Here is a 72,089-nt window from a genome sequence, read left to right on the forward strand (position 1 = left end):
AAAATAAATATGGCCCAGGGTACTGCTGTCTGGTGGTAAAAGAGAGAACAAATAAATAATTATGGAGTTTATCCTGTGAACCCAATGAAAGATTTAAGATAGACATCAATTGTCCCCTCAAACCAACTTAAAGTTTCATTTTCTTCCTCCCCCCGTCCAAGTCCCCCAGTTCCTTCCTTCCTTTTCTCTCTCCTTCCTTTTGTCTCATTGCCACCAGTATCTTCCATGGACCTGTGCAGCTGGATTTACCCCACATCCTAAATCCAGACAATTGCTATTTAATTCATTAACAGTATTTCCTTTTGAGAACCATTTTGACCTGGTGGTTGCTCTGGTTGTTTCTTTTCATAATAAATTAGTTCACTTTAGCAATTCCAGGCATTTTCATTCACCACTCAGGAACATGTGATTTACAACTAAATCAAAACAAACTCAAAATTTTCTGCACTTTCTTCATTCACTCATACAACTAGTATTTCACTGTATAATTTTTTAAGTGACATAGTTTTTCTTGTTGTTGTTGCAAATATCATCTGCCATCATTAACTTTTTTTTTTCATCATTAACTTTAAACCAGAATCAGTAATTAATGTTTGTCCTGATGTCTGTGGGGAGAGCTTCCCAAAGCTGCCAAGGCCAGGGCCTGGGGAAGGTGGGAATGGTGGAAAGAAACCCCCCGCCCACATGCAAGATTGCCTGGGATGCTGGACCCTGGCTTGGGAAACAGGGCAGATGCTCCCTGGGACTCAAGGGAGGGTCTGTGGAGGGTAAGGCCTGGTAGGGGTCCTCAAAAATGAAATGTGATACTAAGAAGTGGGAAACCCTAAAATAGTGGCCAGCCTTCTCATCACTACTTGAAAGAATTCCAGAGCAGCCAAAGAATACATCTTTTCTTCCTGTCTTATTGTATCTGCAGAATTCCTAATGCTCCTCCAAGATGACTGTGTCTTCTTTACTTTCTTCCTACAATGACTTATCATTCTCTGTCCTGAACAAACACTGTCTGACATTTCAGCACATCAGTGGCTTAGAAAAATATAATTAAAGGTAAAATGTGCTAGAACCGAACAATATAGGTACCCTAGTCACCCACTTTTAATTACATTTGGATGGATCCTCTGTTGCCATGGAAACTCTCTCCTTGGTAAATTTTGGAGGCAGGGATCTGCTCCAAGTTTCACAGTTCTGGATCTTAAAGAAATGTCTTGTTCTATTTAGAAGTTTAGAAGCTATGCTGCCACTTTTCACTGGGATAACATGCAAACTTAGCCCATATAGTTGCTCAAAACAGTTAATAGAAAAGACATGGCTTGTTTTTCATTGTTACAAATTCTTTCTATATGGAACTATTTTCTTTACTGTGTATAGGCTGGTTGATCATTAAACTTCTATGTCCAATATGGCAGCCATTAGCCACATCCCTATGTAGCTATTTAAATTTATGTTAATTAAAACTAGATAAAATACAATTCTTTAAAGTACAAGTAGAACTACTTGAATTTCAATTCACATTGCCATATTTTAAGTCCTCAATAGTCATAGGTAGTCAATGGCTACCTCTTAGGCTGTGTAGATAGAGACCATTTCCATCATAGCAGAAAGTTCTATTCAAGGACCCTACATTGCAGTAACAATCTTTTGTGTCAGACCTATTCAATTTTCTTTGCTTAGAAAAAGTAAGAGTCTAAGAACACCCATGCTAGTTTCATGTGCCTGTAATCTGTGTAGTCATAAAGGGACTTGAACTTAAGGACTCCATGTTTGGTTTAATGATTTGTTGCCACAATCTTACAATTCTTAATACTTTTGAATGAGGGACTTGGCACTTACCCACTAGATTTCTCAAATATATAGCCAGTCCTGTATGTATGAGATGGAGCTTGGATATTGAATTGTTTCCCTTCCCTGGAGATTGGTTCATTTTCAGCCTCCACTCCTATAGTCCTTAGAGAGTGATGGAAACCAGTTAGCCCATGAGCTAACACTCAGGTGTCTACAAACCTTTAGGGCATCTCATCAGAGACCCTAATCAGAGATTCAACTTTTTAAAAGATTTTATTTTTAAATTATCCCTATACCCAGTGTGGGGCTTGAACTCACAACCCCAAGGTCAAGAGTTGCATGCTCTATGGACTGAGCCAGCCAGGCACCTGAAGAATTCACCTTTAAATATATTTCTTCACAGGAATGCTAGAAGTGGAAAGCTGTGTCTTAGCACCCCCAACATTAAGAGAATGTTGAGTTCTCTTTTGAACAAGTGTTTTCTGATGTGGATTCTGAGTTGCCCACAGTAGAATTCCCTTCCTTTCAACAGGCTTGCCAATACTCCTGTTGAAGCTTGAGCCTGGTTACTTTCACTCCTCAGCCATTCATTCATCTATTCTCACAATCATTCATTCAACAAATATGAAGTATCTATTATATACAATACACTTACAGATCTGAATAAAAAATTATATGACATGAGCCCACTCTTGCCATCTGGTAAATTATGTGTAATTAACCCAACAGTAACAGCAGATATGGGATGACAGTAAAATCAAATGCAGCCTGAGTATCATCAAGGATTTATTAGCTGCTCTTCATGTTTCCATGGTCACATTAAAACAAAAACAGTAAAAACAGGATGAATGTAGCAACAATCTGACTGATTCATGTACTGTGTTATGAAGTTTTCTTCCAGACAAAATCTTGGTTGGATTTTTTTTCTCAAATATATTTCCTACCAGAAAAAGAAAAAAATAGCACAAGTAATAATAGTGTTAGTAATAATACAGTAAATACCAAAGTCATTTTTCATTTGCTTCTGGAATTTACTATATGACATGCTTTTCTGAAAACTTTGATTCCTAATTATGCTTGACTTAAACTAACATTGCATTGGTGTTGCATTCCGTGACCTTATATGATCCACGCATGTACCAAATGGCAGAGGGAAGACAGTATGTAATTAAACTGGCGAAACAAAAATCTGCAAAGGCAGGGACACGCATACTGAAAACTGTCACTTTAAGAAGTATTCTCTCCTTCAATATCTTGGGGGCTTGCAATAATTCAAATATTTTTTTTAAAGATTTTGTTTATTTATTCATGAGAGACACAGAGAGAGGCAGAGACATAATCAGAGGGGGAAGCAGGCTCCCTGCGGGGAGCCCTGTGTGGAAACTCAATCCTAGGACCCTGGGATCACGACCTGAACCAACAACTACTGAGCCACCCAGATGCCCCCTTGCAAGAATGTATACCACATAAGTTGACTAAGAAAGAAGAGCAAAGGGAATATAAAGTAAAAAAAAAAAAAAAAATTAGAAAAAAAAACAAGGGTACAGTTATTATTCACAATGCACGCTGATGGTCCTAAATTTCTAAAAGCTGAGCTCTTCATACAGAGTTCCCTGGCAGCCAAAGGCAAGAGGAAAACAAAACTAAAGGATTCAAAATGTTCTTGAGTTAAAAGCTAACCAACTCTGGAGATTTGTTCCAGATATTTCTGTGGATCCTCATACAGGACACACTGTATGATGCAGCAAAGGATACCATCAACTACATAGTGGGGACTATTCTTTGTTAGTCTTGTGATCCCTGCCACTTATTTACTCTTTCCAATGCTTAATGTTTATACGATACTTTTCTGGATTTTCAGCAAAGGGGCAGGTCTTGAAATAATCCTACTTAAAGTATTCCAGAAAGATGAGGGTTTTTGTTACTCTCAGGCACAGTGATATTACCAATTGATGGCAAGTGAACTTTTTAAAATGAGATGCATGAAGATAGGACCCTTGTGAGGTGCCTCAGAATTTAGAGCTCATATTATTTTACAGAAGATCCTCCTCAGATCTCTCATTACAGGTAGAATGAAGTACACTGAAAGTGTAGGAATAGAAGAAACAGACGTAGAGGCAGCAAGACGGAGGAAAGAGTAGAGAACTGTCTGGAGAAATTAGCCTCATTGGATTCAGAATCCTACACCATGACACGGAGGATGTCCTGTGAGAAGATGCTAGACATTCAACATCTAGAGGCAGAGCTGGAGTCCATGGGCACTCCAGGCATGGCATCAGAGCAGTGTTTGAGAGTTCTAAGTCCATATGGACTGTGTGTGTGTTTTCTTTTATTTCTTTATTATTTAGACATAATTGACATTATCTGTTTCATACATTTTTGTAAGAGACATAATTTTAGAGCAGTTATAGGTTCACAGAAAAAATAAGCAGAGGTATAGAGAGCTCCCATACACTCCCTGCTCTCGACGCATGCACCATCTCCCACGGTATCAACATCCCACACCAGAGTAATACATTTGTTACAATCAATGAACCTATGTTAACACATCATTATCATCCAGAGTCCATTAGTTTACGATAGAACTCACCCATGATGTTGCACATTCTATGGGTTTTGACAAATGTGTAATGACATATATCCACCACTATAAGCCTATATTTTTTTAATTGAGTTATAATTGACATATCATGTTCTATTAGTCTCAGGAGTATAACATAAGGATTCGATATTTGCATATATTGCAAAGGGATCGCCACAATAACTAGTCAACATTTATCACCATACATAGCTACAAAATTTTTTTCTTATGGTGAGAACTTTCAAAATTGAATCTCCGTAACATTCAAATATGTAATATGGTATTGTTAACTGCAGTCAAATGCTGTATATTACATACTGGACTTATTTATTTTATAACTGAGAGTTTGTATGTTTTAGCCACCTTCACTCATTTCATCTACCTCCCCACCCCGCCTCTGTCTGCCAACCAAAAATCTATTCTCTGCATTTATTTGCTGTTTTAAAAACTCCACATATAAGTGATATCATATGGTATTTGTCTTTCTCTGACTTATGTCACTTAGCATAATTCTCTCAAGGTCCATCCATGTTGTCTCAAATGGCAAGATGTCATTCTTTTTATGGCTGAATAATATTCCATTACATATATAATATTCCATTATATATATAGGTATATATAATGAAATAATATTACATATTATATATGTTATAAACACACACATATACATACATCACATTTTCTTTATCCATTACCCATTAATAGACAAGCCTATATGTTTTTATCTTCAGAAAATCACAGTTCCTTATAGTCCCCTAGCTAGACTTGACCATGATGTCAGTTAGAGCTCAGAGTAGGAAAACAGCCAGCACCAAGTCCTCTTGTTGTACAGCAGAAATCAGTGGGTTCCAGGGCACTGGAGTGAGATAGATGGTGGACTTTCAGTTCAGGAGTTTTTTCTGATTAACTCCAAGTTTGACTTTCTCTAGTCTGGGTCTGGAAAGCTATACATTCTAGTGGGAGTTGGAAATAGCATGTATAATGAAAAATAATGGAGTGTGGGATAAATTTAATTACGAAAAGCCAATTATAATTTTACCTCAGAAGACTAAGATGCTTCGGGAAGTGAATTGAATTTTAAAGTTAATTAGGCAATAATATATTGCACCATTTCTTGAAAATCTTTATAAAATTTATGTGTTCAATTTCAGAGTTACAATAGCAGCAAGTTTTTAGGTCAATATACCTGTTTGTGGTTCTCCATTAAACTAGCCATGAAAATACTAAAAACCAAAAACTGTCGAAATGTTAAAGTCAAATAAATTAATTAAATAAAAAATTTTTAAAAATAAAGGTGCTAAAGTCAAGTTGGGATTTCTACTAACTGCAATGTCCCTATATTTTACCATAGTTTCTCACACACACACACACACACACACACACACACATCCACATTAACTTGAAGGCAAAGTATAGAAATAATTCCATAATGGTAAAGGAAAAAAGAGAAAGAGAGAGAGATGTTTCTTATAATTACTGTATCATCAATATTTAACATGGTTCTAGAAGTTTTACTCACTGAATCAAGAAAGAGTTAGATAAGAACTAGAAATTAGAAGGGGTTCCTGGGTGGCTCTGGTAGTTAAGCCTCTGATTCTTGATTTCAGCTCAGGTCATGATTTCAGATCTCAGAGTCATTAGATTAAGCCCTATGATCAGTTCTGCACTCAGCTCAGAGGCTACTTAAAATTCTCTCTCTCTGCCCCTAGCCCCCTAAAATAAATAAATTTTTTAAATCCTTAAAAAAAAGAAAGAAAAAAAAAAAGAAAGTAGAAACTAGGAGAAAAAAATACCACAGGTACATAATTGTCTATTTGGAAACCTTAGAAAATTAATTAGAAAACTATGATAACTATAATAAAAAGGAACACAAATATACACAATTCAACATTAACTCATTATTGGGGAAAAAAAGCAAACCAAAGCAATGCAACATCAGTCAAAATGCCAGTTTTGAGGGAATTGATAAGATGATTATATAGTTCATCTGGAAAATAAATGGAAAGAAATCAGAACCTCTTAATAATGTAGAGAAATGTTGAGGGGCAACGAATCATGGGTGCCTGATCTTAAAGTGATTGATGAAAAATAAATAAATAAAATATCACATGTTTTGGACTCAGACCTGGTTGAAGCTATACCAATTACTAGCTGGGTTATCTTGGGCAAATGGCTTAACTTTTCTGAGATAATATTTTTTCATCTAGAAAATTATTATTTTATATATAAAATATATATAAAAACAAAGGGTGGTTAGAATTAAGAGATTATTTTATCTCTTAGCACAACAGCTTCCACATTTACACTGTTATTACATTAGACAACAGAACCTTCAGGAAAACATGTTCCATGAACTAAAAGAGAATCACTTTTTAAACCTGGTAAAGCAAATAATTTGCAATGAAGCCACGCTGTGAATCTTTACAGGCTACGATGATACCCATTGCCAGTATTGGTGAAGTAGATCCTAGAGTGAAAAATGTTCCAAAATTACCGGAAAGTAATTTTAAAATACCTATCAGGAACCTCAAAAATGTTTCTGCCTTTGACTCGATAATTCTATTTCCAGGAATCTAACCTAGAAAAAAAGATAGACAGGAGTAAATATATTAATTGATGTGTTATATATAACAACTCAAATATGCAAAAAAAAAAACTATTAAGTAAATATACCAACGTTAAAATTCTTAGGCTATCTATATTCTTGCAAATAAAGAATTATAAATGGCATGATAAAATAATCACAGCAGAATAAAGAATATATATACTGTAAAATCTCAACTTTGTAAGTTAAAATCATGTAGATTCCTGTATCTACTTATGACAGAAAGAAATTATAACAGTATCTCTGGTTTGTTGAATTTGTTTTTGTATGTTTTCTAAATATTCTACAATAGGTATTTACTTATTAATAACAGAAAATATATGTTATTTGAAGTAACATCTCTGAGAACAATTAGACTTCTATAAATCAAGAAATCTAAACATTCTTTAAATGAAATGAAATAGATAAGACTACTTTCCTGTGTTAGTATTATTTAATTAGTTTTAATAATGCTTTGGCATTGATTTCAATTATTTAGAAGCCTTGGGGTTATCTCCAAAAATATTAGTCATTGTAAAATATTTGTAATATTAGAGAATAGAATGTTAGGCCTAATATGGTTCAGGGGAATGACAGACTATTTATTCCCTGGAATTGTATACATACATGTTTATGTTTTAACTGTTATTAATAAAGTTAACCACTCTTGTAATTTTTCTCTCTTAAAAAAGAAATTCAATTAAAAAAATAATTGCGAGTCACAGTTATCTGAATTCTTGTTAATGAAAATTCTATCAAATGAAAATTAGAGAGTACCTGTATATAATAATTTTCTATACTATTGAGGCATCGAGCATGGCCCTCGAGACACGTCAGATCTTGGTGCAAATTCCAATTAACTCCCTTGCTAACTATAGATCTTGACTCTGTCCACATTATTTCACCTCTACCAACCTTGGTTATCTCAACTGAACAATGGGGACAATTGTTAAGTGTTGTTTTGAGTAATTCCTGGCATACCTGTGGCTAGGGCTGGAAAATCCAGGCTTTGCCCCCAGAGAACTAAATTTACAGAACAAAATTTTAAATAGAAAGATAGAAAGCAGTGTGCAATTTAAAGAAGTGTCGTATTTAGAAGATAAAATGTACTCTCATAGCAGCACAGAAAAAAACTAAGTTCATGACAAAGTGAGTGAAAACAAATGGCTAAAATTGGAATAACAGACCAGAGGGTGTGTTCAAAGCTAGTTTGCTAGTTTGGCTTCTCTAGGGTTCCCTGCTGGGCCCTGCCCCACCTCATTCCTCCTTTCTATCCAGGAGAGTGAGAAATGGAGTTTTCTGGTAAACTGAATATTCTGATTCACCAATATTACCATAAATACCAAAGACAGCTGACACATTCCCAGTAACTGAAATCTTTTCATAAAATGTACCTTATCTGAAAGAGCTCTGAACATAATCTTAGATTGTGAATATAGATTGTATCTGAATCTCTGTAGATTGAAATGTTAGCTCAAGATCTTACAAGGTCTCAGGTTGTCCATTGGAACATTACTGGCATTAAACAGTACATGAAAGCCTGGTTGTTTTCATTTTATGGCTCTCTGTGTCCTTTTTGAATAAGAGTTTGTGACAACAAATGTTATAATTACAACTATTGAAAAAACATAAATTACAATTTGTCAAGAATCTCCTGTATTGCATCAGAAACAAATTAGGGTAGATTTTGCTGAGCGCAGTAACTGTATGGATACACAAAGAAGACTTAAATATTTTAAATTACCCTGTTTTGGACAGTTGCCTTGAAAAGTGAATAAAAATCAAATACTGTGGGATTTTTATTTTGGGTATTTGTGTTACAAATGTACACACTGACCTTTAGCAAGTCAGAAATCTCTAGGGCCCAAGCAAAAAAATCAGACATAGCAGAACAAATCTTAAATCCACACCCATTGTCTTTACAGTGTTTGAGAAGATACAAAGAGGGGAACTCAAGAAGAAGAAAAAAAGCAGACATAAGACAAATAAAATATTCAGAAGTCTGTAAAGAAATTAATTTTAAGAAGGAGAATCAATATGAAAAGCTCAGTATTATTTGGCACTGATCTTTCTGACTTTTTTTAGCCCTGGGGGGAGGGACAACGTTGATAGAAGAGGAGCTAAAACATTGCTGGCATCTAAATGTATATTACGGTCCAAGATTGTGCAAGTTAATCGTCCGGGGGGAGAAAAAAGATAGCATTTGGTTTTGGCAGGGAGCTATAGAGTTTGCAAAGTGGTAAGCCTGGACAGTGGAAACATTGGCTCAGAGGTGGGAAATAGAGACTTAAATCAAGGATTGACAGAGATTTGAGAGATCTTGTGTACCTGTTGGAGGTAAATAGGATAATCAACCCACCAGGCTTGACCTAGTTGAAAAATTTCTCAGAAGTCATTCCCAATCTCTCTTAGAATCCAGCTATGGATATTAAAAGAATAATGTCTAGCTAAGTTTTGCGATATGTTGGACAAGAATCTCAAGAACTATCTGCTAAAGATAAATCAATTTGAATTCACTTTAATTTAAGCATAAATGGTATACATCATTTTGTAGAGTAGAAGAAGGTATCAGAAAACTAGATATTTTAATAAATCAACACCCAGTGGCCTTCTTGCTGATTACTAAGCATTCTCACATTTTATTTTATTTTTAAGCCCTATGCAGGGCTTGATCTCAAACCGTGAAATCAAGACCTGAGCTGAGATTAAGAGTCTCATGGTTAACTGACTGAGACATCCAGGTACTCTGAGCTTTCTCACATTTTATTTTATTTTATTTTATTTTATTTTATTTATTTATTTATTTATTTATTATTATTTATTTATTTATCTATTTATTTATTTGCTTTCTCACATTTTAAACCATTGTTAGACCTTGGTAAATTCTAACCTGCTTCATCCTTAATCATTATACTTAATATCATAGAACTTGAAGGTAACCTGGAGATCACCTAGTCCAAATCCCCAGTCTTACCCATGAGACCAGAGGTTTATTTTTATTTTTTATTTTATTTTTTTTAGAGACCAGAGGTTTATAACTGCCTAAGACTCATAGATGGTCCTCTGAACCACAAATACTTCATGTCCTAAATGAGCTCACTTTGGTACAGAAAATGTGTTCCTTTTCTTATACCCTTTATTGCAAGTAATAGTGAAAGCATTTTCTTAGTTATCTTAACTACTTTCCTTACTCTCAAATTTTTTAAATGAAACTTCAAGAAATTTTGAGATTTTTCTCTAGATTCCTGTGACACATTCCATACATCAGTGGCTTTCTTTTTTTATTATTATTATTGAGGTTTAGTTGACATACAATGTCATATTAGTTTCAGATGTCCCCACACAGTGATTTGACCATTCACTGCATTACTCAATGTTCACCACAGTAAGTGTAGTCACCCTATAACATTATTATACTATTATTGACTGTATTCCCTATGCCATACTTTTCATCTCTGTGACTTATTTGTTTTGTAACTGGAGGTTTGTGCCTCCTTCATCCCAAATTTTATTGTCTTCATTCATCCCATTTATCCATCACAGCTTATTCTGCAATGACTATGTAAATACACTATGCATGGCTCTCTGGACATAGAGATTGAGAAGATATACAGACTGCTTTCCAGATCTCAGACTGATCCAGGAGATCCAGGTAAATCAAGCATTACCCTCCATTGATCCTTTCGGTAGAAAGAGGGGCTTTCTCTTCTGCTAGAGAACGAGGGTAGAAGAATGGATAAGTTTAGTTAAATTTTAAGTGTTGACTTCAACTTTCTACAAGGTGTTCCAAACCAAGCAATGAAGAAATGTCATACAATTTTAACTGCATTTTCTGCAGATCTTACAGTTTGATTCATGGTCAAAGTACTTTTGCTGACATCTTCAACTTCCTTCTATAAGTTCATACTTCTTATGTGTGCCTGCCTGAATGACCTTCAGAAGTCTACCCCTTCATCCTGGGGCTCCCAGTTCTCAAAGTTGAAAAACAAAGCATGAACACTTAAGAATTTTCCCATTTGTTTTTAGACACATTATTTGAGTGCAATTAGTGTCCACTTGTGATGTGTCCTATTTATGATGTGCTTCATGAGACTCTAAGGATACTCTCTGTTGCAACCATAGAGGTTTTTTTTTAATTGAAAAATCTTTAGTTCTCAAAAGAAAATCAGTACATGCTTATTATAGAAAAAGTAATCAAAAGTCTTTTGCTCCTGATTTTAAGCACTTTAAACTAAAAATCCATTCATGCTGATAGAAGACTCTTCCAGAGTAGAGGTGCTAAGGACCTGTGATAGTCTATTTACTCTTGTATCAAGAGAATCTATAGAGAGAACATAAGGGTCTTGATGGGAAAAGTCTGAGTTAGTCTCAGCTTGATTGCAGCTAGCTTCCTATGTTCAGGTTGATGAGAGAAGGCCATGCTTACAGCTGAATTTTCTCAAGTGGCTTGATTTTAAATTCAATGTCGTTGTGAAGACATTTGACTCCCAGCCTGAGCTGTGTTTTTCCACTCTCATGAAGGTCAGTACTGGGCTTTTCCTATTCACTTATGCCTTCTCTAGCATGATGAACCACAGAGTGGGGATAGGCACATTCTACCCTTGCTGGCTGAGTGATAAATTAAACCAGGAAATTATGACCCAATGTAAACATTTCTGCAGAGCATACCAGGTCATTGTGCCTTTAAGGACATAATGGTCCTTTAATTAAAAAAGAAAGAAAGAAAGAAAAGGTGGGTACATCTGGGGGGGAGAGGTCTTCCAAGTATAACCAAGCAGATTTCAACACAAAAGAATGGTAAGAAAAGTTTAGACTTCAATAATAGTAATAGTTAATACCTATTGTACTTATTATGTATCAGATACTATTCCCAATATTTTACAAGTATTAACCAATTTAATTCTCACATCAGCCCCTATTTTAGAAATGAGGAAACAGACCAAAAATCATTAAGCCATTTTGCTTAAGATCATATCACTGGTGTGTTCTGAAGATCACATCACACAGAACTGGGATGGAACACAGAGCTGGCTCCAGAATCTGTCCTTAATCACCACACAAACCACCTCTATAAGGGAAACTTGATGCTAAGATCTTCCAGCTAATTTAAACTGCAAGTTGTTTCTCGAAACCTCTCCTTTGGAATCTACAAAACGGCTTGAAAACTGTGCTTGGCTTGAGATTCAGGGGTGTTGAATTGCTAAGGCTTGTGAGTTCTGCCTCAGGAGTAGGAGCTCCTGTGACTGGTTTATGGTCATACTCATGGCCCTTGTAGACTGGCTATCATATGTCACACCCTGCAGATGTCAACATGACATCTAATTAAGGCTTATGTTTATCTACTCTTGGTAAGAAAACACGGTATTCAGGGGGATTCAATGTTTGGATGACTTAACAATTAGAACTGCTGTATTGGAGGGAGCTTTTATAAGAAGCTTCTAGAAGTCTCTCCATAGCCTTTGGGCTCCCTGCCAGAGGGCATCATAATGGTGCAGCCAATAGTACACATTCGTTTCATCAATCAGTGTCTGCACAGTAACTGATAGTACCACCAAATGAAGATTATCCAGGAAAATGTATTTATAAAGTGATAAGGTTCAAAGGTGTGGATGGAGTAGAAGGGAAGCACAGGGAGAGTGTAGGCACCTGAGATAGTAGCAGTAGCACTGTGCAGGTCTCTAGACCTGGGGCAGAGATGAGAGGGAGTGCCTACAGCATCTGGAAGGCCCAAGGCCCTTGGTTGCTTTGAGAGGAGCACCCATCCTCAATCAAGGAATGTAGCCCTCCCAAGGTGACCTTATAGGAAGAGAATTGAGAGAATAAATACCCCATCCTCATTCTCTTTCCTTCCCCAGATTTCTTGTTAGAAATGCTTTTTGGCTGGACCCAGAAGTGAGCAAAGAGGATTGAGATTGCTTTGGTGTAGTCCATAAAAGTCAGGATTAGGCTTCCAAGGTGAAGAACTGTGGAAGAAGAGGGAGAGTGGATCTGGAGAGGGGTATTTGGAGACAAATAACACAGGGCTCAACTAGACCACCAATAGATCAACGCTGAGGGAGAGCTCACACCAATGGGAAAGAGATCCAGCATGGGAGATGGGGATGTCAGAACAATGACGTATGAACAAAGAACCAACACAAGATAGCCTTGTTCTCTTTATGCCATAATCATGGCAAGCTGAGCCACGCAGCCTCAAGGTATAAATACAACCCATGGCTAGGGGTCAATGGGTCATTCTGTTCCCTGGTTATTGCACTAAATGATGTGCAGAAAACATCTGGAGTCAGAACAGAGCCATCTCCATCAGGACCCAAGGTTAACCACGGATTTGACAATCATGGTCACAGAGGTAAAGTTCTGTATAACCTGTATCCTTTTTTTTTTTTTTTTTTTTTTTTTTTTTTTTTTTTTAAAATTTTTTAATTAATTATTTATTTATTTATTTATGATAGTCACACAGAGAGAGAGAGAGGCAGAGACATAGGCAGAGGGAGAAGCAGGCTCCATGCACCGGGAGCCTGACGTGGGATTCGATCCCGGGTCTCCAGGATCGCGCCCTGGGCCAAAGGCAGGCGCTAAACCGCTGCGCCACCTAGGGATCCCTGTATCCTTTATCCTGACAGAAATGCTTGCTGAAAAGCTGTAAATGAACAGTGAATGCCTTTAACCTGTATTTCCTTTTTTTAAAAAATGCTTTAGTAACTTTCATTAGATTAACCTTCCCAAAGACAACAACTAGAAACTCCGAAAACAAGTTTATTTAATTTTCTTGATTTTATTTCAGGTTTATTGCAATATAATTGACATATATAATATTGTGCAAGTTTAAGGTATGCAACGTGTTGATTTGATATTTTTGTATATTGCAAAACGATTACCACCATAGCCTTGGCCGACATCTCCATCATCTCATGTAACTACCATCTCTTTTTTGCGGTGAGAACATTTTTAAGATCTACTCTCTCAGCAACATTCAAGTACATACTACAGTGTTATTTACTATAATCACCATGCTGTACAGTGGATCCCCAGAACTTATCCATCTTAAAACTGGGATTCAGTATTCTTTGACCAACCCATATTTTCCTAAATCTTTGTATACAAATTGCATTTGAAACCAAAACAATAGCTTTATCTGAATCATAGCTCTAGAATCTGACTATGAGGCAACAAAGCAATGAGCAGGATCCAGAAAACAACAGCCTACATGCCCCATCCAGGACCCTTACATCTACTTTTGTAAATAAAGTTTTATTTGGATACTGCCGTGGTCATTCATTAACATATTGTCTGCTTTTATGCCACAATGGCAGAATTGACTAGTTGTGACAGAGACCATATGGCTGACAAAGCCAAAGTGTCTATTCACTATCTGGCCCTTTACAATAAAGTTTGCCAGCACCTGAAATAGATTCAGTTTTTAGAGGGGAATGTGCTGTATGGTAATGTCATGACTGTGGTTGTCAGTTGCTATCTACCATGGGACTCAAACTTGGAAAAGGCAGCAAATACATCTATCTTGTTCTCTTGTTCACAGCACAGAGCTTAGGACAGAATGGGTGCCCAGTGAAAATATGCTCCTGTGCAAAGCATATGTGTACCTAGGGAAGGGCTTAGACCCCATGCCATCGTTCTGCAAAGAAATGTCCCCTTAAAGAGACACAAAGTATTTCCTTACTGTGGAATTGTATTGCATTTGTCCATAACTGGCTTTGTTTGAGATTTTGTTCTTTTTCCTTCTCCTTCACTTAGCTGAAAATCCTGATTTGAACTGTTTGAGGAAGAGAAAGAAAAACAATTGGTAGTTGTGCCTGGTGTACCCGGAATTTCTCAGGCTGTTCTCTGCATCTGTTTCCCGAATCATGTCTAGGATATCGATTTAGTAGGTGAAGACTAAGCCCAGTGTTGCCAAATGTCTCTCAGTGATTCTGACCCTTAGGCTTCACTGTGTCCCTGAGCTATTTGCCAGATCTCTCAGACTCTGCTCTATGAAGGGTAAGACTTCACTGCAAGTCAGGTGACCTGGCTTCTAGCTATGCAGGCTGAGAGAGAAGGTAAAAATTCTCACTTCAGAGAATAGTCTTGGAATCTTCCAAGACTTTCATTCGTTCAACAATTATTTATTAAGTGGTTTATTCTGCGCTGAGCATTCTGCTAGGTACAAGAGATGCAGCAGGGAGCAAAATGGGCAAAAATAAAATAAAATTCTTGCCCTCATGAACATACCAGGTGTGTGTGTAAGAGAGGGAGAGAAGCAAAAATTTTTGTTTACATTAAGTAAACATATAGTATGCCAGGTAGTGATTTGTTCTATAGAGAAAATAAAGCAAGAAAAGATAAGACAGAGTGCTAAGCTCAGTGGGGAGGGGGGGGGCACTTAAAAGTAGGATATCTCCCGATGCATTTGAAATATCTATTGATATCTGCAATCTTATCTACCTGCTGGCTGTCATGGTGATGGGCAAATGAGCTCTTTCCTTAACATTCAACATTATCAGAAGAAACATCACCATTGCACTAGAAAAGTCATTGGCTATTTGATCCTCACCTCAGGGAGGAGAGGAAAATAACTCATTTATTGAAAACTCAGCTTTGCTGGAGCTTGAAATTGTTAGCACTGTAATAGAGGCAATGCATCCCCATCCCCTGCCCTGAGCTTCTGGTTTGCACCTTTGCTATAACACATGGAACAAGTGGAGGTGATGACTTGATCCATCCAGAAAGTCAGGAAACAGAGCACAGAAATTGACTGAGCTGGCCACTTGGGCACAGGCTGGCCAAACCGATATGAACATTTTCTCATCAGACCCAGAAACGTGTGTGAGCCAGGCGGCTACCCTCTCACACTTTCTTCACTTCTCTGGGTATTTTCCCAACAAATGGAAAGAGCCAGTGCTTTGGAAATTCTGACCAGAGCCCTCAGTGGTCACACATGAAAATCTTCCTTTGCGCTTGCCAAGGTCCAGCCAGGGGTGCAAATCTCTGTAAGAAAGCCGGGCCTGGGGATGAGGGCTTGAGGTGTTTTTTGTTTGTTTTGTTTTGTTTTAAAGATTTTATTTATTTATTCATGAGAGACACAGAGAGAGGCAGAGACACAGGCAGACGGAGAAGCAGGCTCCCTGCAGGGAGCCCCATGTGGGACTTGATCCCAGGACCCCGGGATGCCAAAGGTAGATGCTCAACCACTGAGCCACCCAGGTGTCCTGGGGCTTGAGTTTGAAGCATACACTGAACACATTGGAAAGCATGACAAATGATCTTCTCGCAGACCTAACTGGTTTGGCCAAGCAGCTCGAATCCCTCCCAGAGCGCTTGGGGAGCATTGTACTGAGACTGAGAACTTAGCATTATCATCTAGCCCCATCTCTCCTGCTCCGGACAACGGGAGGGCTTTCAGGCCTAGTCCAAACAAAACCTAAACTGCCATCCCTCAGAGCGTACGAAGGAGCTGTGTGATCTACTCTCCAAGCCAAGAACCCCAAGTACCCTGTGAACAGAGGGGTGGAGGTGAGATGACAGGAGGGTTATAGAGCCTCCGTGATGATCTGGGGGCGGGGGGAGGGGGGGTCAGCTTCAGCAGGATTGAGGATGACTGGCTCCTGAAGCTCCACAGGGGCTGGTTGAAGACTGGGTTCCTCCAGCCTCAAGTGGATACAACCCATCTCCACCTCCCCGATTTGCCTGGGAGCCAACAAGTCTGCAGTGTGGGGCTGGGAACCAGGGTTTCCCAGGATCCGGCCATGGGCCAGAGTTAATTCGAGCAAAGTTCAGGATTTCCTGCTGCCCCTGTGCTCAGGGTCCCTCCAGCTCAGCTGGTCCCACGGAGCAGCCCTAGGAGCGCCCCAAATATGCTTCTCGGTCCCTACTAGTTTCCTTGGTATTGTTGCCCTTTCCCACACTGGAGGCAGAAAAATAATCTTTTCATCCTTAGCTTCTTGCCTTCCCCCTTTCTTCTTCCCCTCACTCCAAATACCAGTAAACTAAAATTGTTCTTAAGATTTTTAAAGATATAAATCAACAAAATCATCTCTTTAGTTCTCCCCATTTAAGAGTTTGGATGAGACCATCTGCCTGAGTTGATGGTTTGGGCTGCCATTGCCCTGTTTGGGGGAGATAATAATAAGTCCAACCCTCTTTTTGTACCTACGCCAAGACATACTGCATTTAAGGAAGGCTGAAATTCCCCAGGGCATCCTCTTTCTGATGTTTTAAATATTTGCTTATTTTTCCCACAGGAAACTTTACAGTTAGTGTGCGTTCCTAAAGGGATCATCTGCCCCCTGTGTTTCCCTCTTCACCAAATCCTTGGACCACTCATTACCCTCATTTCTTCTGGTCTGACACCTCATTAGCAGGACAAGAGGCTTCCCTTTGTGTTGCATGACCAATGGCAGCCAGTTTTATTTGCTCAGTAAAGCTTACCTATTGCCTTGCTCAGGACTCCTCTTCCTACAGAAGAAGCTTCTCCAAAAGCCAATTGGACCTCATTATTTTTTAATCTTCCCTAGGTTCAAACTCATCATTTTCTCTTGACAGCAGTTCTAAGGGCTCCCTGTGGGGCTGGCCAGGTAACAGAAACCCCACCAAACTCTCAAAGCCAATAAATGTTGGCAAGATTTTTGTCTTCTAGTTACACATGACACAGCACAGCAAAAGGAAAGAGGCACTCAATGAAGCTAAACTAGAAGTGGCTGACGCCCATATAGGAAAAGGTTCCAGTTAGAACATTCCAGGGGGTCAATTCACAGTATTTATTCTTTATCTTGAAGGAAGAGAGTACCACTCAGAAAATATAACCAACTAGTTCATATCTTGCCTGTCAGCCATCAGAAAAAGCCAGTGAAACCTATCTCTACTGAAATTCTTAGCTTCACATGGTCATCATAGGCAGTCCTATGAGCCAGAAAATGGTACCATATATCTGCAGGACAGATAACCACTACACAGCACAGCAGCAGGGAAGCCTTTTTTTCTGAGGAGCCAAAGGCAGGGGATGTGCCCAAATCTTGGGCAGATTGTTAACAGACCCTGCTGCAGTTCCAAAGCTTGCTAAACTGGGTGGAGATGTTGTCCTCAGCATCTATCTGCTTCTGTTAAGATCAGGGTATAAGTCCAGGTTAGAAGGTGGGAGATTTTAGTACTTCAGAAGTACTTTTCATGGCTAAATCTCAATTTAGATTCAACTTAATTCTGTGAGTACCCATGGAGAGTCTGCTCTGTGTGTACGAATGAGCTAAACACAGCCATCTCTTTATGTGACTCCTAGGGAGCCATTTACCACCATCTCAGAATAGCCACCCCGATTGTGCTGTCAAAGCCTTCATGGCCATATATGTGATCATCATATGAGACGCTGCAGGTGTTTCAAAGTCCGAGAAGGGCTCTCTCTGCCTTCAAAATAAAACCATATTTTAAAGCTTGTGGTCTGAAAGAGAAAAAGATTGCTACAGAAACAACTCTAATACCAGGCAAAGAAAGCTTGTTAGCAAAATGGAAGTAAGTAACCAAAAAATGAACTCAGAATTAATTCAAGATGTAAGCAGTGGTCAAAGGAAGAGGGACAGAGGGGAGAAGAGGCAGCTGGTTTGTCTCTCATGGCTGGTGTTAACTTGATAGTTCATCAAGCATTGTACTAATGGAAGGTGACACTGACAACAAGAAAAACTGGCAAATTTTTCAGGAGCCTGGAAGCCAAGTAGGAAGATACTTCAAAAGGTCAAGGTACAGGATAAGAGGGTTTGAATTCATATAGTAACAATCAAAAGGAAGAAAGGCAATGGAGCTACTATGAAGTTTGTAAAAATTCATTTGGCTAATCATAAAGTTAAAAGTGAGAAAATCAGTACGAAACAAAGTACTGATGAACCCCAATTTTAGTAACAAAAGACACTGTTCTTTCACAGATGAATGGATAAAGAAGATGTGGTCTATATATACAATGGAATATTCCTCAGCCATCAGAAAGGACAAATACACACCATTTGCTTCGATGTGGATGGAACTAGAGGGTATTACGTAAGTCAACCAGAGAAGGACAATCATCAGATGGTTTCACTCATACGTGGAATATAAGAAATAGTAAAAGGGATTATAAGGGAAAGGAAGGCAACTGAGTGAGGAAAAATTAGAGGGAGACAAACCATGAGAGACTCGTAACTCTGGGAAACAAACAGGGTTGCAGAAGAGGAGGTGGGTGAGGGGATGGGGTAGCTGAGTGATGGGCACTGAGGAGGGCACCTTGATAGAATAAGCATTGGGTGTTCTACTATATGTTGGCAAATTGAATTTAAATTTTTTAAAAATGTAGGGGGAAAAAAAAAGAAGCACTGTAGTTAAAGATTTGGATTATACCAGATTAGAAAATAGAGGGTATAATGCTAAGTGAAATTAGCCAATCAGAGAAAGACAATATCATATGATTTCAGTCATATGTGGAATTTAAGAAACAAAGCAGAGGAACATAGGGGAAGGGAGGGAAAAATAAAACAAGATGAAATCAGAGAGGGAGACAAACCATAAGAGACTCTTAATCATAGGAAACAAACTAAGCGTCACTGGAGAGGAGGGGGTGGGAGGAAGGAGTAACTGGTTCATGGACATTAAGGAGGGCACGGGATCTAATGAACACTGGGTATTATATACTACTGATGAATCCCTGAACTCTACCTCTGAAATTAATAATACACTATACGTTAATTAATTGGATTTAAATAAATAAAATCCTCCAAATTTTTGGATTATACAATGTGAAACTGCCATATTTGTAACTTAAAAAAATGATAATCAGTAATTTCATGAAATTCCAATTTATTTTATAAGTACCCTTAAATACCTCACTGTAGCAAAAGTATAGTTCCAAACAAAGTAACACTAAAAGAAGTGGGACAAGTGAGGGCATATTCTATTTATTTATTTTTCTTTTTTAAATTTAAATTCAACTAGCCAACATATAGTACACCATTAGTTTCAGATGTAGAGTTCAATAATTCATCTGTTGCATAGAATACCCAGTGCTCATCCCATCACGTGCCTTCCATAATACCCATCACCCAATTGCCCCATTCCCCCAAACCCCTCCCCTCCAGTGACCCTCAGTTTCTTTCCCATAGTTGAGAGTCTCTCATGGTTTGTCTCCCTCTCTGATTTCTTCCTATTCTGTTTTCCCTCCCTTCCCTTAGGATCCTATGTGCTGTTCTCATATTCCTCATGAGTGAAACCATATTTTAAAGAGCAGACACAGTTCTTAAAGGAGATTGCCTAGTGGAGACTCTCCCATGGCTTTCGGCCCAAGGCAAGATTTCAGAGAAAAGTTGTTAGGTCAGTGAAAACCCAATACTTGTTTTGAAAGTAAAGGAGGGCATTGTAACTCACTTCAATTTACAACCTCCTATACATCTCCCTTTGGGAGTTTTCTTAACAGAAGATTTGTCCTAGAGTTCTTGACAAAGACGAAAAATATCTCCCTGAAATTCTCCCTGAGTCCATTTTCTCCATTTCCTTCAGCATAATACATACTGAAGACAGAGTGGAAGAATAGAGAAAATTTAATGAGAAAACTTAACTCTGCTAAGCAAGACCTTAAATGAGCCTTCCACTACATGAAGACATCTTGAGATCACCTAGGAAATGTTCAAGATCACCCAAGAGTGAACCCTGTGAAATCCATTCAAAATGACACAGGTTGTTAAAACCTTCATGATTTCTCTTCCAAATTCAGATCCACATCCATGTGCCTCCTGGGCTTTGTTCCCATTGCTTCCTTTTTCTAGAAGTCTCTCTCTCCTTCCCAGTGTCTGCTCCTTGATGAATGCTAACTCATGCTTCACGTTTTGAACCTGGGCCCACTCCCTAGGAACTTACAAATGCTCGGTTCACACTTTTATTTCCATTGTATGAAGTTCAATTTTCTACCAATCTAAGTTTGGTTTTCACTCTTGAGTTAATCAGGAAAGGGAAGTACAAAAATGCATGTTCTTGTGTTAACCAGTAAAGCAAAGGAAAAGAAATTTCTGGGTTGTCTGCTGATACTATACTGCCTTTGTATCAATGAGAGAATGCCAAAAAACTCATTGCAAGAGTAAGCAAATACTTTCATTTGTATATAAAAGTATACATGAATTATGTATAATAGAAATATTTTTGTAGAGGCTGAAAAAACATTTGAAGGGATACCCATCAATTTCCCCTAGGAAATAGAATTGGAGATAATGAGAAGATTTAGGATGTTTACAATAGCATTTAATCATTTCTTCCCTGCTTGACTTTATTTTAAAAAGAATCCTTTTATTTAAAAAACAAAAGAAAACATAGTTCTCTCATACTGGGTCTCGGAAAATTGTGGTTCATTCAAGCTCAGCATTAAAGGGGGTTACATCCCAGGAGCCCACAACACCCACTTCCCAAATTAGACATGCCTCCAAGCATGTTTCTGAGTGCTTCCATTAGAAAGTGCTCATCATACTACAGGGTGACCCCTCTGAGGCCAAACACATCAAGCTAACTAGTTCAGGAGGCTGCACCCCACCGCCCCACGGAGTGATCATTGTGGGTAAATGAGTAAGCTCTTTAGTTGTAGTGACAGAAAAGGATTGGGACAACTAGGTGATGGGCATTAAGGAGGGCACATGATGGGATGAGCAAAAAAGGGTTGTTTTCCTAAGAAAAACATAGAACCATCAAAAATTTTAAATGCAATATTTGACATCATTGTACTAAGAATTAGATAGCCATTTCCCAAAATAGGATGTTCCTCACTGGTCACAGAAACCCTTTAGGCTGAGCCTTATGCTGTCTGCTTGCCTCTCTTGCTTCTTCCAATACCACCTCTTCCACTTTCCAGCTGCCAGTCTGCAACCAACAAATTCCAATTCCTTTGTTATGTTAAACTTTCTAACCCCTCAAGTTAGACTTCTAATTTACCTTTAAATATCCAAAAACATCAAAAAACGTATTGAGGAGACCCTGCTTCGAAGGACCTGTATCCAGGGTTTCTTTCTGTAGCAACCAATAAGTAATCAAGTGATTCAGTGTGGGATTCCTAGGCAGGGCACCTAACCAGACCCATTAGGGTGCAATCAGGTTGGGAGTGGAGAGAATATTGTTCTGGAAACAACCACCTGAAAATGAGCATTAATCAAGCGCTTTCTATGGATCGGCCAATGCCAGTAACATCTCACTTGGTCTTCACGACAACTCTGAGGTTACACTAGAAAGAAATTGTCCCAAACCTGGTCTGCGTGATACAGTTCATAGCCTCCTTCCAAAAACATATTGGGATTTACCGATCAAATGTTTAAGCAGTCCTCTGCTTAGCTTTAATGGAATTAAGACTTGCCAGGGGAAATCATCACCCACCCCAGAGCTGACTAATCAGTCAAGAGTCTGGTGGCTGTTTCTAATGACTTATTTTCCTTTCCATAATCAGCCCAACAAGGATAATCTAATTATTGTCTTTTCCTGTAAAATATCTTTACAGGAGAGCGAATCTTCCTTGGCCTCTAAGAGGATTTTGCCCTTCCTGTGGCAAGGTTTTCATAAAATTTTGAAACCCAAAATTTTGGGTTTTGAAACCCAACCCCCTCATAACCCAATTGCCTGAATTTTTTAACTAAGTAGATATTATTATTTCACCATTTAACACATAATGTGCAGTCATAGATAGAGCTGGAGTGTGAAGAGTGATCCGTCTAATCTGAAACCCAGGCTTTTCACGACTATTTTTCCTTTTTTCCCAAGCAAATTGGCTTCTCTCTCATTCCTTCCGTTCTCACCCCACAATGTTTATGACTGTCAATCACACTTGCCCATTAAAACCTTTCTTTCAAAGTCTTGTTAGTCGGGACGTCAAGCGTGCCTTTGGGAAAGCCAAACTCTGATTGTCCAATTTTGACTCTGGTGATAAAAAAATTCCCAAATGGGGAAAGAAGACTGGATGTGCATCCCTACTCTGTGTCTTCTGTGGATTATCCTTCATGTAGAGGTTCTCCTTTACATCACAACTGCCACTATAACACAGACCTTAGAGGGCAGCTCCCCTTTAATCTCCCGGCTTCCGTGGAGACCAAGATTTTCATGCTTTTATCATAGCTGTGACCTGCCCTGAACATCTAAACTAAGGTTTAATTGAGGCTGGCACTTAGCAGAGGGTCCTCCTGTCAAGTCAGAGATCAATTTGAAGCTAACTCTTACTGATGGGGAATATTAACATAAATTCTCCTGCATGTGGGTCAAGTTCTGATCAGCTTAGCTTTTGAAGGTCAACTGTGACTTTGAATAAGACAACAGCTGTGACGCTTCTGTTCTTTCCAGAAGTCAAATCAGGCTGCTTATCTACTGCCTTCTACAGAATCCTCTTAACCCAGAGTAGAAAGTGAGAAGAAATGCGGCGTACCTATTGTAAACAAGTCTATTCTGGTCTGTAAGTGTCAGCTCCCTTTAAAGAAAACAAGCCCAACAGTTGAGAGTTTTGTTTCGTTTTGTTTTTTAAGAGAGAGGTGACCATTCCCCCAAACTGACGTTGAAAAAGCATGGATCATTTCTTTTCTCTTTACCTTTCCCTTCTATTTCTAATCTAATATTAAAGGATTTGAATGCTGTTTTGACTAACCAAGAGATTCTTTATCTGTGGGAACATGATTCCGATGGGTTTCTTTTATGGGAAAATAAACTCATAATTCTCCTACAGAGAAGCTTCAGAATGATGAATCTGATGACACAAGAGGCTTCTGGAAAAACACCTGAGAACTTCCATGTGCCAGGCAACCTCAGTGAAGAAAGATAGTCTTTCTCAATTTTAGAGCATTTAGCGACATCACACTGGCAGTCCACACTGGTCAGAGTAAGCTATACATACAATTTGGCCCAGATTCTAAGCAGGAAGTGGCTCTTGTAACCAAAAGAAATTTAACCTCCCCCTCTCATGAGATCACTGCAGGATGCTGACCCCAGAGATAGAGCAATTGGTGGAGACGATGTAGGCAGGACTTTGTGCTCACATTGAAGAGAAACTTGCAAGGTCAAGGAATCAAATGTTATCCCCTTAACTAGTATATAAAGAAGAACTGGCACTTGGCAGAGCATACGGAGGGAAGCAAATACTGCATGATGACTGTATTCAATATGGATTTTGTTTTTGCATTAGCTAGGGCAAGATCACCTAGAGATAATAGCAATGTTTTCAAAGTCCTTTCTAGTACAGAATGGCATGAAATAAGACATTGAGGGACCCTTAGAAGAGAATTGGTGGAACTTAGACAATGCAAGAGGAAAGTATTCTAGGCTACACCACAATAAAGACCTTTCCCCAAACACACTGATTAAGGCTTTTCCTCAGAGTCTTTGTAAGAACTGAAAGTCTATATAAAAATCCAACTGTACAAAACATTCAAAGATGTATACATTTATATATACATACATATGTGTATGTATCATATATGTTGTATATGTGTGTGTGTGTGTGTCTGCACACATATCCCTAATTAAATATAAGGTAATTCTCATTCCAGCTCTTCTCAAAAAAGTACTTTGATATTTTCATGAAGTATTAAGTTTAGAAAATCTTCCTAAATATTTTATAGATAGGCATTGAGCAGGGTAGCACCTACCTGCTTATTATACCCAGGATTTTATTACACAGACTTGGTTAAAGAGCTAAACAGTCTCCCTTTCAAAGCCCTATAGTAATATAATTTTCATTTATTTGGGTTGATAGTATGCTCCATGTACAATAGACACTGTACACACACATATACACACACATAGTGACATGGTGACTGACAAAGATATATTTTACTTCAGGTCCATGTCAGTTAAAATTTGGCAGCTATTTGATCTCCTAAAGAGGCAAAAAACAATCCTTCTGAAGCCCATAACCTCTCCACTCTTATGGACTGAATTGTGCCCTTCAAAAAAATCTTAACTCCTAGCACCTATGAAGTGATCTTAGTTATAGGTGTAATCACATTAAGAGTAAATCATACTGGGGATCCCTGGGTGGCTCAGCAGTTTAGCACCTGCCTTTGGCCCAGGGTGTGAGCCTAGAGACCCAGGATCGAGTCCCATGTCTGGCTCCCTGCATGGAGCCTGCTTCTCCCTCTGCCCACCCCCACCCCCTCTCTCTATCATGAATAAATAAATAAAAATAAAATCTTTTAAAAAATAAAGAGTAAATCATACTGGAGTAGGGTGGGCCCTAAATCCAATAACTGGTGTTCCTGTCATCAGGGGCACACAGAGGGAAGACGATCCACACGATGAGTGAAGCATAAACAGGGCGGCTGCAAGCCAAGGAATGCCAAGGGTTGCCAGCAACACCAGAAACTGGAAGAGGTGAAGAAAGATCTACCTCCAGAGCCTTCAGAAGGAGAGTAGCTCTGCCATCACCCTGATCTTAGACTTCTGTCCTCCAGAACAGAGAATAAATTGCTATTGTTGTAATCTAGCTGTGGTAATTTGTTATGGCAGCCCTAGGAAGGGCATACCCCTGTACTTGAAATTCCACCATGATCTATGGTGGAAAAGCACAAATCATATAGAACAGAAGCTGCTGAACTGACATGTGGGCAGCAAAGAATATGGTAGCTTTCAGAATCCTCACAGTGAGGCTTGGTATCATGACTGTCTAATCAGTTCTCTGCTCAGTGATCTGATTTGCAAATGGAAATTCTTTTCTAGACCTTCTCAGTCAACATCATATTCTGACTTCTTGCTTTTGTAAGCTGAAATACAGTGTGTGGGGTACACTCTGTGTTACACCCTTCAACGGGTAGCCATGAAGCTCAGACGAAGGCAGAAACAAGACAGAACATTATGCCTTCAATGTGAGAAGAAAATATAGGGTGAAGACGCAGGGAAAGGTTTAGTCCTCATGAGCACCAAAACTTTGTCTTCTGTGGTTCAAGGAAAAACTGGGAGGAATGTAGAACTAGGCTTTCCAATAGAATTTTCGGCATTGATAATCTACGCCATCCAGTATGAGAGCCATGAGCTATATACATGTAGCTACTGAGCATATGAAATATAGCTGGTGTGACCCATGACTCGAATTTCAAATGTAATTAATTTAAATCTAACTTAAATTAGTGCAGATCTAGAGTCTAAATAACACGGTAAAAAAAAAAAAAGGACTAGAAGGGGGAAAATCCAAATAGAAGACTCAAAATAAAATAAAATAAAAATCTATTCACATCAAATCTAGTAAAAATTAACAGAAAGCAAGAGTTCTTGTAGACTAAACAATGAAGTTAACAGATAATTATTTCTCTACCCTCTCTATGATCACGTTTACCCAATGTAAAGCAACTGGCCAATTGAGCTAAGTGAGTAATAATTTTAAAAAGACTGACAGTCTATAGTCACTAATCAGATTAGCCAAAACAGTTGATCTTATAAACTCAATAGCTGCAGGCTTACTGGATTAAAAAAGAAGATTAGACAGAAAGAAATTTTCTCATGTATAAAGAAATAAAGAATTTGAAGAGGTGAGGGCATAAGTAAAAATTCAGTGGAAGAAAAAGAGAAGATGAAAGCCTCCAAGAATAATCCAAAAAGTCATCAGCTTTTTCATAGTGACAGTAAAACAAAGGCAAGAAAGAAGGAGAGAGGAATGAGGAGGAAGGGAGAGATTCGAAAAGAGAAAGAGAGAAGGAAGCAAAAGAAGAAACACACACACACACACACACACACACACACACACCCTGATCCATACATTTAAAAGCTGCTGGCATTTGAAGGATACATTTGGGAGGGCCTTTAAAAGTAAAGCATTGTTACTACTTTTGAAAAAAAAATCCCAAGATAGATGGCGTGAGGAAAGGTCACGTATGGAGAAATGTGAACAGAAAGATGTCAGTGCCTACAGGTCAGCTAAATTTAACCTGGAAATCACCAAAGTCTGAGGCACTCTGTAAGTAAATTTAGGATCCAACATCTGGCTGAGAAACTCACAACAACAGGCGATTTGCAATATTTCCTGAGCTCACCATCAAAACTGGGAGTTCCACTTCTGAGATCATTTGAACACAAAAACACACTGGATCTGGGCAAAAATATTCAATCAACATTGCTAAAAACAATATGGCAATATCCATTTGTTGGTGGAAGTTTGTAATATTGCTTGAGTCTAACTAAAGCAGAAAGGTAATGGGATCAGTATTATTTCTCAGTTGTGGGATGGTGAAAATACTCCCTCACATTTTAGAAAATGAGAAATCAAAAGATTGCATGAACTATTGTAACAAATTTAGTCCCTCTTACATTTTGAGGTATGATTTTTTTTTTTTGAGGTATGATTTAAATTGTGTTAGATTTCATTGTGTTTTTAAAAACTTGAAATCCATAACATGGGTGACTAATTACCAGGCTATGTACTGGCTGGTTTTTTCCATAGTTCTGCTAATTCAGAAAATTCATTAAATATTCACTAAGTGTCCAGAGCTTAGAATGCTATGGGCAGTTATTAAATGATTGCTGAATAAAATAATAAACTGCTTATTTAGATGCAGATATTATAAACACTTGTCAATCATAAAGCAAGTGCACCTTTTTTCATAACATGTTGATAGATTTGCCCAGGGCCTTCTTCTGGGAATTGCAGCTTCCCTAGCATCAGCTGTCATCCTGAGAGGTCCAGGTTGGCTCTGCCTTAGCTCTGTCCATTGCCCACTCTCGTGGGTTTCTAGAAACTTCTGCAACAGCAGTCCCCATGTCCATACTGTATTATTTTCTCCTTGTTCTTGTGTTGAAGAAATAACAATAGATTTAGATATCCATTTTAACAGTTTTCATTTAAAACAACTAAAAATGATGGATAAAAACAAACAAAACTATCTTACATCCACAAGTTGGCAAAAAAAAGTAAGGAATGTTCAGATTAAAAACTAAGTGAAGACAAGCAGCCAGAAACAAAAGCAGTCATTTTCATGGTGAGCATATTTCCCATGAACTTGAGCCTTGGGGTTCAAGGTCTTGCAAGGTCTAGAAAAGAGGAACAAAGGACCAGGTTCTATCCAAGATGGGATTTAGCAGGAAGCCCCTCCTTAAACCCTGGACTTTAAAGACTATTCTCCAAAGGTATGCCCTGGAAATAAACTCACTCTGTCCTTCTCCCCAGGGGACAGTGAGGATGTACACTGTCTGGAGCTTTGTCCCTATGTAAAAGAGGAAAGTCTCCCCTAAAAATTTATGACTACATGCTGGCCTTCACAAGGTTTATAACCCTAATTCACACAACTTTACATTGTCCAAAAAACATCAAGTCAAAAGTGTAGTGTAGGGGCACCTTGGTGACTCAGTCAATTAGGCGTCCAACCCTTGATTTCAGCTCAGGTCATGATCTCAGGGTTGTGAGATCTGCCTTCCCTTCCCCACCATCAGCTCTGCAGTGGGTGTGGAGCCTGCTTAAGATTCTCTCTCTGGGATGCCTGGGTGACTCAGTGATTGAGCACCTACCTTTGGTTCAGGGTGTGATCCCAGGGAGCTGGGATTGAGTCCCACATCAGGCTTCCTACAGAGAACCTGTTTCCCCTTCTGCCTATGTCTCTGCCTCTCTCTGTGTGTCTCTTGTGAATGAATAAATAAAATCTTAAAAAAAAAAAAAAAGATTTTCCCTGTTTCCCTTTGCTCCTCTCCCCAAGCCTTGCATGCACACGCTCTCACTCTCTCTTTAAAAAAAAAAAAAAAAAAAAGGCAGTTTAAGATAATCCCAGAATGGCCATTGTGCCAGCACCCTAGCAGAACCAAATATAGTTCTGTTCTGAAAGAACTACCTTCATTCTCAGAAAAAGAAGGTAAAACATGACCTAAGGGAGAATAGCAAATTGGAAGATAGAGCTGAATAGAGAAGGTAGCTGAAGCTGAAGATAGAAGGCAGCACAGAGAGATGAAGAGATGGGAAACATGGAGGAGAGTCAAGGGTCATGGAATGCAGAAGCAGAAAGGCTAACAGAGGTCTAAGGTGAGTGCCAGAAGGAGAGAGAAAAACAACTGGGTAGAAACGATACCTGAAGAGACAGTAGTTGAGCACATCCATGCAACTATAAATAAGAAGCAGGATAAATATAAAGAAACTAACTTTGGGACATCAAAATGAAAACTGAATAACCATGAGAAGATGGTAAAAGCCTTTGTGGAAAAAAGATGCTGCCTTCCCAGAACTAGTGGTTAATTGGATGGCTCATTTCTTCATGGCGACCATGGGAACCCAAGAACAATAGAGATGGAAAATGGACTAGGAGAAAATACACACTGATGTGGAAGTCAAAGCCAATCACAACAGCTCTCATGAAGGATGGCAATGGAGGTATTGTCAAAAAAAAAAAAAAAAATTGAGAGAGTTTGTGACATTTAGTTAGTAAGGAAAATTCTGGAGGCTATTTTTCAGGCAAAACACAATGATCCCAGATGGAGAGACTGAGATAAAAAGAAGGATTAAGGAACAAAGGATACGGTGAATGTGGTTAATCCAACACTAATATTGGCTTAAATAATTAAAATATTGTGTGGCATTAAAAAATATGATAGAAAGTAATGAGATATAGGGTGGGCATTGATAATCACCACAGTTTCCTGGGTTTTGAGAAGAGGATAAAAATACTGATTGACTTTAGAATATAGTGTATATACTAAAATATAAGGAAGGGATGCATGGGTGGCTCAGTCAGTCAAGCCCGACTCTTGATTTTGGCTCAGGTTATCATCTCGGGGTCATGAGATTGAGCCCCACATTGGGCTCTGCACTCAGTGGGGAGTCAGCTTGAGATTCTCTCTCTCCCTCTCCCCAAACATTCTCTCTCAAATAAATAAATAAAATCTTAAAAAAATAAAATACAAGACAAAGAAGGCAGAATGAGAAAATAATAATTAGCCTAAAACAAGGTGACAAAAGAGAAGAAATGAAGCCCAGCACAAGGAGCACAAACGAAAGCACAAAATAACCTGGTAAAAATAAACCTGATTTCTAAATTCAGTAGCTATACGAAAAGCTAACAGACCCAAGTCTTTAGTGATGAGGAGAAAGATGATCAGGCTGGGTTTATAAGACACAGTTACAGAGGTGCTCTGAAATACCTAAAGTCATTAAGATTGAACACAGGCAGATGGGAAAAGATAACCAGGTAAACATTATCTGAAAGAAAACTAGTGTAGTTATATTAGTATCAGCCAAAATAGGCTTACTATTGAGGCAAAGATTACTGTGTTGACGATGTGTGCTTCCTTTTTCTCACAGGGAAAGGTCAGTAGAAAGCTTCAGACCCTTGCCACGTGCTAAATATCTTTTTCTTCATTCTTTGACAAATTCAGGTAACATCTCTCTCTCAAAAATTATTTTAAATTCTTTTTCTTTTCTTTTCTTTTCTTTTCTTTTCTTTTCTTTTCTAAGAACAATTTTTTAACATTCACTCTGGAGAAAAGTCCTTTATGCTGAAAACAAGTCATTCTACCTCCTCCATATATTGCTTGACTCTATGACCACCCGACCTTGTGGCACTGAAGTATCATCTCCTGAGTCCATCCCCATGTCTGACTTATTTTAACAGCACCACTCATGCTTTGCCCTTAATTTCTACAACTTTGGCTTAGATTCCACATATTTCCCCCTAAATTGAATCTCCATTGTTTGAATTCACATGTTCACTAAGGGTCCAACTCTCTCATTAGGTTTCAATACATTTTTGGGTGAAATCAATTAACTTTTGATGAGCTCCTGATGGTTTCATGGTATTATATATTATAACCATGGTTTCAATGAAAGCTTTCATATTTTTTTTTTGGTACATACTCTTCACCTGAAACCTTGGTTCCTTTAAGCTAATTGAACGTGAGCTTGTATTTCACGTAAAGTTCATCTCTTTTGTTGTTGTTGTTGTAGCTTGGACTAATCTGTTTGAGCTTCTTACTCCTCTTGTTTTTTACCCTGGTTCCTCAAAGGTCAAGTATATTCAATTGTTAATCGGATAACAGTTTCTTCCCTCTGGTTTTCATGTCCTATATGTCATGAGGTTGTGGCCTCATTCAAAGCTTTTCCCAACATTATATCATGCATATAGCTGACTGCCTTATTGCTGCAGTCATCACTACCAACTCAGGCTTATTAAGCGTGCAGTGACTATATCACCATGGTGTTTATGAATCAGAGAGTCTTGGTTCTCAGTTACCGTCAGTTGCCTGGCATTGATTCAAGGGTCAGGAAAGAATGAGATCAACTGTGGCAAACAACTGTACCTATGAGGGAGCCTATCTCTTCCTGTTGGTGTTCCTAAGCTCTGTAGAAAGAGCATGGGTTTGTTCATGGAAGGCTTTGGACTGATGTCTGGATACTGTCATAGAGAAGCTAAGTGATCTTGGGAAGATATTTAACCTTTTTGTGCCTGAATTTTCTCTTCTGTAGTATGAAGATCATTATTAGCTTATCCACTATTGTGCAAACTAAATGATAACAGTGCATGGAAAGTGCTTCACAAACTTTAATCTGATTAATGAAATGCATTCTGATTAATTGAGTGATCTCAATTGTCCTTAAAACTGAAATTTCCTGGCAGCTGGGTGGCTTAGTGGTTGAGTATCTGGCTTGGGTCATGATCCTGGAGTCCTAATACCAAGTCCCACATTGGGCTCCCTGCAGGAAGCCTACTCCTCCCTCTGCCTATGTCTCTGCCTCTCTTTGTGTGCCTCTCATGAATAGATGGATAGAGTCTTTAAAGAAAAAAAACCCTGAAATTTCCTTCCAAATGAAGACCCATCACCCGGGGCTTCTAGGAGACCAATTCTACTGGCCCTTTCAATTCAATGATTAATAATTAGATTTGGGCACTGGCAATCCAGTGAGAGAACTCAAGCAAACTATTCAACTTTCTGCCTAGGTGTTTGAATTATTTTAATGGATACTTTTAAATAAAAAAGAAGTATATTATTTCTTCATAAATCAAAAAAAGTAAATAAGGTACACTGTGGGAAATACACTGGAAATAAAGGCATTCTAAATTGCCTTTTCCTGTTGATTTTAGGCAAATCATTTAACTTCTATGGATCCCAGTATTTTTTGTCCTAGTTTCCCCACTCGGGAGGATATTTTGAGGATCATAATTAGCCCAAAATACAGTAGGCATTCATCCCTTACTACCATCATTGTATATCAGGTATTGTCTTAGTTGGCCCAGGCTACCATAACAAAAGCATAGACTGAGCAGCTTACACAACAGAAATATATTTTCTCACAGTTCTGGAGGCTGGAAAGTCCAAGATCAAAGTGTCAACCAGTGTAGTTCCTAGTAAGAGCTCTTTCCTTAGCTTTTCCTTAGCTTACTTTGTCATCACATGGCCTTTCCTCACCGTGGCTGCAAGGTGGGGAGAGACATCACTTCCTCTTCTTATAAGGCCATTCATTCCATTATTAGGTCCATGAGGTAGGACTCTCATGATCTAATCCATCCGTAATTGCCTCCCAAAGTCCCCAACTCTATACACCCTCACAATGGTGCTTAGAGCTTCAACATAGGAATTTCAGGGGAAATACATTCAGTCCCTACCAGGGAGAGGACATCTTTCGATATTGTCATTTGTCATGTCAGGTATATATATATATACATATATATGTATATATGCATATATATGAATATTGAGAAGAATTTCTTCTCAATATAAGAGCAAGTCTAGGAGATTTTGGTAACATATACAGTCAGCAGAATCTAATTTAAATATTTGGAAGTTTCACATATAACATCTCAATAATAAGACACTGTGCCTCCATTTCTCTCAAACTTTTGTAAGTGATCTTTATTGTTTTCTAACTTCCCATGCTGCAAAAAAGAAATCTGATGCTAGTCTAATTCTCCTTATGCAACAGGACTTTTTTTTTTTCCCCCCATTAGGAAGTTCACTAAACTTCTTTTTTCTTTTTGGATTTTAGAAGATTCACTTGGATGGATCTAATATGTCATTATTAGAAATACATCTTGGTGTTAATCGAACTCTTTCAGTCAGAAAAAACAAGATTTCATTCAACACAGGGAGGATTTATCTATTTTTATTTGCTCTGTATTTATCTTCTATTGTTCCTCTTTTCTTTCTCTGTAACTTAGATTATCTGTGTCTCCGTGTCTTTTGTCTTTACATCAATGGTTTTCATTTGTATTTTTGCTCTGTATTGCAAACTGTTCTCTGCACTCAATCTTTCAGGTGGTCAATTTGACTGTCATGATGTTCACTTCCTAATCTTCAATGTGGACATTTGGTGTAGGGCTTTTTAAAAAGTTTGCAGAAATTTTTTACATTCTCTTATCTCCTTAAGACTTCTCATTACATTTTTCATCAAATCTCTAGTCTGTTTTTCCATTAATTCTGCCTCAATACAATCTACGTAATCTAGTTATGTATGTATGTATGTATGTATGTATGTATGTATGTATAGTAATAGCTATGTAAGCTGTTAATTCCACCGAGAGGATTTGTTATTTTCTTATTTTACTTGGGTCAGTGAGTGTGAGTTTCTTCAGCAACAAATGCAAGACCAGTTCCTGGGTATCTGAGGTGGTGGAGAATTGACAGTCAGCAGAAGACTTGGAAGACGTGCCTGGCTTTTTCCTCCTTGATGGGTCAGTAGTGATTGAGTGCATAGGCTGGGACCTTCGGGCCAAGGTGTAAACCCCCCCTAGTCTGAAGACCCTAGCAGTCACAGGGGGAAGAGCAGTCCTCATTCTAGTCTTTCTTCCCCACCCACCCCCCAGATCTGCCAGCAATCATTAGTTCAGCTCCTAAGCAGGCAGGTACAGGTCTCCTTTGGAAAGAAACACTGATCAGGCAATTGGTACAGGTGGATCCCTGTGACTTGTATACCCAAAGATATGAAGACTCTTAGAACCTTAAAAAAAAAAAAAAAGCTTATTTATTTATTTGAGAGACACAGAGAGAGAGTGCATGTATGCACTTGCATGCAAGTAGGAAGAGTATCAGAAAGGGGGAGGGGAGGGACAAGCAGACTCCACACTGAGCATGGCCCCTGACACAAGGCTCAATCTCATGATCCTGAGATCATTATCTGAACTGAAATCAAGAGTTGGATGCTTAACCGACTAAGCCACCCAGGCATGCCTGAAGACTTTGTAGAATCTATCATTTATAACCTTTCCATGACCCCCAAAGATTGGAAGCAGATTTTATTTATGAGTTAAGTCAGAAAAAATGGCAGGTTGAAGGTGTTTATCATCTTTTCTCTCAAGAACTCACTACAATGTGAGGGGAAAATTGCAAAGGGGTAGCCAGCCAAAGCAAAGACTAGGACAGGTAACATCAAGGGGATAAAATGGTGTTTTTAAAAATGCAAATGAAAAATGAAGACTTGAAATGAAGGCTGATTTAGCAAAGGAGAGGAGACCATCATGTTGAGAGTGGTTGCTGTGGAGAGGAGAATACAATCACTCTGCACAGGTGAGGCCTGGAAGCACACCACGTACAGGGGAGAGACTGAATAGGGATGAGTGGCTGGGCTGAAAGCCTCCATCTGGGAATCCAGAAACAGGGATTAGGAGTACCCTGGTACCCACTCCTCAGGCAGAAGACTGGCTGTCTCCTGGGGGAGAAAATGGTTTGAACACATAATGATAAAGTGAAATCGGGAGGAACTCCCTAAATGGAATCAGAAGATTAGACATTAGAATAGGTTTTCAAATAATCCACAGGCCTGGATTTAGAATCTTATTCCTGTGTTCTTTGTGGGTTCCTGTTGGAAAACAGGCAACTGAATGAGGTTCACACATTCATTCAACAAATAAATGTGGAAGGCAATAGATGCTAGCTGTACTTTACATTTGTCATAGTTCTAGGATTATCTTATTTATGGTCATTAGGGGCAGTGGATACTGCATCTTATTATAAACTATTAAAGATCAAAATCCATAAAACCTGCAATATGTTCTCATGCCTTTCATGACCCTCAAGTGAAGCAGAAATAAAACAAGGAGACGGTGATATGTTAATAGTTTGTACTTTGAATTTGTCTCTGATGGGAAACTAATAAATGAACTTGATGAAATTAAATAACTAATAAAACCATTTAATGCAAGCAGAATTCCTACAACTTGCTTATTAGAGACAACATCAGAGATCATAATGATGAGTGAAATCTCCACACTTTATTCAGTTCATCAGTAATTTCTCACAAACGCCTATTCTTTAAAAAATATATTATTTATTTATTTATTTATTCATGAGAGACCCACAGAGAGAGGCAGAGACACAGAAGGAGAAGCAGGCTCCCTGTGGGGAGCCCGGTGCAGGACTCTATCCTAGGACTCTAGGATCACAACCTGAGCCAAAGGCAGACACTCAACCACTAAGCCACCCAGGTGTCCCACAAATGCCTATTCTTGACCTTAGCACTTACTCATGCACCACTGGGTACCTCCAGCCCACTAGAGTCTGGATTGCACCACCACTAGATTGAAGACTTTTCTGGTCAAATCACTACAACATTAGCCTTGCAACAAAAGACTCCTCTCTCTTTTCCTTTTTCTTTCTCTCGCTCTCTTTCTCTCTCTCTCTTTCTCTCTCTCTCTCTCTCTCTCTCTCTCTCTCTCTCTCTCCCTTTCTCTCCTTCTCTCCCTCTGATATAATCCACTCTGGCATCTCTGTAGTGTAGGGTCACGACGACAAAATGTCTCATCTTGAAGTTCTCCCTTAGGCTAGTATCCTTAACACATTCATTCTGTCCCACATTTCCTGTCTCACTTCCGCTTCTCCTGTAGCAATCTTATTCTTGAATCTACTCCTTTTGCCCATCCCTTGTGTGCTGGTCCTTCTTAGTTGTGTGGTCTTTCTAGTCTGTACCTCCATCTATTTCATTGATTTGCTCTAATCAGTGCACTAACTGGCAGCACATGGATATAAATCTATAATGAAGCCACATTTTTCTGCTGCAGCCCCAGGACCATATCACAAATAGCAGAAGTCTCCTGGAGCGCCCCCAGGAGGAAGTGTAGTACAGAAGAAAAGAGTGGGGATTCGGGCTGTGTTCAAAATGTCACTGCCTGTTTCCTAGAAGTTGAGAGGGAAAAAATGGCAGGTTGAAGGTATTTATCATCTTTCTCTCCCAAGAACCTACTACAATGAAAAGGAAAAAACTGCAAAGGTGTAGCCAGCAAAAGCAAGGAATAGGACAGGTAACATCAAGGGGATAAAACTGCCATATTAGGCAAATTACTTGACCTCTCTAGGCTTCGGTTTCATCTGGGAAATTGGAATGATAATAATATTACCTGTTCTAATTGGTTGTGAGGTGTGATAAATGAGTTATTGTATGTGAAGTACATGGCACATAGTAAGGTAAATGTAAAATGTTAACTATTGTTATCATTATGATTAATTCAGACAAGGCATTTAAAAACACATTAATTTCTCTTCTTTCTGCTTTACCTACCATGGTGATGCTGCTCCTCTCCTAATCTTCTAAGCCAAAAACATGAAGGCCACCCTCTACTCCTCTCTTTACATTCATTAACAACAGTTGATTTTGCTTCCTACACATTTCTCAGATCAGCGCCCCCCTACTGTGCCTCCTGCCAGCTTTATGGTCTCACATCTGGACTATTGCAATAAATCTGTAACTGATTTTCTTTCCTATTTTCCCTTCTCCCTTTAAAATCATCCTTGGCCTTGAAACCAAAGTGGTAGTAGAAACATGAAGATGATGATGGTGATGATGATAATGGTGGTGATGACAGTGATGCTGATGGTGATGACGATGATGGTGATGGTAATGATGGTGGTGATGGTGGTGATATACAGTATTTTCAAGCATTTTTTTCATTTAATCCTCACAATGATTTGATGAAGCAAATACACGTATTACATTGCTTTTTAAAAATGATGGGATCCCTGGGTGGCGCAGCGGTTTGGTGCCTGCCTTTGGCCCAGGGCGCGATCCTGGAGACCCGGGATCAAATCCCACATCGGGCTCCCGGTGCATGGAGCCTGCTTCTCCCTCTGCCTGTGTCTCTGCCTCTCTCTCTCTCTCTCTCTCTCTGTGTGTGTGTGTGTGACTATCATAAAAAAGAAAATAAATAAATAAATAAATAAATAAATAAATAAATAAATAAATAAAATAAAAATGAGAAAACAGCATTTGACAGGCTAAGGAACTTTCCCAAGCCTCTGAGGGGAGATCTGACAGTTCCAGAATATCAGCGCCAGGTGCCTGATCAGAGCCTGCACTCCCAGCCTCTGGCAACCATGGGTCCATTGCTTAGGGTCCTTTGCCAGCTCCTGGTTTATGCAGGTGAAAGTGGCTTTCCACAAGGCTTTATCAGCCCATCTGGGGAAACTTCCCCAGCCTCTTACCCTACTCATATCTCAATAATCCACAGTACATTTTACTCTTCAGCAATGCCATACTGCTTATAGTTCCCAAATGATTCATGGTGTATTATTTCTCTATGCCTTTAAAAAGCTGCTTTCCCCCACTTCTCCATTTGATGACCTAGAAAATAACTATTGAGAAAACCTGCTTCCCTGGCCCTCTGTGACAGGCAAACATTCCCACCTCTGGTTACTTCCCTGCCTATATATTAATACATTCTATTTTGATTGGCTTATGCTTTATCTCCCCAAGGAAATGATGAGCTCTCTGAGGGGCAAGACTATATTCTCATCATATTCTTAGCACAGTCCTGACACTCAGAATAAATATTTATTGAATTGAATTGATTTTATTTCAAAATAATTGGCCCAGTATAGACATAAACTGTGTTTAGATGGTTCCATATTAGCCCTTCTCTTTCAAACCTTGTTACCACTGACATAGTTCAGAGCCTTCTCCTTCTCCTCCGGGATAACACTCATCTTGACTCTCCATTGTTTACTGTCTCATCATTATTTCTGACTAAATAACCTCTCTACCCACTGTCCCTTCCTTGCCAGCCTCCCCTGTCTATTTGCCCATCTCCCCTGTCTCTTTGACCATCCTCCTCTCTTTCTGCAGATGATTAGTCTGGAACTCACAAATAAGCCAATGAGACACTTAGTCTGCAGCCCCCATTACACGACAGAAGGGCCTGTGGGGCCTAGCCAGGTCAGCCCACCCAGGGCAAATGACTAGTTGTTGGATCAGCTGAATGGTTACTCACAAGAGACATCCCATTTGAACCAGGAGAACCAAATCAATAGTCACAAGCTTGGGGGAGCTGTATCTCCACATCAATATTATGCCTTTATGTCTTTCAACATTCTAACACTGCAAGTGATGAGGGTATTGTGACTGGTGACAAATGACCCAACAAAGAAATATTGGCTTTTTATAATTGGTCCAAGAAACACTGCCACTCTAGTGACAATGAAATTACTCCAAAGAAATCTTTTTGCTTTATCTATACATTGCATCATAACCTTTAACATCCATTATTAACAATCAATATTATATGTTGAGCTCACTGAGAAGGAAATGAACAAAGACTAAAATTCAAAAATCCCTAGGCCTTATAGTAGGCCCTTAGAAATCACCTAGCTGGTAGATTGCACTATCTGTGCAGAGCCTTTTGAATGTCCTTTCTTTTACTTTCTTTTTAAGGCCTGCACGATTCCAGCTCCTCAAGATCTCCACACTCTGGTGATGTTCTTAGAGAAGGGCAATGATAGGCTCAGACAGCTCTTGCAGTGCTTCCAATGAGGTGACGCTTTTAGATGTGTATTCATTCTATAAAGGTTTAAGATACAGTCTGTAAAATAGTCACAAAAATGGGAATTTGCATTGTGCAACAATTTTGGAAAACAACCTGATGGTTCATGTTGATGTCTTTAAAACGATCATACCTTTTGCCTGAATAACTCTGCTTTTAGGACTCAAACCTGTGTAAAGAGTCTGAAACAACAGAAATAAGCTTTAATAACAATGATCTTCATCACAGCATTATTTAGTGATGTAAATAGTAAACAACAACAAAATCCTAAATTTCAAAAAATAGGAGAATGGCTAAATAAACTATAGTAAAGAATAGCCATGTAAATAATGTACTATTTTGGAGCTCAGCCCAATTTTATTTCAGGCCAGTGTGATTCAACAAGAATGTATTGATTGCTTAAAATTTCCAGCATCACTCTAACAGTTCAAGTTCTAGTGGACATATACATATAAAAGAATACTTGGAATAGAGGGCAATAAGTGCTACAAAAAGCTAGAAGGGAGAATTGTAAGTGGGGAAGTAGGAATTAGGGAGTTAGTAAGGAGACCCAGGGAACACGTGGTTTATAACTGCTGGTAGTACTCTAATGCAGTTATTTTGTTTGATACATTAAGTAGTTTATCAGGGGGGAGTTTGGTGTACATAACTAATTGGCTTCTAGAGGGATGATAAAGAAGAGACCTATGGATGAGGAGTTAGCAACTGAACAGGGTAGCTTAGGGAAAAGTGTTGCAGGTGGAAGGACTGGCCAGGGCAGAGACACTGAAATGGAAGAGGGAATATGGTTGGAGGCACTGCAGTTAAAACAGCCAGAATGTACAGCATCAGAGTTCCGAACTTGAAGTAGTAGGTCCACAAGACCTGAAGGTTCTTGAAAAGCATACAGAGCATTGATTTCATTTTGAGGGTGATGGGAAAGCAGTGGAAGTGTTTGTGATCAAATTTCGGGAAATAGATGCTGAGTGTCATTTTAGGTACGTTGAGTAGAGACCACCAGGCAGATGTGGAGGATTGGGGGTCCAAGGAGAGAGATGGACTAGACATAAGAGTTTGGGAGTTGCAGCATTCAGATGGTAATTGAGGCCAAGGGAGTGGACAAGATGAGAGGGCAGGTAGTGATGAGTGTTAAAGGGCTTAAGAGAGGGACAGGCAGAGGGATGGGATCCTCAAATACTGAAATGGGCTGGCTAAGAAGAGTGTAGTGTCACAAAATACAAGGTAAAGCATGCTTCAAAACGTGAGTGAAAGTTTCAAAACTTGTTGAGCATAAGTAAGAAAAAAGCTTCAAATATTCTAGGGAAATTAGCCCCAAGAGCATCAGTGACTCAAGCCAGAGCAGTTTTAGCAGAGTGTTGAAAACAGAAGCCACATAGCAGAACACTGGGAGGTGTGCAGGTAGCACAGAAGCAGAGACAAGAAAGAAGGAAGGTTTTCAAGAAGCTTGACTAGAAGAATCAGGAGAGCTACAGTGGCAGCTACAAGGAATTGCTCTGTTGGTGGGGTGATTTTATTTGGTTTGTGCTATAAGATGGAAGATGCCAGTATTCAACAATTGGATGCTCATGGGAACAATCTATTAAGGAGAGTGGGAGTTAAGGACGAAGGTGAGAGAACTGATGCATAATGGATATAATGAAGTTCTTGAGGAGGTGAGCAGGAGTGAGATACCAAAACTAAGACTGGAGAAAGGACACCTTTTTACTGGATTTACTTATTGCAAGAAGGAAGGGACTAGATGGGTGTAGGATGGTTTGTAGGATTGGAATTTAGAAGTTGTGGGGGGGAGGAGATTTGTCTGACAACTTCTATTTTCAATAATGTGAGAGGTAGGCACCTACGGAGGATGGGTAAGAGGAGGTAGGGAAGTGTTGGGAGAAAGGAGAAGATTGTAGTATCTGCTGTGAAAATTGGGAGGATTGATTAGGGACAGGGTAGCCCAGATGATAACTGATCAGCATAATTGTGTGATTTTCCTCCAGTATATCCAACAAACATCTTTCTTGTTTTTTTTTTTTTCTTTTTTTTAAATCACCAGAGACTTGTGAAGAAAATTCAACTAATTTCATTCAAACTACCAAAGTGCAACCCTCGAAGATTTACTGTAGGGAGATCTGAGTTAGCCAGGAACCATTCTCCATTTTCCTAGATATTTGGAGAAGCATGATAAAAGCCCTGATGAAAAAAGGAGATGACAGAGAAGAGTCCAATCAGAATTTGCTGTTATACGTATTGGCAATCTCTTGATGAGCCGTAAGCAATTGTATAATGTTTTTTCAGTTAGAAAGATATTTTTACATATATTAATCCACTCTTCCTTCCAATAATTTGCTCAAAATCATAGAACAGGTGGGACTAGGTTGAGACCAGCCCCAGGTTTTCTGAACTCTGAGCATTTCACATTTCAGTATCCCAGGAGTCTTTTGGACCCCATCAGCATGGTGCTGAAGTGGCATCTGTAAGAAGGATGTATAGCATTTGACCCAAGGATTATGCTATAGTGAAGGCCTAAGGTCTTCTCTCATTGATGCCCTTGAACCCATTCTAAACACATGCGCAAACACGCATACAGGTACAGAGATGCTATGTTCATCAACAATAACAACAGCTAAAGGGAAGTGTTCTGTAATTGATTTGCAGACACAACTATTTGACTCAATTTCAAGAAGAGAAATACAGTTATTTTTTGCTGTCTCTAGACTAAGCAATTTTTTGACCTAGAGAGTAATAGTAAGGACAATCCACACTACAAAAAGTAACATTCTCTAGTCTCTCTCGTACCCCTCACGTATCTTTGGGCTACTTGGTGATAAGCCATATAGTGGAATAGTGCTCTTGAGGAGGAAAGGTAAGATTCCTTGCTCTTTCCTATATTCTAAGATATCTCTCCCAGTTTTTCTATCAATTAGAAGTACTACAAGCTCCCAAATCTCTTTGGGAGGAGGAGATCCCTTAACCATCACCATCTCTTTGAATTTGATCAAGGATACTAATTTTTCTCAAGTCATTGGGACATCTTGTACCACCATATGGTCATTGAATGGCTTCTAAACCAATATGAGGTCATCAGTTGACTGTTGTGTGCCATGGTGGTCCTCGCATTGTCATCAGATCTTCTGCTATGTTTACTACCAAAATTCAGAGACTGTGGTGAAGCAAGATCTCTCTCTTGCATGAGGAAAAATCAAACATCAGATCTATCTATCTATCATCTATCTATCTATCTATCATTTAATATCTGGTTCCTGGTAACTACACAGAAGAGATTCGAATATAAATACTCTGTTCCCATTAAAATAAAAAAAAACAGCTTTTGAAATAGATGTGAGTGTAAGGGTCAAGCAGACGTAGAGTCCAATTCTGTAACTCATTGGTTGTATAAACTTGGTTAAGTTACTTAACCTCTTTGAGTCTCAGTGGTAAATTGTAAAATGGGGGAAATATCTCCTTCACAGAGTTTTGGGAGGATTAAAAGAGGCACTGCCGGTGAAGCACACATGGATGTTCAGAGACTGGTCTCCTGCCCTCTGCTCCAGCACCCTCCCACATCCTAGAATCAGAAATACTGCATCACACAATATTACTTAAGAAATGGAAATACTTGGTGAGAAAAAATAACTTTGCAGGTGCCCGTGTTATTTTTGTTCTGCTCTGTGAAGACATGACAGGACCGGACAATCTTTTCCCAAAGTCTAATTAGAGTTTTCCCATTACTGTATTTGTGTTTGTTTTCACTTCTTTTGTTCAAGTTTGGTTTTCAGGCGACCAAAATGAAATGCTCGCCAGAGTCATCCTTTGTAGCAATGATGACACAAATTACATTGTTCTTCAGGGTTTAAAACACCCAGCCATTAAATTTAACTATGTGAGCTTGGCAAATCTTTTCAAAAACAAAGCAGCTGTTTCCCTTTTGTTCCTTTTTTTAAAGCCTTGCTCAGGCTTAAAGATGTACACACTCCCATTGTACACCCCGGGAAATACTGTGAAGTAGCCTCATACATTTACTAGAGGGAAGGCTCACACTAATGGAAAGAGAATGAGGCACCGAGTTTTATTTTCGAGCAATTCAAAATTTCTATTTGTTAAACAATATAATGCTTATGGTGCGTGAGGCACCATTGCAAGTCTTTATGAGCAATACGTTGTAATCTCCAGCAAGTAGGTATTATTATTATTCCCACATTACAGCTGGGGAGACTGCAGTATAGGGAATTTGACAATTTGGCCAAGATCTGGCAACTCCAAGAAGCAGAACTAGGATTCTGGACCCAGGCCACCTGGCTCCACAGTCCATGTTTTAACTAGATTCTTCTACCTCTCATTTACTATCTATTCTATTTGTCTCCATTTTTCTTTATCACTTCTATAATGACTCTCCATTGTGCACTGCTCATTACAGTAAAGACCTTGCTGTTATCACCCTCTGGCAACTACCTCTCTAACAAAGATGGCATCCCTTTACTGGTCACCACTATTGGAGCTGCCCACAGGCATGCTTCTCCTTTGGTAGGGAACCAGTAGGAAACTTGGCTCTGTCAGTAATTCATAAGAAGACCCCTGATACCCTGGGAAATGTGATGATAGCTGGAAGAGCCTGCGGAAGAGATCATAGACCGAGTTTATACTACCCATAGTGATCATCTTCCTAAGTCTCTGTGCTGAGTCGTTCCTGCCTATGATGCTCTCAGCAACCAGATCTGTTCCGTGTATAGATGAGCATGGGATTACATAACTATTGCCATGGGCCAAGACAGGCCCTTCAAGTGAATTAGAGAGAAGCACCCCCCTGGCAGATGGCTGGCGAGAGTGTCTGGGCCAAGAGCATTCTCACTTTGGGTCATGAATAGCTCAGAGATCACCTGCTGTGGTCCTGGCCCAATCACTAGTTCCTCTAAGGGCAACAGTTCAAGCCAACAAAACACTGTCTGAGCGTCCACTGACAACCAGGAAGTATGCCAGATGCAGAGCAAACAAAGAGAACTATGGCAGGCTCCTTGGCCCCTAAGGTCAATGTCAACAGCAAATGCAACATAGCATTATACATCAATGATGAAGTTCTACTTGGTATATCAGAGAGCAGAGAGGAGAGCCACCCATCTCAGTGGGGTTTTTTTGTTTGTTTGTTTGTTTTTGTTTTTGTTTTTTTTAGAGAGAAGGTGCCTGAGCACAGTGCTTGGCATATAGTAGCTACCCAATAAATACATTTAGAATGAATGCATAAGTGAATAAATGGACAAAAGATATGCATGTCTTAAAGAAAGTAGAGGCAGCGTACGACAAAAAAAGGAGAACTAGATTCCAGGCAAAGAGAGTAGCATGGGAGAAGCCCAAAGACAGGAAACAACTTTGTGTGTGTGTCTGAGGAATGTCAGTTCAAATCCCAATGAGGGGCATGGCAGGAGTTGAAGGAAAAGAGTCAGGAACAAGATTTTATTTTACAATAAGGAACGAACCTGATCCAATGGGTCAGTGCTTCTCAAACTTTAGCATATATACAATTATATTGAGATCTATTTCTAATTCAGGAAGTTTGGGCCCTAAGAGCTCTGGTTCTAACAAGCTTCCAGGTGCTGCTACTGCTGGTCTGTGGACCACACTTCAAATTGCAAGGCATTAGGAGGTTATAGAAAGCACTGATGGATTTGGAGAAGTAGAATGACATATGACTGACCCCTGGTAGGTAGTCTGTAAATGTTGAATGAGTAAGAATATTTAAGTATATGAGTAAATGAACAATGATTAGTTAAAATTTACTTTATTTCACGAAGGGAATGGAATAAGCATGTATTGAGTAACTTTTATACACTAGTCACTGCACTAGGTATCTGACCAATGTTATCTCCTCTAATAATAGATATGAAAGTCCTGGCTTGAACTCTGTCTTTTGACTAAATGATTAGTATAATTGGAAAATGGTTTTGAGTAACTTCTAAGTAGAAATGACCATATTTAAATGAACTCTGAACCAGAAATTTCTGTCATTGTATAAACTGTATATGCTATGTATTTTCATTATGTAATAGCATTTTCTTTTGAGTCATAAGTCCAGGCACATTTTAAAAATTGACTGAGCCACTACTCACATCTTCAATGCTTGTTATTGGGGGAAAAAAAGTAGCTTAACCTTGAGCACTTGGCCATCAACCCACAACTACCAACTTCTAAAATAAGTCCAGATCTCTAATTTTACATTCAGAATTACACCAGGATCTCTAGCTAGCTAGCCTTGGGTGTCATGGGTTACTGACACCCCCTAAAGCTAGGTTATTCAGGACTATTATTTCCAGAGAAAGACAGCTACAGCAGAGAGGAGCCCTGGGAAGGCACTGAGTGGTTCCTGCTCCCAGAGACTATGAAAATAGACCCCTTTCTTTTCTGTTCACTTCCTCCTGTGCTAGTCACACACAGTGACATTGACTCATTTCTATAGAAACCATACCTTTTGCCAGAAGACATTAGAAGGTCTTACAAACATAGGCCTGTGGATCTTCCAGGGTGTGTTGTCATCTCTCATGCTATTATGCTCAGTAGCATAGAGAGCATTTGGCAGAGGGAAGGAGGAGGGGAAGAGCAGATGCTTGAGTATTAGACTGATATGAGTTCAAATCTCAGTTGTCACCAAGGCACATGCTATAGTATACAAGTAAACATATTTGACCTCTTTCTTTAACTTTAAAGTTAAGAGAATATTATAGAAGATACTTTGGATCTTGGCCTTCATGGCATCCCTTCTTGCTGATTTGGTAACAACCTCCCTCCCATCCCATTGTGGGAAAGCAAGAGTACTCTGCCAATCAGAGTACCCAAAAGGAAAGCAAGAGACTCAAGCCAGGGCAATAAGATACCCCAGCCATCACCACCACCATTCATAGGCCTTGAGCCAGGGACCAGAAACATCTGAGGCTGCCCTGATGAACTATTGTTATTCCCTGCTCCCAAAACCCCAAGACTGCTTTGGTTCTTTTCCGTCCTGAAGTCTGGGTGTTTAGTTGTTCCCATAGTTCTGTGAACCTAACAAATTCCCTTTTTGATCAAATTAACCACTGTTGGTTTCTGTTGCTTGACACAAGGAGCCCTAAATTATGCAGATATTTAATGCTGTAAGGATTAGCAATAACATCGGCAGTTCTTGGTTAAAAGGCTCAATGTCTGGTCCCAAGAATTCATATTAAGGAATAGTTCAAGGTTACATCACAAGTAATCAATCCTAGGAAGATCCGCAAAGCTCATGAGTCTGTTAAGCAGACTCGGGGTGTTAAGCCACAGGAGTGTCCCCTTGGTAGTTCTTTCTAGGGTTTAACTAACTGAGAGGCATAGAAATTTTCCTAGATCAAAAGCACTTTTCCCTACTAGCCTGCCACCCCTCCTGAAATTCCCACCATTCATGTCACGTCTCAAGCTTAATCATAAAGAAGCACTTGCTTATATATGCACTTATATATGGTGTTTCCTTGACCTAGTTAAAGGTGTATTATTGGTATATACATAGTAAGTGATTATTATGTATCCTGTCCCCTAAATGCAGGGGACAAATGTTTGACCAATCTAGCGAGAAGCTTAAACTCACTATGCTTAGTATGTCATTTGTGATCAAGCTTTATAATCATAAACATTTTACTTTGTTAAGAGATTTTGTGTTTTTTTAAAATAGACTTCATTTTTAGAGCACTTTCAGGACAGAGAAGTTGTGTGTGTTTTAAAATATTTTATTAGGACTTCAATTTTTCCATTATGCTAAAACATAATTATACAGCCCTATGAAATTTTTAATTCATTATGTTCCATTGACCATGAGAGAAAATATCAGGATCTTTTCATAATAAAAGATGATGCTTCTCTCAACATTTAGAAGCCTATAACCCACCCCTGCAAAACCCTGTATGTTCCCTCTGAGTGAGGCCAGAAGTTTTATGCCTTTTGCTCCAAACACTGCCTATATATTATTTATTTGTTATATTTCAGAGGCACACTTCCTCTGGAGAGCTGAAGGCCATGTGCAAAGGACTTTCGTCTTCTTGGGTATAAACATCCTTCTAACCTTACAATCGCGGGAGCAGCAGAATGTCAAGGGCAACAGGAAAGCAAGAAAGACTGAAATATACATTCGAGAAGCCTCTCAATGTTCTGTCTGGGTGCTACTTAGGAGAACACCAGAGCAGTGTTCAGTTTAACGAGCAGGCCTTTTGGTTTTCCTTCCATAAGAAAATTTAAATGATTTTTTAAATGATTTTATTTATTTATTCATGAAAGACACACAGAGAGAGGCAGAGACACAGGCAGAGGGAGGAGCAGGCTCCATGCAGGGAGCCCGATGCAGGACTCGATCCTGGGACTCCTGAGCTGAAGGCAGAGGCTCAACAAGTGAAGCCACCCAGGTACCCCAATTAAAATGATTTTATACAGAAATCAGGGGGAAAAAATAACACAGAAAATAAAGCTGAATTTTTAGATTCCTGTTCTAAACTAAAATCTACCAGAGATCTGGCACTTAGTAAATACGGTATCTCTATATCAACAGCAACAAAGAGTATCTCTGATATTTATTGAGTGCTTACCATGTGCCAGGTTCATGGGTCCCTTTGCATCGTCCTCTATGATGAGGTAAATATTATTATTATTCCCAGATTACAGCTGAGAAAACTGAGGCTCAGAAACTTGCAGAAATTCATCTGATAAATGGAGAGCTACTATTTGAGCATCAGAGCTTATACCTTCTATCATTATGATATGCTGCCTCTCTTATGTTTACTCATTTGTCTAAGTAATTAAGCTATCAATGTTCAGGATGAGAGCGCAAGGCAATAGGAGTCAACATAGTGACCATTTGCCAAAGCTGCTGCTTCTCAAATAAATAACAGCAGAAGAAAAATTTTAAGAATACTGAACTACAACTCCTAGAACAAGATCAGAGCTAAATTTTGTCTGACAGGGTAGAGCCAGCCTTCTTAGACAGCCCTCACACTCCTTGTGTGTGCAGCTCAGCAATGCACTCCCCTTGAGTAGGGGCTGGACCTAGTGACTCATTTCTGGTGGACAGCTATCTGAAAACACTTGAGAAGTTACAAACAACAGTGCCTTCCATCTCGGGCACTCTCTATCACACTTGTCCATTCTGATGGAGGCCACCTGCCAAGTTGTGAGCTGCCTTATGGAAAGACCCACATGGCCAAGTCTCCTGTCTTTCCTGGAGAGGGCCTGAAACCTGCCTTGGGAGTGAACCTACACTTTTCCTGTACCTTCTCTTCCACTTTCTGCTCAAAGGAGGCTTGTGAACATCCTATTTCTGCCAATGAGCCAGTTGAAAAGAAAAGATGGTTTATGAAGGTAGGTGCATGCTGTACCAGCACACACCATCATCAAAAAGCAAAGCAGAGCAGGATCGTTTTTATGTTAGTGTCTTCAATTTTAAAGACACCAACAGAAAAAGAGCAAAAACCTCACACAGATGATGTCATTTAGGTCTGCCAACTCTTTCCCCAACAGGTGCTATTATTCTCATTTTATGGATGCGGGATCTGTGTCTCAGGGAAGTCAGGACACTAGATAAACACTTTGATGATTTCCCAGAAGACACAGGCAAAAAATTGAAAGCCAGTTCTTTTGACTCCAAATTCCAAAATCTTTAGAGCACATCTGGAGCTCATATGTTTTCCTCTGGGACATCTGCTTCTCAAAACCAAGATGCCCAGACTGAGTCAAGTGAAATCTAACACCTATGTAGCGAGGAGTGCTGTGGTGGCCTCTTAACAGGTCAGCTTGGCCAGACTGAGCTCCATGTCTCAGAAATCCCCTTCCTCTCTAGTTTGGGTAGACGGAGAGAAACATGCATGTGGGAGATTTAGGGGTAGAAGGGAAGCAGCAGTCATGTTTAAGCTCACACACATGGTGCCTTATCTGCTGAGCCACCTCATTGTTCTGAGCAGCAAGCAGCTGGGCCTGTACATAGTCCACCTAAGATGAAGCTCTTAAAGGCTAAACGAACCATGTGTCTGTGTCAGGTATAAGGAAGATAGAAAGCCAAGAGACAGAATGGGCATGAGGTTGTGCTCTCTCTCGCTCTCTCTCGCTCTGTCTCTCTCTCTCAGAATGTGATTTATTTATTTGGTTTTTCTGTTTTTTGTTTTTTTTAAGTAGATGACCCTGAGATCAAGACCTGGACTGAGATCAAGAGTCTGACCCTTAACCAACTGAGCCACCCAGATGCACCACCCCCCTTCTGATTGTGATGTAAGCAGAAGGAGAGGGAAGGTCTGGAAGTCATCCCATTGCAGGAGTTTTTATCTAGGTCAGCCTGGAAAGGAAGCTTCAGGAATACTGGAAAGACTTGGCCCAGAGACCTGGGGTCTCTAACACCTTGTTCCCTAAGCCTAACAGCCATGACAAACAAAGGGAGGCAGGAGGACAGAGAGAGGAATCTGGATCAGCTTTGTTCCAGGCTTTGCTTCTAGACTATTCCTTATACATTCTGTGGACTCCATGGGGATGTAAGAGAATGAGAGGAAGAGGACTAAGGGAGACCCTCTGTGTACTTGTTGATCTACTGATCTACTACTCAGAGGTAGGGCCCTCACTGAGCACCCACTAATGCCTCACCTGGCACTCAGTTCTGTGGGCATCCAGATTTATACGATCCCTTAGGGTCCTTGCTTTCAGAGCATTTACAATCCAGCTGGCAGGAATGGCTTGGATTGTAAATGGAAGAGGGGTGCTGTCAAGTGCTAAACTGGGAGGGTAACTGGATGGATGGTTTGGGAAGAGACTGAACAGGAGGAGTCCTGTGGTTAACTAAACAGTGGCCAAAAAATAGAAGATGAGAATAGGAATCAGAAATCTAACAGCAACTCTGCTGCATGCTCTCAAATACCTGGGAGTAAAGGGCTTTCTTTCAGCACTGACTCTGCTGTCAGAACATTGGGCTTCAAAATCTGGCTCCCCCACTTATGATTGATGTAACCATAGGCATTGAGTTATTTAGCCTCTCTATGCTTCCTTTCTTATGTGCACTTTGAGCCTTATAACAGCATCTACCCCGGGGGACCTTAAGGATTACAAGACAATCCCTTAGAATGGTGCCTGGCACTGTGCATGTATAAATGTATCATTTTATCATTATGCCTCCTTCTAGTTCCCTATCTCTTACTTCTAATCAAGATTTATTAACTTGCTTTGAATGAACCAAGGTCTGACTCTGATATTCCTTTAAATAACCTACAATAGCCGTATCACACAAATGTTTTGTTAGTGCTGTGGGGTTTGGGTTTCAGTTAAAAATTCTCTGTCCCCAAGGACACAAATCCTGTTCTAATAACACTGAAGATTAAAGAGAGTTTGAAGCTAAAGTACAGTTGGTATGTATAACTGAAAATAGCCTGAGAGAGTATGGATGCGTGTTGTTGTTGTTTGTTTTTTTTTGTTTTTTTTAATCTAAGTGCATTGTCATTGAAAGGTTATTTTTTGTTTGGAAAAGAATAAAAAAAAAATCATTGTCACACCATAGCAACCAGACTGGTAAGCGATACAGAACAGGCTGAACTGATAAAAATATCTGTAAAAATGTCCAGATTGATGAAATGTTCTAAAAATAAATTTAACAAAATAGTGAACGAAATAAAATGGACCTAATTTTTCATACATGCCTTTTCATGTTTTATTTTTTTTGAAAGTTAAAATATTCACTTTGAAAATGATTTTAACATTGCCATCTGGTTAAAAAAAAAAAAAGAAAGAAAGAAAGAAAGAAAAGCCCTAGACTTTGGACAATAGAAAGATATATTTGTGGAGCTAAGGACATGAACTTGAGTATTTTAAAGGAAAACAAATACATATATAGGCCAAAGTTGATAGTTTATACTTCTGCCTACTAAGTTTTCAAAGTAATAACTTTTAAAATACCCACATGCTTTCCAGTAAACTAATTTGTTTTTCCCACTATTATTATTTATTTCTATTTTCAGAATTTTGAAAGCAGATGGACACTGTTGCATTGGCAACCTTAAGAGAAAACAGAATTTTCAATTATAAATTCTAACGTTGAGGAGTAAAACCCTATCCAGCTCCAACAAGGAAATTGAAGGTCTAAGACAGGAGTTTTTCAGAAGAGGAACTGCCAGCATTTGTTAGAATAGATTTAGAAGGGAACTTGCTTCAAGTCTGGAATTGATCAAGAGCTCTTTGTGTTTCCAGAGTAGACCAACAACACTGAGAAAGGAGCAGAGCTACTCCAAAAGATATTTGGGTGTTTTTATATTTTTATGAGCAAGAAGGGCAAAGCACTGAGCTACTTTCTGTGGGGCCCTGTGTTCTATTGTGGATATGGTGGCTAACACTTTACAAACCACATTGTCATTCCTTCAATTTATTCAATGAGTGTTAATTGAGTTGGACAGACAGGAGATGCACCAAGCCCTGTGCTAGGACCTAGAGATGTGAGAAAGAATAATACATAACTCCTGACTATGAGGAGTTTGGAGTTTTAGGAAAGAAATTTGGACATGTGTTTTGAGGGACTTATGATTATTATTTTGAGGGACTTATGATATAAATATGTAAGATAATCTTAAGAGTCCAAAAAGGAGAATGGTTGATTCTCTTGAAAGAGTTTAGGAAAGCTTACACAGGGGTGATAATTTTGCTGAGATTTCAAGATTGGTATGTTTTATTGATCTAGAGCAGGAGTATCATCCCAGACCAAAGGCACGCTAGTAGGATGGTCACTGAAGCATGATATGGCCATCGCTGAATTGAGCTGAGGGGTACAGGAGTGGGTTTTCAGGGGCTGAGAGATAGGGGCAAGGTTGCAGAGGTAGGCAAGAACCTCATTGTATAGGGCTTTGTGGGGCATGTGACGGAATATGGATCTTATCCTATACCAAAAGAAAATCAATTCAGGGAGGCTAAGCCAAGGAGTTAAATGCTCGTACATGTACTGGTACATATGGAATTGAACCCAAGTTGAAAGCAAGTAGTGAAAGCGTTAAGGAGGCTATGAGAGAAATTCAGTTGGCCGGTAAAGAGGGCATGAGAGAAGGCACTGAAAATAGGGATATAGGGTTTGGGCAGGGCATAGGACTTGTCAGTATTTAATGGCCACACATTTACTGTGATGGAGATATAAGAGGGGTGTGGGTTCAGATGTATTAAACTATTCAGATAATAGGGCAGTGCCATGTTTGTTTGTTTGTTTTTTAAATTTTTATTTATTCATTCATGAGAGACACAGAGAGAGAGGCAGAGACACAGCAGAGGGAGAAGCAGGCTCCATGCAGGGAGCCCGATGTGGGACTCCATCCTGAGACTCCAGGATCACGCCCTGAGCCAAGGGCAGACGCTCAACCGCTGAGCCATCCAGGCGACCCCGGGCAGTGCCATGTCTTGTGTGCCATTTGACATTCATTACCTAAGACAATGACTGGAATATAGTAGTTTTCAATAAACATTTAATAAATAGGTGATGGGTAAACAAAGGAAAGAAACCACATCTGAGGGACATCCAGTAAGCCATTGACCATTCAGGCTAAACACAGAGGTTTGGGAAATTGAGCAAGTAGGTGAGAAGCACACCAAGAATAAAACTCCAGGGAAATACCAGAATATAAGGTGGAGCAGAGAAAAGAGAGAGCAGAGGAGCCTGAAAATTAACAGGTTGAAAAATGAGAAAAAAATTCTATATCTTTAAGTCCCTCTGTGAATATATATTGTGCCTGGAGTGTTGGTGGATTCCTATTTTCTGCTTCTTATCTGTCTTGGAAGATGTATCTAGTGACAGAGCACAGGATTTGAGGCCCCAGAGAACTAGATACAAATCTTATTACCTCCCCTTTCTAGCTGAGACTCTGAAAAAGTAACCTCTGAATATCTATGGCCTCATCAATAAGATAAAAGTAATAATAATGCCTACCTTATAGAGTTCTGTTGAAGAATAAAGCTAATACCATACGTCAATGTATATAACTCATACTGAGTATTCGATAATATTGGACACTTCACCCTCTCACAATACAATATATACAGTATCGCCTTAGAGTTCCTAGATTTGAAAGTCACACCTTCAACTTTTTGTAAGCATTCCAGAATTCCCTGAGACCTGCTGTGGAAGCCTGTCTTTGGATTTGGATGTAGATATTAGGAAGTGAACGTGTGCGAACCAGTCTCCCAGGCTTCAAATATTAAACATTCTTAGTGTTTTCTGCTCCTCCAGACATCTTTGTTAACACTTGTCCAATACTATAACAGCATTTTAAAATTGAGTATTTGCATATATTTAGGGCTCTATAAAAGCCTACTATATAACAAAGAGGAAATAATTTTATAAATAGACCCTCTATGCTAAGTAACACATTGCAAAATAGACATAGGTAATGCGCACTAAAATTGCTGGGAGGACAGAATAGTCTATCCTTATTTAGATTTATTACTATTTAATAATTTATGAATGACTGTTTAAACTTGTATCCCACTTCTTTCATGGGTTCAATTTCCTTCTTGCTGAAGCAAATTTTTTTGTAGTTCATTCAACAGATCTTAAGAGTGGCAAAATTTCTCTGTCTTTGCTTGTCTCAAAATGTCTTTATTTTGTTCTCAGCTTGAATGACAGACTAACTGGATATTGAGTTCCCATTTGATATTCACTTTCTGTCAGGCTTGAAGATGCTATTCTATTGTCGCTGTCATTGATTGTTACTGACGAGATATTTGCCAGTCTAATTGTTGTTCTTTTGTAAGCTCCTTTTTTCTTAGGTGGCTTTTAAGGCTTTCTTTTTCTCTTTGATATTCTGAAATTCCATTATGATGTGTCTAGTGTTTATTTATTCTTTATTGCTATTTCACTTGCACAGAACTTAGATGTTTATAGTTACAGGTTGGGTTCTCTGAAAATAGAAAATGGGATGGAGTATGCAAAGCACCATGCTTATTGGGGTGCCAACACCTGACCTTTATTTTGGAGGGTACCATCATCCTCATTGCCATAGTCAAACCAAGTTGTACTATACCCTCTCTTACTTTCAGCTCTGGTCTGCAGATAGCCACCATGGGATGTTCAGCGATGTTCATACTCTTCTTATTAGCACATCCCATGTAACTTTGGTAAATGGTGTGTCATCTAGGTTTTTTGTAGAACATAACTATCTGGTCATCCATCTAACCATAATAGAATACCTAGTCTTGATTATCCACCTCCTTAAGCCTTTTAATCCTTTCTTCCTTGACAATTCTATCTTGGCACTGCCTACTTTGACAATTCTGGCATTTCAACTTCACTTGGGATGGGCTATAACTTTTTCCATGCTTCTAGGAGCCATCCTAGCAATTTTGAGCCATTTCTTGAGGTCCTTGCCAGTGTTGATCTCATCTATTCTTTATCTCAGGAGAGCACCTCCAAGTAAATAAAGTTACCTACCCAGTTTTATATTTTGGTCCTTTTAATCCAGTACCCTCCGAATCCAATCCCCCACATGCTCTCTGGTTCCTGCCAGCATATGCTGAGTAGGTCTTGCCACACCTTTGGGGTATGGTCTGGTTACTCCTTTATCAAGCCCAGCACATCAACAGATAGTCTAAGCTGTTCCTTAACACCATTAATTGGCCTAGTGTCCAAGAGGAGATATGGAGGGTAGTCCTGGGAAAAGAAGGAGGACATGTCACCTTGGGAGAAAGAATCCTCAACACTAATTCCTGAGCACAGGGGAGGTGGATATGGAGAGTGAGGATGCTTACTTTTATGGGGAAGATTAGCAACATCTGCAGGCTCAGAAGGTTGGAGAAGACTTGAGAGGTCAAAATCTTCAAAGGTATCTTCCTAGATGTTCCCATGTTCTGTGCCCAAGTCCCAGGTTTTTCTCAACTTAGTGTAACTGACCTGCCCCAGTTGGACATTTGACTGCCTTTGAAGTATAGCCATCATATTCTTAAGGTCTAGGTTTGGTCTTAGTGTTTTTTTTTTTTTTTACCCTGCAGCTAGAGGAGATGAGAGCTTCTTTGTAAGGAACCAAAAGAAAATCCCCTGGTTTTCCTACCTGGTTTTCTGGTGCCTCTATCTCACCCTTAGCTGCTCTTCATATTTCTGTAAAGCATCAGTGCTACTTAGCAAAAAAGTGCTCACTTCAAATAACTACCATTTTGTCTTTAATCTCAAGTGCTTGAGACATCCCACCCATTAGAGCATTCCTTCCCATTGATATGCCCTCTCACTTTACAATCAGTGAGAGATTTAATGATAAGCCACCTTGTGCTAGGGGCTATAGAAACCAAAAATAGGAGAGAAAGTTCCAATCCTTGCTATAGTACATCTGAGACACTCTGCTGACAATCCATTAGTAAGCACTAACTATTGACATGTGGGCTTTTCCAAGAAGCTAGAATTGAAATTATTTTTTTACCCTTAAATTCATTTATGATGAGCAGAAAAATTTTGGCTTCCTGAGGTTTTATATAAAGAGTTCAAGATGGTTTTGTAATCATTTATACATGCCATAACCTCTGCCAACAGTAATCCCGTGTGCCTTCAAAATGAGGGAATTGGCACATGTTGTATTATAATTTGCACTGTGTATTGCAAATTGCTAAGTAAGCACTTATTAAGATACTTAGAAAAATAAAAAGAAAAATATCCTTTTAAATGGGCAACATATAGGTCTCTTGACCTTAAACAACTTTAAAAAAAAGTCCTAAATCATTTAATATTGGCAAAGGGTGTGATTATTTAGGTTCAATTACCTATGAGGTGAAGGTATGCTCTTCACCTAATGGCAGGACTTCCTAACAATGGCCCAGGCAATGCAGCTGTCTGCTTTAACAAACCGTACTGCACCATTCCGTGAAGGTAGAGAGAGCAGCTGCAAGGTGGTTTCAAGGACTTGAATAAAGAGCACACTTGTGCAGCCAGTAGAAGCTGAGCGTATGGCAAATGAGCCAGACCTCTCTCTAAGGGGAGATTTCAAGTAGGGTATTTTCAATTACCTACTGTCTGTTCAGCCTTTGCAAGGAATTTAATTGGAACAGACAGAGTATTTAAGGGGAATAACTAATGATATAACAGATTAGTAATGATCAATAGTCAGGGTATCACTGCATTAGTTGAACCATGGTACTTTCTGAGAATGGTATTTTCACTCCTGGGGGAGCAAAATTCTAATTATAATTCTCCAGCATTCAACACTCTGGAGCTTCTAAAGACGTTTGCATTCTTTTATAGAGAGAACAGAGTCTACAGGTTTATAATTGTATATTAGCAAATGTTGACAGCACTGGAAATCAATAGTCTGATTGCTCTACTCCTGTTGATTGATATTAACATAAATAGCCCTTGTACTAGATTAACTCTCCAATTTGTCTGAAAGCATATTTTCCTCCTTCCTGTAGTAATACAATCAAAACAATGGCCTAAGTGTGTTGTATCAACATGAGGAATGTACTATAAAGACACTTTCTTGGTCTCCTTACATAAGCGAATATCGATTATAATTATGAACATTCAACATAGAAAATCCTGTGTTGCCTACTTAGTAAATGTGAAAGCCCAACATCAATCCACCATTAGTTTGAAGAAGGATAGGTTATAGTAGCATCATATATAACTTGAGTTTCCTTCTAGGAAAGATGTATCAAAGAAAAATTTTCTCAGCCACTAAAATGTCACTGAGTTATAAATTATCACATTATACATAAATTAACCCATCTGCTCACACATATTGACATAGTTTTCAGGATTACTGTTTGAATATTTCTTAATGTATACATGTTGTGAGTAATGGATAAGGATAAAAATTATTTTTTTCTAATTTTTTCCCTGATGTTATTATTTTCTTTTTAATAAGCTATTCCATGCCAGTACACTGTTAAGCCACAATCCATAGGTTCATTTCATACCCAAACTTTTCAAACTTTCTAAACTTACCTCTATAAGGTCAGACTTTGAGTGGCTAAGTAAGAACGGAGTAAAAAGGAAAGAGATAAACGAAACATCAAGAAGGAAAAGGTGATAGAAAGAAAGGCAAACCATGGAATAGCCTTTGTAAGGCTAATATATGCAGGGAAAGAGAATGATAGGAAAATAGTAGAAAGGAAGAGAGACGAAAGCATAGGCAAGAAGCACTGAGCAAATTAAACTTTTCATTCTTGGCCCTGGGTTCCAAGCTCTCTAGCATTTCATCACTGTCCTTGGAAATGCTCATTGGTCAATCATCTGTTTTAGTTCTCCCCCTGGTCTTTATCCCTCAGACATCCCTACGAAGGTAGTAGTCATATAGCCCCAGGAGAAAAAGTGAGTTTTCATTCAAAACTCTGTCCACAGAAGGGAAGTTTGAGAAAAGCTTCTCAAACCCATTCACCTTACAGATAAGTAACGTTGGAACCAGAGAGATAAACCAACACCAATTCAAATGCTGTAAAATAAAAACTATGGAATCCAAGAATCTGCATATAGGAGCTGCCTCTGCCACCTACCAGCTGTGTGATCTTGATTGGGAAAGTCTCAGCCTCATTGAATGTTTATATCTTAGTTTGTAGAATGGCTCTGTGATTCCTACCTCAAAGGATAAAATGAAATATGTTATATAAAAATGCCTAGAATGGTATTCGAATGCAGTGGGGTATTCAACTAAGAGTCTGTGATTATGGTTATCTATGCCTCCTGGTCCTCTGTCCACTGCTCTTTCCACTCTATGACTTAATTTACAAATCATAAACTGAATGAGTGCTCAATTTATAAAAAGAGTTCACCACAGAATTACTTCAAGAGTTATGTTCCTCAATTATGTTTAATGGTCTATTTATAGTCTACGGAGCTCTTGACAGATATGTGAGAGATCATGAGGAAAGGAGAATGTCAAGTTGTTTGAGCCACCACCAATTCACTATTAACTATTAATCTGGAAGTCAAATAGCCCTGAAAGTGCTACAAAGACCTAGAGAAATATAATCCTCTACGATTTATCGGGAATTTATTTAGTATGCAATGAGGTACACGTATGCGTTAGTTTCAGAGGGTTATCATCACAGATGATGTGTTAGTTTTGGAGGATTACCTTCACAGATGACCACAGACTGGGAGGCTTAAAACAACAGAACTTTGTGGACTCACAGCTCTGGAGCCTACTCTGAAATCAAGGGCACACTCCCTTCAGAGGCTCTCGTGGAGAATCCTTCCTTGTCTCTTCCTATCTTCTGGTCCTTGCCAGCAATCCTTGCCTTGCCTTGGCTTGTAGCCACATCATTTGATCTCTTCTGTCTTCCCTCTGGTTGTGTCTATGTACAAGAATCTCCCTCTTCTTTCTTTAGAAACACCCCAGTCATCAGATTTAGGGCCCACTCTATTCCAGTATAAACTCGTCATAACTTGATTACTTGTATAAAGACCCTACTTCCCAATACGGTCACATTCACAGATCCTGAGGGTTGGAACTTGAGTATATCTTTTAGGAGGATACAAGTCAACACACTACAATGTATAAATTAAGAGTGGGCTTAGAATCAGGCCAATTTGATGTGGGCTGGTGGAATCCTGACTTGACACCTCATAGTTACAATCAATCATAATGGAAAGATACATTAGAGGCATAGTAACATTAAAAATATTTTTAAGGCATTCACCTTATAAATACTTATTTTGCCCTCAAAACATTTACTGATCTAGCACATCTTCATTACCCTGGGAGATACAGCAAAGACTATGCACCTGGGGAAGTGTCCTGGGTCAATTATTTATTATAGACCTCATTAATTATGTCTACAGCTTATTAAGCCCTTGTAGGACTTCACACATTGTGGTAAGCATTTTACAAACATATTTAATTCTCACTTGAACCTCATGAGGAAGATAGTATTATACCCACTTTATAAACTAGGACTCAGAAACTTTTAGAGAAGTTAATTTGGTCTTGTCAAATACCAAACAGCTAGTAAGCTCTGGAGCAGAGATTTGAGCCCTGGTCCATCAGATTGCAGTGCCCATGCATTTAACCATAATTCTCTTTTCACTTTGAGCAAAAATTTTACTTAGCTCCCCTGAGATTTAATTTCCTCCTAAGCAATCTGTGATGGTTTGGCTCTCAATGTGCCTTCCTATAACACAGAGGCTGGAAAGGCTAAAATTACCTTCTAGCGGTTGCTCTTGCAGGCAGAGTTCCAAATGTTCAGCCCCATCATTTAGCTGTCCTCCTGCAGATCTAGAAGGCCAAAGTAAAGCAGAAGCCATTTTCTTGCCACGTGGGTTGTTTTTATGCTAGCGAGCAAGGTTGTGGGAAGTGAGGCTTAGGGCAGTAGCTCTCCAGCGCCCATTCTCCAGGTGTTTGAGGATTACGTGGAATCATTGGTGAAGACAGTGGATGCCCTCTGCCTTCTGGTAGCCAGTCACCAGCTCTTTGGGTGTAGAGAGCAGAAACAGAAGGCAACTTCCTGCTTTTACTTCTTGATCCTTGGATTGCTGCTATGGTAATATGGCCTTGAGCTCCAAAGCTCCAGGGGCAGCCTCCAAGCAAGTAGCTTCCTAGATGGTCACTTCTGCATTATTTCGGGGATTGTTTATATATATATATATATATATATATATATATATATATATATATATGAGAAGCTAGTCTTTTTTTTCTTTTAAGATTTTATTTATTTATTCATGAGAGACACACACAGAGAGAGGCAGAGACACAGGCAGAGAGAGAAGCAGGCTCCATGCAGGGAGGCCTGTCGTGGGACTCGATCCTGGGTCTCCAGGATCACACCCTGGCCCGAAGTCCACGATAAGCCACTGAGCCATCTGGGCTGCCCTGGGGGGGGGTTGTTCTTAAAGACCCATTTGCCTAACCCTTCTAATTCTACAAACACCTAATACCCTTAAATGATTTTCTCTTGAAACTTCCTAGAATGGATTCTATTTTGTGTTCTGAATCTTCCTTGATTAATGTATGAACCAAGATTAATAATAATTACTCATGGGGCTTTGTTTTTAGAGAACTGAATGGAAAAATGTATATAAAATATATCACAGTGAATATTTGTGAATGTCCTGTGTACTTCCTTTCTGCTCTCGTTATAAAACAACAACAACAACAAAAGGCCATTGTCAGCCTGTGTGAAATAAACTCAGCATTTTCCAACAACACATATCACCATAAAAACCAACACCAACAGGGCATGAACTTGAGAGGCAGGATATTTCTGCCAATGTTTTCCATTTTTTTGGTTTTCTTTCGGTCTATGTTCTTCACTCACTTAACATTTATAGAGGGCTCATTATATGCCAAACATTATGTTACACTTATTTATATAGTAAGATAGTTTTCTTGCCAAAAAGAAGGCATTCCCTATGAGATTCAATTCCCACTGGGCATGAACCTCAGGCTCATGGATGAACTCTTGACAACCCAGAAATATTTTGAGACCATGACATGATGGCTGTTTTGCGACCTGATCTCAGCAAATATCTTCTCTGAGAAGCCAGTTCTGCTGGAAAATGTTGTTCACTCAGGTCTTCACTGTGATGAGAACAAATAGCCAAAATACTACAATAATGCCATTTAGGAAGGACGGTGTATTTGTCCAGGTTGAAAAAAGGGTTTTAGCTCAGAGCTCAGCCCACTGGCCCACTCTGCAGGCTTGGTACCAGCTCCAACCATCTGCCCTGAGAGGCCTGTCACATCGTGGAAGCAGGGATGGGAAAGAAATACTTTCCCAAATTAAAAACTGCCTAGACCACTAAGGACAGCAAATATTTCCAGGTTCATCAAAGATGTAGGCATCTGATACCTCCACAAAGAGGAGGTGCCTTTTGAAATTATGTCTGAAGCAGGAAGCTACTGGAGCATCCCTTTCTGGCTATGACTAGCTGGATCTCAGGGATCAAACTCAGAGTCTAAAAAGCATAGCCTTGGCTTTTCCCTAGTGAAGTCTAAGACAATTGGAGAATCTATAGACTGGTTCTCCCTTCTCGGAGTGCCTCTATACATGCCATTCACATCACATAGATTCACTATTTCAAAAAGATGCCAAGTTTTTCAGGCAACAGGTTTTTCTGATGACTGATACCTAATGACTAATGGGAACAGAAAAGCTTCAAAAACCTCAAACACAACTTGCCCCTCACCCCCTCCATACACACATGTGATTTTGCAAAAACGTGATTCATTGAATGTTGGATTGTGTTTATTTACTGCACAAAGGCTGCTCCCTGCTTCCTTGTGTGATGGGCATAATTACCAACATTCTCCAAATCTACACATGCCACTTTCCTTCCCCTTGCTGCAACCCTGGGAAACTGCGAGAGAAATGACAGGCATAGAAGTGGATTTCACCCATGCCCACATGCTGCTTTCATATCCTCTCTGGCTGCCATATAAACCATGGAGTTGTACGTTCTGACCTTCCCCATCCTCTGCTGCAAGGTTCACAATCTATCAAATATTGTAGCAGATACTGATAGAGAGGGAGACTGAAACAAAAGTAAGTTTTTAAGGAAAAGCTAGTGTCGTTACTTGAATTAAGAATGAAGATCAGGGGATCCCTGGGTGGCGCAGCGGTTTAGCGCCTGCCTTTGGCCCAGGGCGCGATCCTGGAGACCCGGGATCAAATCCCACATTAGGCTCCTGGTGCATGGAGCCTGCTTCTCCCTCTGCCTGTGTCTCTGCCTCTCTCTCTCTCTCTCTCTCTCTCTCTGACTATCATAAATAAATAAAAATAAAAATTAAAAAAAAAAAGAATTTGAAGATCAGGCTACCCGCCAAGGAATGAGCCAGCGAGGATGCTTAGGCAGCCAGGATCCTGGGAGATGTGGGACCCCTCTGACCTCTGATTTTGGCCCAAAGATTCTCTAAAGTCATGATAAACCCTCCTTAAACTGCAGGGTGTGTCTGATGCTTCCACACAATCTTCCTTCCCTCTTTTTTTCACTGGGGTCCAATTTACATGGCAGGCCAATGCTCTCCAGCCTTTCCCAACATTCTTTCCATTTTCTCTCACACTGGATGTCCCCTAGTGAAATCCGCGAATGTCTGATCCTATCTGGGCGTCTTCTTCCTCTTGAAACGAGACCAACACTCAGAATTCGGTATTAGGGTTGATATCGCCCAGAACCATCTACCCTACTGACAAAAAAAGAATTACACTGTACTCAGACTTAAATCCAAAACATGAGAGACCAGTTTCTTCAGCCATTAAACCTGTTCACCTTACAAGTTAAGGAGCTAAGGTTTTCTTACAAAGATGGGTGGCGGGGGGGGGGGGGGGCATTTAAAAATACTATCTGAGAGCAGAATATTTAACTCCAAAAACAACTAGATTCCACTGAAATGGAAAACGGGAGCCAGAAATGCTAAATGCATCTCTGCTTTGAGAAGGAAAGTACATATATGCTCTTGCTCTGGAGATTTTTTTTTTTAATACAATGGGTAATAGAAAGGCTGAGTTCATTATGGCAGTCAAATCCCAAGGCAGCCAGAGAGCCCATGATTTCACTGTGTCTCATCCAACCCTCTGATCGCTCTCCTTTGGCCATTATGCCTCATATAATGCATTCTAATGGCTTAAAATGACAGCGTTTTGTTTACAAAATGGCCCATTCCTCAGGAAACCCAAGAGCCTGCACACCATAACATAGCTATTGATAGAAAATAAAATGCACAATGTGACAGAAGCTGGTCCCCACCTTGCTGTCCTGTTATCCATTTCCGGGTCAAATTTGCTCATTCATCAGCTCAGAAGTAGAGCCTGAGGGACACAGCCTAATAGGACCTACAAGAACGAAGCAAAGAGCCCAATAAAGGTAAAATGAGTTCCAAGCCTGCACCAATGCAAAGGAGAAGGTTTTGACCCAAGTTTTCACTAAACATTCTGACCTTGAGAGGCAAGTCTTGTGACACCATGGATTTGCTATCTTTGCTGAATATGAAAATCTCTGCCAATGTTAGACTAGAATGTTATTAGCCAGAGCCTCGGTAGTCTCTCCCCTTTATGCTTTTCAAATGACAAAAAAAAAATGAAATCCACAAATATTATTTAAAATCCATGGAACAGGGTCTGCTTTCTGTAGGAGGCAGAATTTACAGTCTAAGACAATAAGCCCAAAATCAATCCTAAATTACCAAATGCCAGGTTCCTAGTCCACTTTGATCTTCAATGAGCTAGAGGAAGAGTTTTGTAGAAAAGAGCCCTGAGGAATTTTTAGAAATAAACCCTAAAGGAGGGTCAATTTAGGTAATGTGTCTTGCTTTGTTACTTTAACATATTACTCAAATGACCCATTCTGCCTTGGATTACATGTCTCCCCAACTCTGAGAGGTAGTAGGGCAGTGAGCCATCTCAGTCAATCATGTGTTTTAGCCATCAGCTATACAGTAGGCAATCTCAATAAGTGAGAAAGAGAAGGAGGAGAAGGGAAGGGAGGAAGAAAATAAAAGAAAGGAAGAGTATAAGCACTTTTAGGGTTAAAACGATGGATTTCTAAATTTCATATCTAATGAAGCCTTTGGATGTTCGAATTCTTCCTGGACATACAATGAAATATTATTCAGCCTTCAAAAGGAAGGAAAATTCTGATGCTTGCTATGACTTGGATGAAACTTGAGGACATGACATGCTGTGAAATAAGCCAGACGCAGGACACATGCTGTATGAGTCCATTTGTAGGAAGTACCTGAGAAGTGAAACTCATGGAAACTAGACAGTAGAGTGGTGGTTGACAGGGACTGGGGGAGGGGGAATGGGGAGTTCCTGCTTAATGCACCTAGGATTTCAATTTGGCAAGATGGAAAAGTTCTGGAGGTTGGTTGTACAACAATATGGATATACTTCACACTACCAACCCATATACTTAGAAGGAGCTAAGATGGCAAATTTTACTTCCTGATCATTTTACCTCAATTTTTAAAATCCTTTAACGGTTTAAAGAGTTGACCGAGGAAATGCACACTCTCTCCAAGACTCTTAGCAATGCTACAAATATTCCTGAAACAACTGATACTCACACAGCTCAGGCATTGCCCGTGATCATACACAATGGGGAGGAAAAAAAATCTCAGCAAAAACGAAACTTCAGCTGAGCACTTATCATTAATTCCAAGGGTTCTGAGCCAGACAAAAATTTTCCAAAGGAGAAGAAAATGTTAGGAAGATGCCAGCCAGCATGCTCCAGAGCAATGCTTACTGAGTATCTCCCTGGTTTCTTTTCCAACTAGCCCACCCACCATGCACAAGTGGTTCTCTACTTGATCATCTTAAGAGACAAAGGATTTCCTCCTTTTAGGTCTTAACCAAATAGTCCATTGATGGGCTGGTAATATCCATATTTGCAACACATAATAAATGTTTCCCTGACTAAAAAGGATTAGTAACTCTGACATCATGAACAAAGGACCACATTAGGGATTCATCTGGAATTTGGTTAATCACTGGTTGGAGAGAGTGACATTAATTCCAAGGCTTATTTGAGGCTTAATGTCCAAAAATGACTAACCTATTTATTAGAGGAATATAGGGTGCTTTTATACAATACATTTGAAGTCTAGTATGTATTACGGTCTGGTATGTGTGTTGATCCCTCACCAACTCCGGGGGTTCCCATCTTAAAGACCACCATGATTGGCAAGTCAGCCATGCTGAATATCACAATTGCAAAGAACATGGGGGATAAATAGGGAATAAAGAATAAAAATGGGATCAAATACATTTTAGAAGCACAGAAAATTTTGAGAAAATAGCGAGGTTTTATTCTTTCATTTATTTTATAGAATTCCTTATGTACAAAAAGAATGCATGCTTGTAACAAGTCAAGAAGAATGGAGCGAAGGGAATCTGGGTGGCTCAGTGGTTGAACGTCTGCCTTTGGCTCAGGTCATGCTCCCGGGGTCCTGGGATCGAGTCCCGCATCAGGCTCCCTGCAGGGAGCCTGCTTCTCCCTCTGCTTGTGTCTCTGCTTCTCTCTGTGTGTGTCTCTCATGGATAAATAAATGAAATCTTAAAAAAAAAAAGAAAAAAGAACAATGGAGCTATGTAAAGATAATTAACAATCTTCCTCTCCATGCTTTAATCCTACCATCCTGAGATAAACAATATTAACAGTTCCATAAGTACCCTCCCACAACTTTATGTTTATGCATACAGATAAGTAAGTATATTTAAAGGTACATAAAAGCATGGTATATAGGTTATAGGATTTTGCCTTAACAAAACTACTGCAATCATTCCTCAATAGATTATTTCATTTAAAAATAATATTTTGGATTTCCCTACAGATATAATGCAATCTTTTTTTTAACAGCTATGCAATTGTCAATAGTATGAATGAACGATTCATTCAACCATTTAGATTATTTCCAGATTATTATTTCTCCATTACATACAGATAATATACTGGGACTTATTGGAGGTTTGATTTCTGTAGACTAGATTCTCCCAAAGATGGAATTTCTGGGTCAAAAGCTGCTAAATGTTAAATGTTAACAGACATCATTAGATTACTTTCCAAAACGCTTGTAACAACTTAAACCTCTGTCAGCAATGAAGAGCTTGTCCACATCCCCCGCCTTTGCTAGTACTAGATGCTATAAATCTTCTAAATGTTTGCCAATCTGATAGGCAGAAATTGAAATCTCCATCATTTGATTTCCATTTACCTGACTACTAGGGAGTTGAGCATCTTTTCATATTTTATTGACTGTTTATATCTCCTTTTCTGTGAATTGGCTGTTCGTAGCTTTATCTAATCTATCAGGTTGTTTGTCTTTTCCATATCAGTGTGTAGGCATTCAGTTTATTAAGGATATAACTCTTTGCCTGTCTTGTGTATGGCAAATAGCTTTCCCCACGCTATCTTTTTTTTATTATTATTATTATTCTGTGCATGGTGTTTAGGGCCACACAGGAATCTTTATTCTTCAGTAGCCACCCCTGTAAATCTTTTTTTTATGGCTTTTGAATTTTTCTTTCAAATGAACTTTAGAATCAGCGTAACAAATTCTCTTTAAATAAACTTTGGTAAAAAAAAATAAAAAATAAAAAAATAAAATAAAAAATAAAAATAAAAAAATAAACAAATAAACTTTGGTGGTACTGATTGGGATTGCATTGAATTTAAAGATCAATTACACATTAATAAAACCATGAATATACTATCAAAATCAAAAAAAAACAAAAAAAAGATCAATTACAGAGAAATGACGTCTTCGCAGTCATGAGCATCCCCTCGCCCATCCAGCCGGGAGTGTTAGGATTTCATCCACGCTTAGATTTCTTTTCTTTCAGTAACGTCTCGTACTTGTCTTCATTTAGGCCTCACATACCTTGTTTGGTTTATACCTAGGCATTTATGATTTGTCTCAGTCAGTGGCGAAGGCCTGAGACTTTGGACTCCGTTCCCTAGATTCAAAGCTGAGATCCTGCACTCACCAACTTTGTATACTCAGGGAAGTAAGCTCCCCTCTGAGCGTGTTTCCTCACTTGTGAAATGGGGATGATGGGTTTGTTGTGAGGATTAAATGAGATAATAACATCACCCCTTCAGCACAGACTCTAGACCCCAATTATCCATCAAATGATAACAAAGACAATGATGAAAACTTTTTATTTTTATTTATTTTTATTACTTTATTTTTTATTTAAATTCAATTAATTAACATATAATGTCTTGTTGGTTTCAGAGGTAGAGGTCAGTGATTCATCAGTCTTCTATAACACCCAGTGCTCATTACATCTCGTGCCCTCCTTAATGTCCATCACCCAGTTACCCTGTCCCTCCACCCCCTCCCTTCCAGCAACTCTCAGTTTGTTTCCTATGATTAAGAGCCTCTTATGGCTTGTCTCCTTCTCTGATTTTGTCTTGTTTTATTTTTTCCTCTCTTTCCTCTCAAAATCCTCTGTTTTGTTTCTTAAATTCCACATGTGAGTGAAATCATATGATATTGTCTTTCTCTGATTGACTTATTTCACTTAGCATAATATCCTCTAGTTCCATCCACATCATTGCAAATGGCAAGATTTCTTTTTTTTGATGGCTGAGTAGTATTTCAGTGTGTGTGTGTGTGTGTGTGTGTCTGTGTGTGTCTGTGTGTGTGTATACTATTCTTCTTTATCCATTCATCTGTTGATGGACAAACATCTGGACTTTTTCCATAGTTTGACTATTGTGGAAAAGAGTTCCATGCTCATGGATTGGAAGAACAAATACTGTTAAAGTGTCTATGTCATCTAGAGGAATCTATACATTCAATGCAATCCCTATCAAAATACCATCAACTTATCTAACAGAGTTGGAACGAATAATCCTAAAATTTATATGGAACCAGAAAAGATCCCCAATAGCAACATGTGACTAGCTTCACTCCACATGTTTTCAAGGTCCATCTATGCTGTAATATGCATCAGTACCTCATTCCTTTATACTCTCAAATAATATTCCATTGTACAGATAGACCACATTTTATTTACCCATTCATCAGTTAATGGGCATTGAGTTGTTTCCATATTTTGGCTATTAAAAATAATGTTGCTATGAAGTTTCATGTATGAGTTTCTCTGTGGAGATATTTTTTCAGTTTTCTTAGGTAGAGGAGTAAAACTGCCTGGGTCTTATAGCAACTTTACATTTAATCTTTTGAGGAACTGCCAGACTTGCCAACATGGCCACACCACGTTATATCCCCACTAGCAGCATATGAGAGTTCCAATTTCTCCACAGCTTCACCAACATTGGCTATTATTTATCTTGTTTGCAATCATCTTCATGGATATGAAGTGGTCTCTCATTGTGTCATTTTGCATTCTTGCTTCATAGTTCTTCCAGAAGTACATTATGTAAAATACCACTGAAATAATGGTATGCCCTTCCAGTTTTTGATAGTCTAGATTATTTTTATTTTACCATGGTTCAGGTAGAACTTAGCTGTGTGTTAAAGTTAACTTTGATTTATTCCTCTGTGTTTCTGGCTTCCATTATTGCCATTGAGAAGTGTGCTATATATTATTCCTTTGAAGATATCCTGGCTTCTCTCTGATTAATTTTTCTTTCCCTTTGGTTTCTGCAGTGTATCAAAATTCCCCACATATTGATTTACTTTAATTTATCATGCTCACTAGGATTTGTGCTGCCTACATCTAAGAAATCATATCTGTCACCAATTCTAGGAAATTCTCAGCCATATTCCTTGTATTATCACCTCTGCTTCATTGTTTCTGTTCTCCAGAATTGCTGTTATATGTATGTTCATCTTGCTCATCTCTTACCCTCTCGTAAACTGGCCACCTCTCCATACCACTTACAATGCTTTCAGGATCATTTCCTCAGGTTTTTTTTTTCTTCTAGTCTACCAGTTCAGCTCTGTTTAATCTGTGTTTCACCTGTTATTGAAATTTTTTATACCAATGACTACTACTTTCCTTCCCGAAGAGTTCTGTTTGGCTCTTTTTCAAATATGCCTAGACATATTTTTTTTTTTTTGGCATTTTCTCATGCCCTTCTCATGTCTTAATCCCTTTTTAATAGTTTTGTTTATCTTAAAAGTACATAAAATGTTTTTCTCCTAATTCCATGATCTGAATTCTTTGGGGGGTCTAATTCAGCAATGTTTGCTTCCTGTATTAGTCACTCATTTTCCCCCCTCTTACATTTTGTAATACTGTGTTAAGAGCTCTTGAATGGCCAAAGTCGAAAAACTTAACATGAAAAAAGTGGTCATAGTTGGGTAATACCTCTGGGACCCCTGACAAAATAAATAGCAAGAAAGACACTCTGAATATGGAGCACGAAGGACTGACATAGATAAAGCACCTTGCCCTTGACTCCTTCTTTTTTCTCACCTCCCATATCCAACCCCTGCTGAGACCTGAGGGGTCATGACATGTGCTTCTTGTCTCCTTGCTTCCAGTTGACCCTCCTCCAAACCATGCAATACTCACAATCAGACTGATCTTTTTAAACTGTGCATCACATCATGTTACTTCCTTGATTAAAAATCTTTAGTAACTCTCTGCTCTTAATAAAAAATTCAGACTCTGAATCTGGTATACAGGACCATGTACGTTCTTCCTCCTGCCCAACCTCTACCTACATCTTCTCCTGCGTGTGCAGGAGAACATTCACATTCACAAAGCTGCAGCCATACTGGCCACCTTGAGCTTCCACGCAGCCAACAAACATCCTACTTGGGATGAACCAGCAGGAAGAAAGTGAGTGGAGAAATGATGACATCTCCCCAATATCACAAGATGCTAGATCAAATCTTTCCTGAAGTCAAATTTATCCCTAGACTTTGCAGTAATGTCCCCCCCCTTTTTTTCTTTATTCCTTCCTTTCCAGAAAACACCCTCATACCAAGCTATTTTTTTGTAAGTAGGGGCCTTGATCCGTAAGGAAATGCTATGTTAGTTTATTAACCATATCTCAGAGACTTTCAGAGAAATATTACAGCCAAAAGCTAATGCTACAGTTAATCTGCCTTTACAGAGATTGTGATTCTATCCCAGAGTCCAGCAAAAGTTAAAGGAGAGCTACTCTTAATATATCATTGGAGAATTCACAGTTCCCCATATTTAAGGAGCAATCAAATACACTTCTAGCATTTAATGTGCCAATGTTTCTCACAGTTCATCATGCCTTCGGATAGGCTATATTTTTCTACTTTGCTATATGTGGATATCACTTTTAGTTAATTCAATGACATTTAACCAACACAAAGCCCTCACCCTTCAGACTTGCATTCCACATTATTTCACATAACTATTCCACTGCCAAAACAAGGGGGTGAGACCTTTTCTTTTTCCTGACCTATCAAACATTCTGGCAACTTTAAGTGCTTGCTACATTCTCCTAATGCAAAACATGGCAAAACAAACCAGAAAAAAAGAATGGCATTTGTCATCTTTAATCATAAAGACCTTCTAGATTATAAGATTGCTTAAACATGCATGATTGCATTAAACTGTAACATCAATGCTGTAATCTTGCAACATATGTAATATGAAGCTCATCCTGGTTTTACAGCCAGTGGGATGAAAGGGAGAAAAAGAAAACAAACAGCTACAGAGCAACTGCTCTATGCAAAGCATCGTCACATAAGGCGCTTAAATATGTCATCTGCTCTGATCATTTCAAAAAGTTAAGTGTCTTTGCCAAATCACACACACGCACAGTAGTCGCCAGAGGCAGGACACCAACCTGGTGCGCAGTGTTCTGTCTGTCGCAGATAGCTTCTTCAGCACGACACTCATGGAAGCTTCTTTACTTACACAAGGCTACAGTGGACAGAAAATGATTTATTCCTCGGTAGCTCATTACCGCCTGCTTTTCTTGATAGCTGCCCACAGACTTCTCTGACGTGTGTCACTGACTTAACATAATTGGTACTGAGATTGGCATTTCATTATTTTCAAATGACAGAAGAACCAGCCTTTAAGACAATGCAGTTTGGATAAAGTAAGCAGTTCTTAAAATTAAATTACTTATTAATAATAGGTCTTCCCATTACAACCCTTTAATACTCTAGCCTTGGGCACAGATCCTTATTATAGTTACATCTTCTGTAAGACGGAAGTATTTTTCTGGTGATGCTAATACTGTACCCCATGTTAAGCCAAAACTTCTCCTTAGAGATATAGCACTAGTATAATGTAAGCATGATCTAAGAGCCTGAGGATGCAGCTTGAGATCCAAAATGAGATTTATTAATTAAAAGGGAAATCACTCATATGGTGCTTATTTGTCGGGCACTGAGTGCTTTACAAATAAGTCATTTATATCACGAGGATTCTGATTGAGGGATATTGTCTTTGTCGATGTCCTTAGTGGCAAGCAACAGAAGTAATTCCGGGAGCACCTGGGTGACTCAGTGGTTAAGCATCTGCCTTCAGCTCAGGGCTTGATCCCAGGGTCCTGGGATCGTGTCCTGCATCGGGCTCCCTGCAGGGGAGCCTGCTTCTCCCTCTGCCTCTCTCTGTATGTCTCTCATGAATAAATTTTTAAAATTTTTTAAAAATTGAAAAAAGTAATTCTGTAATAAGAGCTTATTAAAGAAACAATGAGTGTTCATGGCTGTGGGGGTGAGGCCTGGCGAACTCGGCTGATGGTTAAGCATCCTGCAAACTGCCCAAAGCCACGCCAAGAACTGACGTGGGAGCCCCACTCTTGCTGCAGTCCCTCTGGTTTCTGCACATCCACACCCTGGTGCCCCAGTGCCTCATCTGTGCCAGGAGCTCAAATCCTGCAGCAGCCAGGACACCAGCCCTGCTACAGTGTTGCTGCCTCTTGGGAGAGGGGGAGGTGCAGACACAAAAACCGGGATGCAGGAACTGTCTCCTGACACTGCTCACTGCCTGCAGTATCCAGCAGGTGCATCTGACTGGCAGCGCCTGGCCACTGGCTTGGGCCCCAGCAACACAGCAGGTGCAGAACTTGAGTTCCGGTTTCTAAACCTAGCATGCCCCCCAGATAGCAGGCCTATTCAGTGATGAGGGACAGCCCTGAACGTGACAGATGGCCCCCGCACACATGTAGTGCCTCTAAAAGAAGCTGTACTTCATCAAGCTTCCAGTAAGTAGTCTATTTCAGAGGAAAGCGTGACTGTGGCATGATTTAATTTGTAATATCAATTAATTAAACTGTATTTAATTCCACCCTGTTTGGATCATTTGCTCAAGTATCTCTAGGCTCTAAAGGGCCCTAGGGCTCAGACTTCCCTTTTTAACCTACATGCACGTCCCAGGCAATCTTAATCAGGCTCATGGTTTTCAATGCCATCTCTATACCAATGACTCCTAATTTATATTGCCAGCCCCCATCCCTCCCTAGAATGCCAGCTTCATATTTGTAACTACCTTCTCCATGTCAAGCTCGTAGAGCCCCAAACCGGGGGCACCTGGGTGGCTCAGTCACTTAAGCATCCAACCTTTGATTGCGGCTCAGGTCATGATCTCAAGGTCATGGGATCGAGCCCTGTGTGAGGCCTTGGGACTCTCTCTCTCTCCCTCTCTCTGTCCCTCCCTCTTCCTTCTCGAAAGAAAGAGATGAAAGAAGAAAGAAAGAAAGAAAGAAAGAAAGAAAGAAAGAAAGAAAGAAAGAAAGAAAGAAAGAAAGAAAGAAAGAAAGAAAGATCCCAAACCAAAGTATTGATTTTTCTCCCCCAAGTCAGCTCCTGACTCAGTCATCCTCTCTCCACAGATGGTATGTCCTTGCATCCAGATTTCAAGCCAGAAACTCTGGAGTAGGCTCAACTTCACTTTCTCTCACTCCCCATATTTATCCAATAGGAAAAGCATATTGACTGTCCCCTCAAAGTATATCCCAGATTCTCCCCTTCTCCCCATGTCCCTTGCTGTCACTTGGCCCAAGTCACCACCCTCCCTCCTGTGGATTACTGCCCTTGCATCCTGTCTGCTCTGCTCAGCAGAAGAGGATTGGCTGCATGAGTGGTTGTGTGACCAGTTGCATGGGGCTCTGTGCTTAGGGACCCCATGCTTGGAGTTCACAGCTCTGTGGAAGTGGCCTTGGAATTCTTTATAAGTTTAACTT

General features: G+C 39.4%; 1 long non-coding RNA gene across 1 annotated transcript; it reads right to left on the reverse strand.

Annotated features, from left to right (window-relative positions):
• Positions 1-2,442: 2,442 nt before the first annotated feature.
• On the reverse strand, positions 2,443-59,001 carry LOC119865219. The gene is made up of 3 exons (XR_005376510.1): positions 58,700-59,001; positions 6,879-6,941; positions 2,443-2,722 (listed from the first exon to the last, which is right to left on the reverse strand). It is a non-coding gene; the product is annotated as an uncharacterized LOC119865219 (long non-coding RNA).
• Positions 59,002-72,089: the final 13,088 nt, after the last annotated feature.

Source organism: Canis lupus, chromosome 22, assembly GCF_011100685.1.
Source record: "Canis lupus familiaris isolate Mischka breed German Shepherd chromosome 22, alternate assembly UU_Cfam_GSD_1.0, whole genome shotgun sequence".
In the NCBI taxonomy this organism is placed as follows: domain Eukaryota; kingdom Metazoa; phylum Chordata; class Mammalia; order Carnivora; family Canidae; genus Canis; species Canis lupus.